Source organism: Coffea eugenioides, chromosome 6 (assembly GCF_003713205.1).
Source record: "Coffea eugenioides isolate CCC68of chromosome 6, Ceug_1.0, whole genome shotgun sequence".
NCBI lineage: Eukaryota > Viridiplantae > Streptophyta > Magnoliopsida > Gentianales > Rubiaceae > Coffea > Coffea eugenioides.
Window position 1 is genome coordinate 26,794,519 of NC_040040.1, and position 69,495 is coordinate 26,864,013.

The window sequence follows — 69,495 nt, forward strand, 5'->3', positions numbered from 1 at the left end:
ATTCACGTGACAAGGGTAACTTCCGTCCTATCACTTTTTTTTTGTATTTGATTTCATGTTTAACTATAATATAAGTTTGGTGTTTGTTTTCATGTTTAGTTAAAGTTTATGCCTAAAATATGGATAAACTTTCTATATCTTATTTGTGATATTTACTTGGTCAATTAGTGATATTATTTTAAACAAGTTATTTATCACTTTTGTTTTTCTAATCATGATTAACCGGCCATTAATTGTGATAATGTTAAGGTGTTAAGTTTGCAATGAGAATTGGAATTTAACACTAGTTCAAGAAAGTAATAAACCTAGGGAGTACACTTGTGAAAGTAGAGATAAGTGGTTTAAGTGACTTGTTTCTTGTAATTTCATAGAAGAAATAAGTTTGTAGTTAATTTCATAACCACGAGAGTAGGTATGGTTCAGCCGTAAGTATAGTTGATTCACTATGAGAGTAGGTTTCACATATATTAGAAAATTACGCCATAATTAGTCAAAATAATAGCATTCACTTAACCGGTAACTTCACTTGCAAGAATAATAAGGAATTCCATACCTCTATGAGTTTTCTATTGTATTTTTTGTTATTTTTACAGTGTAGATTTAATTTCTTGCACTTATGATAGTCTAAATAATAAAGGAATTCGAAAATCACTGATAAATGAAAATCTTCCCTATAGGTTCGAACCTTAATACCCTATACTGTGACGACTCCACTTCTCCTTAAGGCGAATCCTAGGGTTTCGACGGGCCGCCTACCTAACTCTCACCAAGACTCGATACAAGTCAAGATTATAATTTAGACCTAAACAACCAATAAGAAACTAATATAAAGAAAAGTCACTTCCTTCGATAGTCATCCAATTGTACATCATAATAAAAGTTACATCAAATTTTCCCAAAAATACAACCACCAAAAGTTGACTATATCATTTACATCCACAATTGGACCAAAAGATAATCAAAGCCAGATTCTCCAAAATCTTTCCACTTTAAGTTCCTGCTAAGGAAAACAAACTTAAAGGGGTGAGCTAACGCTAAGTGAGGCCAAGAAAAGCAGGCAGCAAACAGGTACATCTAGCAATAATAACATATAAATAAAAGGCAACCAAAATATTCATGTAAAATCACAAAAGGAATTAAAAACACAATCAATGAAGGATACGGAAACTCTCAGGAGCTAAATCCACACTGCTTCATCGATAATCTTGATCCATAATTTTCAAGTTGACACTTCGTCAATCGAGCAAGTAACAAGTCTGTAGAACCCCACTTTTCACCAATTTCTGTCCACCGTTACACCCCCTAACCGGGCCCGAACGTCAAAAGTTTTGATATTACTCGAGTATATCGAGGCAAGTAGTGTATGAGCCCAAGATTCACCATACTCCTCAACCAAGCCCTTGCTGGCTTGAGTTGATTGGCTAGCCATTGGGTTTGGGCGTCCCCACGAGTATCAGTGGTCGATGAGATTGCTTTCAAATCGACGTCAAGTCAAATACAGGTATAATTATCAAGTACAAGCAGATCAATTATCAAGTCAAGTAAAAGAGAACGAGTGCGATAAAATACACACTCGTCTTGACAAGTCCAATTCTCATATTCAAAAAGAAGTAGTTCAAGTATTATGCAACAAGTCATGGTATTATGCAACAAGTCATGTACTTGACACTCACCAGTTTCAAAAACAAGTGAGCAAGAAATTCCTTTAAAGTTCGTCGCCGGAATTCCTTTCGAATCCCTTTTGAGTACCTGAAGAAATATTAACCAACCAACACTCACGGATACCCTAGGTCATCGAGCATACAAAAAAGAAAGTTCGTTTGCCTAGAATTAGGATAATGCATCAAAATGGGTTTATTTCATTGAAAACAGAGATTCACAAATGAAGGTTTAAAGTCACAAGTTCAAGTCAAGTTAAAGGCGCTTTTCTCGCTAAATCATTGAAATAATACTCAAAGAGAACTCAAAAGTCATTTTTGATTCATGTCATAGTAAGTAAATTTCAATTCCAAAAGAAAGTACCATATTTACTTTCGAAACGAAAATCGAGAAAAAGATAGATGGTTTTCATTCCTCAAAACTTCTAATCTCATGCCCGAACTTTAAAATATAAAGAAGTTCACATTTTCAAACTAATGGAGTCAAAACTCGTCCAAAACTCTACTCATTTCATCGTAAATGTCAAAGCCAAAGGTTCCAAGTTTTGAGTAGAAAACTAGTTAAAATTCTCTAAGATTTTCTCTAGTTAAAACGCTCCACTTTTAAAGTTAAATGTCATGGAAATGAAGGGTAAAAGCCTAGGGACTGAAATCCATAACTCAAGTATAAAAAGAGGTGCCATTAACCAAGGAAGTTAAACAACCAAGTAAACACATTAAGAGAGGTTTAATCCTTTAGAAACCAAGATTTAAAATCAAGGTTTTAAGCTCAAAAAAACCTTGTATCCGACCATGAAATTAACTTAAAACAGGCCAACAATCACAAAGAAAGGTTGGAAGTGCTTAAAAGAGTACTTTGTATGAAACCAGAAATTTCCAGTTTAGTGTGACACTACTTGGAAAAATCATATCTCAAGCTCTGTAAGTCCAAAAGTTGGAAAGTTTATATTGTTGGAAACTAGACTCAATGCACTAAAACTCTCTGGAAGATACTTTTCTTAGACTCCAATCTGAATTCACTCAAATTTTAGCTCAAAATCACTGTTCCAGACAGGACAGGGCAAAATAGGCTTGCAATTTCAGTAAAGTTTGGAAATTCGGTAAAATTCGTAGGAATGGAATCAACCCTTTGAAATTTATACTGCTAATAGAATTTGAAATTTAATTTCAAATGCAATAAACGGAACCCAATTTGGACCTTTCTACATCAAGATACAATGGTTTTAAGAAAGCTGAATTTTGGAACCTATTACACGAAATTTTCAGTTTTGAAGGCTTGACAGAGTTTAAAAATCTGATCATAACTGGAGCTACACAACTCAAATTTAGTGTTTTTGTGGCATTGAAAACTAGATTCAAAATGCTAGAAATTACTAGAAGGAACTGTCTTAAAATTCATTTTGCAAGATAGGTAAAATTGAGCTACAAACTGCAGCTAGGACTGTTTCTCGGATGAAAGCAGTGAAGAAATTCAGTCATCTTTGCCGGTTCACTATGGCTCATAGAAAATGAATTTGGAGATGCATTTTGTACCAATGGAAAGCTCTCGGAGTCTAGTTTTGGTTGCCACAAATGGCACTCAATTTCAACTCCTAAACAAAAAGTTATGATCCAAAACGTGAACACTAATTGGTGCTTCTGGTCAGAAAATTTCCAGATTTCTTCCTCACTTAAACCTTGCTTTAACTCAACCAATTGTAAAGCTTTTTGGGAGATTTTTAACACACATAAACACCATCATAGAACAAACATTATAGCACCAAAATAACATCAAAATTCGAAATTAATATGAGGGTTTCATCAAGCCAAATTTCGGACAGCAAGCATCCTTCATCTTCTAGTTTTCTTTTCCAACTTTCCAACTAAAACTAAGCCATATCTTCTAAAAATAAGCATCAAACAAGCAAGTAAATATACAAAATCCTCAAGGCCTCTACCTATAAAGTCACCTCAAGTCTTCTATCTAATGTCAAGGTTCTTGTGAACCCATCAACAACCCAACAACTAACTAGCTAGACTAACTAATCTATCCATAAGTTGAAGGAAAAGATGAGAGCTTTAGGAGTTTTACCTTTCTTCCAAGAATGAAGAACAACCACTAGTATAAGCTCTTGAATCACCAAAGTTTCTACCTTGTTCAAGTCACCTTCCTAGCTTGTATGAAGAACCAAGGAAAGAAGCAAGTGTGGAGAGTTTTCTTGGAGCAACAATGGAAGAAGCTAGCTGAATTTTTTGGGGAGGAAATGGGGGAGGGGAGTCTGCCAAGGTGAGGAGAAGAAGAGAAGGGTTTTGGGTGGTAGTTGGTGATTTGATTGAGTGACAAGAATAATGACATAAAGGTGTTCTTGACCCCAAAAGTCAACAATTGTTTAGTGAGCAATTAGTGTTCCTAATTGAGTTTAATTTAACTTACTCACCTCTAATCCCTCAGTTAATTTTTTTTAGTCTACTATTGATCATTCTTAATTCTCCAAGATTAATGTACTCTCGGTCCGAATTTGCCTCAAAAAACGTGCATTGGCTATTTCTCGCTAAACAAGCCGCAGAAAAATTAAATTCGCTAACGAAACGTTTTAAAAATATAAATGAGACATTGTTCCATACAAATGGATTTAAAATGGATGAAATAAATTATTCGGAGTAAACGGGTAAATAAATAATTAAATAAGCCAGTAAAATAAAAATAAAAGTAAGTAAAATAAAAAATTCGGGTCCTCACATATACTCAATCGCGACTCGTATACTTGGAAAAAATCGCGTGTGGGGTATTTAGAATTTATAAATGTAAAATTTGACTGTGAAATGAGTTTATTGTTATATGTGTATCCCGCGTTGGTCAACTATGAATCAACCAATAATTCTTTTAGAGCAACGGAATAACTGTAATAAGCATGTTCACCCTAGAGCTTTTATTATCTTTTTTTCCCTAAAGATTGCAAATGGCAAAGATTTTTTTCTTCGAAAGTACTTGATTTAAATGAATATCTTACTTGAAGCAATGGGCTAATAAAGAGACGTGTACATTATTTGACATGAAATTATATAGTTACAGGACATTTTACTACATCGTGCTCCCACAAACAAATTGATTATGGTGTGGAAGAAAGAATTTATCATACATATACTTCATTGCTAGAAATCTGAAAATTTTATTAGATGGAAGATGGTGCATCTCCAACAATTGTCGAAGAAGAAAAGATGGTAGAGAAGATTTCCATATACGTCTGATGTAGAACAAGCATTCCCGGCGAATAATTGAGCAGCCACTTTTGGATCCCTAGGATGTCCAATTGGCCTCACAAGTCCCAAGTAATAAAATTCTATAGATTAACAAAGATACCATCTACCAGAAGTCCAATTGGCTGATATTTTTAAGCATATGTTGATGATGTATGTGTGTTAATTACAAAGATACTGCACGATTTTATTTTTATTTTTGCTTTTTTAGCAGGGAATTTTTTTTTTAATTTCTTTTCTAACAGGGGAGGGGTAGGATTCAAAAAGCAGAAAGGAGGAAGGGAGGTTAGAATCCAGGACCTCTAATTTCTAAGTGCCTCAATTTTAGTCACTAAACCTTGGTGGATTTATGTAATGCATTAGTAGGAATTTGTTTTAGAACTTTTTCCTTGAAATCAAGTTGCTTCTGCCGTGCATTATGTGCTAGTGTGTTAGCAAAGATAACTTAATATATTATTATATAAAAAAAAAGATAACTTAATATATATTTTTTAATCTTTCTATCTCTCCTTACACTCTTTCCATCTCTAATCGTCAGGTATCAAAATCAAATCATTTTACCATCACATCCCTCCCCACACTCTTTTCACCACAACTATCAAATATAAACTTCGAACCTCGAACCTCACAGAGAGAACTCTAAAAATTTAGCTTTTTTATTTTTGTACCTCTTTTTGTTTCCTGTTTTCACAAGATTGTTCTATGATTGAGGGTATTTATGGTAACAGACAGGTACTATATTTTGGCGGATGGCTGATTGCCCTACTTGTAATAAAACAACTTAAAAGAGGAACAGAAATCAAGATGCTAATTTTTGCCCACTGGACAACATTGAGATTTCCATTTTGCAAATTTAAAAGAATTAGCATTTTTTAGTATCCGTTAGCACATTTAAGGTAGACCTAACATATGACGTCAATACACACAATTACAATTAGGGTTAATTTCACATACCTCCCCGAAAGTTTTTGACAATTGCAGAAAGCTCCCCTCGAGTTCTAAAAATTACACCTACCTCCCCTATTTTCACTACTTAAGTAACATTTTAACCCCAAAAGGCTATACTTTTTCTCAAAATTCCTATAATGCCCTTGAGTTACAATTCACAATAAAAATGTAAAGGAAAAAATGGTTCACAGTCTCTATTTCGTTTATCTTTACTTGCTATCACTATTACCTACTCATCAATATCCAAATCACTATTAAATAAATACTTATCTTTGTTTTAATGTTTCTCTTTTACCTAAAAATTTATAATGTAGACTTGTATCAACTATAAACGCTATATCAGATACTTATCTAAACGCTATATCAGATACACAAAAACTTATCTACCATCTCATATCAATATCAGATTTTACTTAATACACAACAATATTCATCAATATCCCTAAATTTTAATTCTATGGCTGTCACCTTTTTAATACAAAATAATTTAACTTATCACTACTAATGTCAATATCCAATATATTCCATTAGCACGGAGCTCAAAATCAATCAAATTCTCTTTATAGGAATAACATCAATAATTGTAAATAAAAAATAGAAATACAATGTAGTTATAAATATATACCAAGAACATTTTTTTTTCATGACAACCATAACAGCATAACCTATATTTAGTTTCTATCCCACTTCCTATCCTTAATTTTTATGTTTTTTTATTATTGTAACTATCTTCATCTCCATCTAGTTTGATAATGAAATTAGCACTCAATTTGTCATTTGACAATTGCAATTTGCTAATGCCTATAAAAAATTGGAAACAAAAATGGGCCCAAGGAAACTATTTAATAATAATGAAAAATTGAGAATTGGGAATAGATACCAAAATATGTAAGTATTGGTGGTTTGTGTGTACGGTGATTTTATTAGTAACGATAGTACATATTTGGTTAATAATAATAAATAAATAAGTTTGAAAGGAAAATAGATGTAGGAGGAAGAGCATAGATAGTTAAATAGGAAAGACTGTAGTTTGAATTATTGGTTGATAATAGATGAGAGAACTTTAATATTTGATAGAGTTTTTCAATGATTTGACAATTAATGAAAGGCATTTTTGTCTTTTTATTACACTAAGGGAGGTCTCCGTAATTATGTAAATCTCAAGAGAGCCAAATGAAATTGTTAAAAATCTCAGGGGAGGTTTCTGAAATTATCCCTTACAATTATTGCACTCCTATATTTATATGCTTTCTTAAATTAGCTACACTTTTTTAACAAAACTAATATCTCCACTCTTATTCAGTGCCTTGTGCTCATATTTGAAATCGTGGAATCTGCTTGTATGAATTTTTACAATGTCAATGTATAATAAATTAATCATAATTAAAATGCTATAGTTCAAGGAACAAAGTAGCTTTTTTTCCCTTTTTTCGTAAGTGGGAGGTTTTGAATTCAAAATCTTCTACTTTACAATTTTTCTTACCTCACTGCTCGACCCAGACACCTCCCCCCCCCCACCAAACACCACCACCAAAACCCCCAACAAGGAACAAAGTAGTTTATTCTGAATAACAAGAACTATAAAGGGTTTTTGGTCAAATTTAATACTAGAACAAGTTTAAAAGCCAATGGCTTGGAGTAATTTTAAATTCAATCTTGTAAACGGTTGCCCAAAACACATGGGATAAAAACCGTATAATAAGATACTTGATCACTAATCCTGGAATCTACCAACATTTAATTCAAGCAAAACTTCTACAATTTATATTTAAATGCCAATAAAATCTGATATAGAATACTTCAAATCAATTGCAATATCCAATGCATGAAATCAATGAATTAAGCCTAATTTGCTGGATCCCCCAATGGCAGCCGGTGGCGAATCAGGATGACGGTAGCAGCATCGATGGGTATTGGGCTGCAACCGGGGGCACATGAGATATTACGTCGACCGTGATTTTCATAGTTGCATTGGTTGATGCAGTCGAGTCCGTCATTGCTTCCCTTAAAAAAAAAATAACTGTTATTGCATGTTCCCACGTATGTGGGATTGCTGCTCTCTTCTGCTTTGCTGTCTGCATCAACCACAATACGAACTTTTTAATAGGGTTGATTATAAGCCGCCCTGCTGGGCTTGCCCCTGTGGGGGTTCTTTCTCACATCGGTATTGGGGGGTTTGTGGGTTGGGTTTATAAGTCCCTCGGGTGCCTTCAAAAGTTGCCGGCTTTTGAAGGTTGCTCGAGGAAGTAGATTTATTGCCGAATTCTTAAGTTTCCTTAAGAAAATGTCAGAGAAAAAATAGGGTTGATTATACGTTATACAAATAATAATGTCAACTTTTCATATGAATAAACAGGTACAAAAAGAAATACTGGCCTTGTTTCGATCACAGTTTTCAAAAATTTTTTTTACATTTTTTATAAACATATATCCTAATCACTTTTTTACTTCACATATATTAAATCATTACATTATATTTTTTTTAATAAAAGCTTTAATAACTAGCCAATCCAAACAGGAGCTAAGGATCTTGATTCTTTTGGAGCTGGTATTAGGTTTATGCTCCGGTGCAAATCTAACCAAACTTGAGATTTCTGCTTAACTATTTTCTTTCTTTCTTTCTTCATTATTTTCTACTTAACTATTTGATAAAAATCCAATAATTTCATTTTCTCATTATTTTCTTATTATTTTCTTTCTTTCTTCATTATTTTCTACTTAACTATTCGACAAAAATCCAATAATTTCATTTTCGTAGTTCTAGGCCTTGTTTCATTTGATATCATTTGCTGTCGACAAAGCTATTAGAATTATGAAGCTCATAATAATCTTTCCAGTCTCCACATTCATTGTTAAGTTACTATTTATCTTGCTTCCACTAGCTAGGTAATTTAATCATGAAATTGTAACCTTGCACACTTCAAATGTTTTTGCAGGCTTGAATGAATGAATTCACATCGTTCACCACATGGTTCAGTCGAACATTTATCAGCAACTAGTCATGTTGACACATGCCTGGCCCTCCTGAATAAAGAAATTGGAAGCCTATGCATAGACACCAAAGATGACTTCCAGCTACAAATGTCTGACGACAAGAATCGAAAATTGCTTGTATTTTGCTTATTAGACATTGTTTTCTTTGTGATTATTTTCCATAAAGTGAAATTTTCCAAAAGTTGGTTTTAATAAGCATATTGATATTATATTAATAAGCATATAGATATTTCATGCAAGAAATCATGGGTATAGTTATCATTCACCTTCTACTGATTATCTTACCAAGAATTTATATTAAGCATATTACTAAAATTTCTGCATCACATAGTGAAATTTGTCCTTTATTATTCAAGTATTACATGAGGAGGTCTAATATCCAGCGTATTTTCATCATACTGATTTTAGTGTTATCTAAATTACTTTCTGGGGTTTCAAAAACTTTGGCTTATATCTGATTCATGTTGATTTTCATTGTATGGACGATAGAAGAATTTGAGCTTTGGAGAGGTAATATGTAAATGGCTACTGCCCATGGGACGTCATTGGGATCAATCATCCCAAGAGGTGAGAAGTCAAATTGATTTGAATTATGAACACAATATTGTCATTCTTTTTTTTCTTTTTTTTTTTTATACAAAAAAACAGATAGCTGAGCCTTTCCATTATCAAGTAATACATGCTTAACTATTTGAAGGAGGGAAAGTTATTTGAAGGGAAGTCCAGTGGCACAGCTAGATTTTATGCTTAATACTAAGGAGTGCAGTTTTGCTATAAAAGTTTGAACAGTTTCACCTATCATGTGCAAAGGGTGTGCAATTTTGCATTAGGATTTTGAATATTTTCGCTTTTTCATTATTTATTGTCACTCGAACACTTTCACTTGTTATCCTCAAAAGGCATGCTTGATTTTTATTTTTTTTTGTATAAATGGACGAGCATTGGCAAGAAAATAAAAGGAGAGAGAAAAAAGGAACAAAGAAAATTGGGATTTTGAATAGTTCTTCCGAAATTTTTTGTATCCTTTAATTAAGGAGTAAACTTTATCAGCTACTTATGAATTTAGACTAAGAGGGATATGGACACGTATTTTTTACTGTGCATATTTCTCTTGTCTGCGTAGGCACACTAGTATATATGATGTATTAGATTAAAGAGAAATATCGTTGTTAAAGTTGAGATTTTATAATTTAAAAGTCCGTTTGGTTCACGGACTAGATGACATGGAATGACTCATCCTCGGATTATTAATCTTGGGTTGAGTCATCCTCGGACAAATAATCCAAGTTACCTAGTGTTTGGTTGGTTCTCAATTGGATAGGATATGTTGGAAAATAATCCTATCACGTGTTTGGTTGGAGATTAGATGAGGAAGGATTACTATTTTAATGACCAAAGCATCCCTTAATTTATAGATTCTTTTTAATAAAATAATTTACTATTTTATGAAATATTAATAAAATAATTTAATATTATTTAATAAAATAATTTAATTTTTATAAATTTTATTAAAATAGAGTAGTTTAAAACTTTATAATTATAAAGTAAATCAAGGGTTTTGATATATAAAAATTTGCATTCATTCAAATTTAGCCCATTCGGGCCTTTAAAAATAGATTTTGTCCAAGCTTTTGAACCTAAATTTGAAATTCAATTAAATAATGGGCCAAGTTTTGGCTAAATTAAGGTTAAATCGATTAAAACCTAACTCATTTAAGAGCTTTCAATGAGTCGAACTCAGGATAATATAGAAGATTTTTCTTTGGATCGAGTTTGAGTTTATTGAAGTCCTCATTCACCAAATCCAATTAATAAGATTATATATTTATATAAATTTCATTTAGAAAATAAGGTTAGTAAGGGTAACTTAGTCCAAGGGCAATATAGTCCTTCTATTATGATGTTAGTATGGCAAATTAGTCAAAAATTTTAAATCAATTAATAAGGGTAAGCCAAAATTTTTAAAATAATGAATAGGGGCAAATTAGTCAAAAAATTTAATAAAATTAGTGGGGGCTAATTGGTCTGTTTATTATGATATTATTATGAGAGTATGGTTATATAATAGCTAATTTGAATTTGAATCATTCATAAGGATAAATTAGTCCAAATATTGTTATATTGGTAGTAGGGGCAAATTAGTAAAAAAAATTTAAAATTAAATAGTAGGGGCAAATTAGTCTATTCATATTATATTATCATGTGAGAGTAGGATTATACAATTATAAGAGCATAAATTTGTATTTTTTGTAAGGATAAATTAATCTAAAATTTTATCATCCTATCTGTTAGTCATCTAGAGATGACTAATCCCATCTCCTCCATGGGATTATTTTATCCCATGAATAGAGGATTAATTCGGTTAGGTAGAATGTATCATCTCATGTATAAAATACAACCAAATATGGGATGACACAAGATAATTAATCCAATTCTGTGTCATCTCATGAACCAAATGGGCCCTAAAGGTTTGGGAATCTAATCCTCCCCGCCTCTGCATCTTTTAAATTCCATTCCTCCCCTGTTCGAAATAATTTTTTTTTACAAAAAAAAGAAAGGCATAACAAAAATGCGTTCAAACTGTTCATTTCACCCTTTTCCATTCCGTATTTCCAGCATTTTAAGGAATTAGCGGTAGATCATATCTTCAAATTTATTTTGTTTATATTATTAACAAAGAAAATTTTGTCTCTCTACTTAAAAGCTTGTTATTTTCTTACATGAACAGTGAACAAAAATTGTACTTCGGCAACCACAAAAAATAAGACAGGGAGACAATTTGAAGATCCAAATGAAGTTGGAGAGAGTTTGACAAAAAAAAAAAAAAGAAGTTGGAGAGAGCTCATTTCAGAATGAGATGATTGATTTTCATCAGTGAGAGAAGTCGACTTTACTTGAAAGAGTGACGTAAAGAATCATGTGGCCAATATTTCATTGGATTTGCAGGCTAATACAGCAGCTTTAACAGTGAAATTACATGTATGCATCTCATATTTTTGTGATTATTTATTTAAGTGAAATGTCTATATCATTTATTTTAAGAATATATAATAATTAGATTTTATTTATCTGAGTTCAATTAGGCTCAAACTTAAGGTTGAATTTCAGCGCAAGTTTTACAGAGTTTTACATTGAGAGCTCATCAAGTTCGCCCTCGAGTTTAAATTTGATAAAATTGAGTCGAAATCAAAACTGAATTCAGCTGTCCCACTTGCTGCCATAATAATCGTTAAAGAGCTTGTGACGCCCCCACTTCTCCCTAGGGCGAATCCAAGGGTATCGGCGGGATGCCTGCCTAACTCTCGTCAGAACTCACTACAAGACGAATTCAACTTATGGATAAACAATCAATAATGAAAGTCGAATGTACAAAGAAAAGGGTCGCTTCCTTAATAATTATTCAAATCTTACATTACAAGTTACCAAAAGTACATCAACTTCTCCAAAATGTGCAACCTCCAAAAGTCATCTAATGAATTACATGCAAAATTCTAATCAAAAGGTCAACAGGTCGGCTTCTCCATAATTCTTTCCATTTCGGCTCTTGTTAAGGAAAACAAAACTAATGGGATGAGCTAACTCTCAGTGAGGCTAAGAAAAGCATGCAAACACATAGTTCAAGTAACAATAGTACTTATACGAGAAATAAAGTTATAACGTTCAAGTAATTCACAATTAAAGTAAAACACACTCAATAAGGATACAGGAGCTCTCAGAAGTTAGATTCCACTTGCTTTGCCGAACCTCGATCATATACCTCCGCCTGTGACATTCCGTCAACCGGGTAGGTATATTTAGTCCGTAGAACTCCACTTACTTCACGAATCCTGTTCACCGTTACAACCCCCTGTTCCGGGCCCGCTCATCATTTAGAAAGGCGATACTACTCGAGTATGCCAAGCGAAATCTCTCAAATAGATCAAGCTTTACGAATTTTCTCATGGCTCACCAAGCTTCTCGACCAAATCCATGCCGGCTCGAGTCGCAAGGTTAGCCTATGAGTTTGGGCGTCCATCGAATATAAATATAAGTCGATGAGACAACGCTCCAATCGACGATTTCAAATACAAATCACAATAGCAACACTTCACATTAGTGGAATATCGATTCACATAGCCAAATTCGAATATAATTTCATGTGAAAGAGAATGAGTGTGATAAAGTACACACTCGTCTCGACAATTCCAATCTCACATAGCGGATGAGAAACAATTCGAGTACTTAGCAACAAATTCATGCACTTGGACTCACCAAGTCAAAAAGTGAGTAAGTAAGCAAATAACCTTTTAAGCGTCCGCTCCGAGATTTTCTTGAAGATCCTCTTGAGCGCCTGAAGAAATAACGAGTAATTATCACTCACAACCATGCATCAACCAAGGAGAGTATACTTGTTTAGAACCAAAACAATGTCTTAAAAGAGAACTTAATCTCTCGAAAATTGGAATTCAAAAGTGAGGATTTAAAGTCTCAAGAGAGACTTGCCTCTTACATGAAATCGAGTTTAAAACAGTTTATCAATATCAAGAGAGAGTGAAAAGTTCTCAAAACTCATTCCCTAAGAAATCGAAAAATTTCAGCTTTACGCGACAAAGTTGAAAAAATCAGATCTTGAGTTTAGCACATCCAAAAATGGAAAAATTTATACCGTTGGAATCTAGGTTCGAGTACTAAAAGTTCTCAGAAGACACCTTTCCAAGATTCCAACTAGAAAGCATTCACAATTCAGCTCAAAGTCGCTGACTCATTATGACAAGACAGAACCAACCTTGGTTGTTAGCAATGTTTGGAAATTCGACAAAATTCACAGGAAGTGAATCGGCCTCTGAAATTTGTAACACAAAAAGAGTCCCATACAAAGTTTCAAACACGACAAGTGGAGCTAAATTCGGAGTTTCGAGCATCAAGATATAACAGTGGAAAGTCGGCTGGATTTTTGCAAACTGTTCAGTGGATTTCCAGATTTGAAGAGCAATCTTTGGAGCATTATTTGGGTATTGAATTGGCATTGAAATTACACCAAATTTGGTACACTTAAACTTCCATATGTGGACTACTTCTCTATCAAATTTTAGGCAAAAACTCACACGGGGAGGCAGTTAACAAACTATCAAAGTTTGGGGAATTCTCAAGGCTAATCTGCCAACTCGCCCCTTTCTTTCCTTTCAAAAGTTTGGTACAATGAAATCAGCCCCAAATCAATCCATTTTTTAAACCAAGGTTCTAGAAACATTTAATAAGCAATTGATGGGTAATTGACATCAAAATTTTTGAAACAAAACATCCCAAAACAAACTTGACCATTCGGCCAGCAAGAAGGGAAAAACTTTCCAGTTTCCAGCTTTGTTGCACTTTCGAAATCAGACCACATCTCACTCAATACAAGTTCAATTTAAGAATGGTTTATGGCGTTGTAAACTAGGTTCAAAATGATACATTTCATAAGAAAGATTAATTTCCAAAATCAGTTCACAAGTGAGAGAAAATCGAGCCACAAGATGCAGCTTCTCCATTCCTCTTGGACAAACAGTCACAACAGGACAGACGACTTTGCTGAATCACTACGGTTCACTCAGTTCGAACTAGTAGGTGATTTTTACACCGTTAAAAAGCTATGAATGTCTAGTTTCAAATTCCGCAAACGCAAATTCCGCAAACGACACTCGATTTCGAATTTTGTACAAAGAGATATGTTCAGACAAATAACTACTATTCGGCTACACTGATCACCTATTCCAGATTTCTTTCTTTTTTCGAAAACCCTAGTTTTGAGCAACCAAATGAAACGATTTTTGCAAGGTACATTCTACACACAATATACAACATATTAACATCAATTTCACAGCCAAACAAGCATCAAAATTTCGAATTAAAATAGAGCAACATGGACAGAATTTTCGGCCAGCTCTAATCTCACACATTTCTCAACTTTCTCTCCACTTTCTAACCGTAATCCTCTCATATAACACATAAACAACAATAACCAAGCAACAAATCCTCAAGGCAGCTACCTACAAGCCTCCTCAAGACCGCTAGCCTAGAGATTAAAGCAAGAAATGAAACTCCTCAAGTCCACTAATCTATTTCTTGCTTAGGGTTTCAAACCCATGCAAAACTAACCATGATTCTTGAAGAAAATGGAAAGACTAAAAGAGTTAAAGGGGTTACCTCTAATCCTAGATGAAAAATCAGATTTTTCCACCACAATCCTCCAAGAATCTCCACAAGATGTTGTCTTTCTCCAAGCTAGAACTAATCTCCAAATATTTTGTGAGTTGGGTGAAGATTTTCAAGTGAAATGGAAGCAAAATTGGAGCAAGATGAAAAGAGCTTTCTTCCCTTCTTTTCTTTCTTTGGGTGCCGAACAAGGAGTGAGAGAGAGAGTGTTTTGAGTGATCAATCTTGGTTTGGAAGCTTGAAGAAAATGTGACCAAGAAACTTTACAAAAGTCAACCTTGAATAGTGTTCAAATAGTGAGATGCACTACCACTTTTTTCTCTTGTTTGTTGCACTAGTGCACTAATCCTCCAATGAAATTCCTTTAACACTCTAATTACTCACTCTTACTAGTCTAATATAAATTTCTCAAATCTCCACTTAGTCGTTTCGACGTGGAATGCGCGAACTTTCAACTCGCACGCGACAAAGCGAAATTTAAAAGAAATTCATGCAACGACGATATAATTAACTAACTCTAGGGTAAATAATTATAAAAATGACTATTTTAAGAATAAAAACATGAGTCCTCACAAGGGGTGTCAACGGTCCGGGTCTGGACCCGGACCCGGACCGGACCCGGACCCGGACCGGACCCGCCTACATTTTTCGGGTCCGGGTAGGTATATAGAGCCGGGACCCGGACCCGGAATCGTTTTATCTAATAAAATTACGGGTCGGATATGGAATATGCCCTTCCAACCCGTATCCGACCAGAACCCGTTTCAATTAATTAATAATTAAAAAATATATACCTATCTATGAATTATTCATGTCAATACACAATACTACTTTCATAGTTTCATTCCCAAATCTGTCGAACCCTAATGCCCACCGCCGCACCCCTTTTCCCCTCACACTCTCTCTCTTTTGCTCTGCCTCCCGCCTCTCCACTGACCAGTCCGCTCTTCCATCTCCATTCTGATGCTCCATCTCTCCATCTCCGGCGACGCTCTCCGACATCAGAAGTGCGTTGGATATCAGAGGTCCAAAAAGTCCATCTCCGGCGATGCTCTCTCCATCTCCATTCTCCAGCTCCAAAGAAGCCAAACCCGGTCCAGTCTCAGTCTCTTCTCTCTTGCTGTCTTGCACTCTCCATCTCTGACGCCGGCGAGCTCTCTCCATCTCTGACTTTGAATAACTTTGTAATCAGGTTTAAAACATGTGAAACATTTGTAATTTTCGTGTAGCAGAGTAACTTTGCTACGTGGTTTTATTGGTTAGGTGTTTTTCTTTTAGTTGGATTGTGCAATACTATGCTTACCAGGTTGAAGATCTGTGAACACGACCAAGTTTTCCTGTTGAAAGAATTCCTTTTTCAACTGCTAAGTGTGGTAGGATAAGGTTTTACATGGGCCATTTGATGGTTTTATATGGTTGGTGTTTTTCTTTTAGTTGAATTGAGAAAAGAGAAATTGAAGCACATGGATTTTGCTCTCCTCTCTCTGATGAAAGGTCTAAATTTGTGGCTATTTATGAAGGGAATTTGATCAGAATTCAATCACTTGACTCATAGATACAGATCAATTGTGTTGTTTGCTTGTGTGATATACGGTTTTCCCATATGGATTAGGATGCATTTATCTGTCAAAGTTCCATTCTGATGATGTAGCAAAATCAGGATTCTTTGACTGGTCTTATCCGAGTAGGCCCGACCCGGACCCGGGACTAGTCGAATGCGGTTCCGGGATAAAGAATAAGAGACCCGTCGGGTATTCAGTCCGGGTCCGGAATTAATACAGTGCTACGGGTCCGGGTCCGGATTTATTAATTCTGACCCGGACCCGACCCGTTGACAGGCCTAGTGAGCTTTTGTTACCGCGCATTCTCGGCTTATGCCTCCTAGTTTGAAGAAACGGTTAAAAACCACTGATGAAAAGTTACAACATAGGAGAACTTGCACAAATACAGCAGGGAATAAATTCAAAGGATGACAAAATTCTAGCGCTGGGACAGTGAGAGAGTTTGTATTGATGGAAACTTGGTAGCGATCGTTAATATTCCTGCTAAACTACCATTCACACTAGAGGCCAATTCCTCTTATTATTGTCCAAAAATAAAAAGAAAAAATTACAAAAATAATACTATGCCTGCTGGGCTGACTAAACACTTTAAATACCGGGCTATCGAGCTGACAAAGCCCAGTAGTGAATGGGATCTTTTTTTAAAAAAAAAAGATGATCCTGGCAGCCATCAAGAAAAAGCAAAAAAAAAGTGAAAAAGACTGGCCGTGTGAGGCCGGCAAAGAACATTTTGTGACGGATAAGTACAAAATGCTTTAGTATGCAATCATGTTCTCTCCCAGAATGGATAAAGTTTTTATGTGCACCCAAGTGGGTTTTTATCAACTTTCCCTTCTTTTGGTACAAATTTCTATCAACTTTCCAATGTGCCTTCTAATGTTTGGTCCATTCCGTGGCTTATGTTCTGTTAAAATCAATTAAAAGCCAATATCACAAGAATGCCATGATACACTGGATAGAACCCTAGCTAAGATATGTAAAGCGCTCGGGATAAGTGTGTACTCTCCGTTCTTTAAATGTTCTTTAGCAAAACCTAACTTTTTAAAAGGATTTTATGCTAAAAGTTTTCCATGAAAATAAAAGAAAAATATATGCAAATGGGCTTTTCAAAATGAAAAAATCGTTTAAAACGTACCTCACATTTTGTCAAATAAGTTTTTCACTTTCAAAATGTTAATTTTACGTTCCTTATAAATTCAAGTTAGTAAATATTGGTCCCAACCTAAATTTCTGGTCACGTTTCAGCTTGAATCAGTATTTGACCACATGCAATCATTCTTCATGTACAAAAATGTCATATTCCACTTTTTCAGAGGCAAAAATAAATACAAGTTAGGTCAAATCCTACTTTTTTAGTGAAAATATAAATATGGTTAAAATAAGATCCTACTTTTTTGAAAGCAAAAATGAATATAGATCTGGTCATTTGTCTAAATATAATTGAGATCTAACCATTTTGTCCTTAAAAGAAATGACCACACATAGGTCACATGATAGATTCAAGATAAAAAGTCATCGAAAATCTAGGAAGAGAGCAAATTTTATCGACTTAATTTTGTATAGAATGTAAAGTTACAATTTAAAAAATGAAGAACAAAAGAATTTCATTTAATGAAATTTGAGAGACATTTTGAACAATTTTCAGTTTTAAAATTAAATTTGCTTAGGTCTCAAATTATCTGAAATTGTGTAAATAAAAAGGGAGAACAGCTTAAAGTGTTTGTATCTTTGACATATCTAGCTTTGAGAGCCAGTCTTTTTTTTTTGGCCTTTTCATTCTTATTTTTTTTAAAAAAAACCACATTAGCTGCCGGGCTTTGTAAGTCCAGCAGCCCAATATTTTTTTTAAAAAAAAATTTTGCCTGCACTATCATCATATCAGAGTATTATTTTTGTGATTTTTTTTTTACAATAATCAGAGGAATTGGCTCACACTGGAGGAGAATTGTCGTAGTAAGTAGCAGCCATGCCATTGGGTAGTTAAACTTAAACAGGCTCTTGCTCTTATTGGATGATTTCTCCATCTTTGATGTCCCTTGCCTCCTTGGACTTAAATTACTTTTTCTGAAACCACTATCGGTCCATCCTTTAGATAATGAGTGTATGGTTGGGAATGTTTGGATTGAGCCTTCCTTTCTATTGTAAACAACACTTTTTTAAAAAAAAAATTTTTAAAAAGTGTTGTTTCATGAAGTAATTAAACTTTTTTAAAAAAGTGTTACGAAATTTTCAAAGGTGTTACATTCCCAAATTTTCAAAGGTGTTACGAAAAGCAGTTCCAAAAGTTTTTCATTTCTAAGGGAAAAAAAATTAATGTAGAGCAATAATTTTGAAGAAACAATGGCATGCATGACCAAATTGGAAAAAAAAAAGTGATGGATCAGCCATGCATGTTACGTGGGGCACTTTCTTCTGCACCTTTGTGATAAGGATCCCAACATTTACTTCAAGCTACATTCAATCAATTTCCAAGCATTTGGGGAATTGCATCCCTGATTTGTAACACTAACATTTCAATAGCATTAAAATAGGTCAAGAAGCCCCCTTCTTTATGAACACTAAAAAAAATCCAATAACAAAAGAAAATATTAAAATCAACTGAAAAGAAAAAGAAAAGGAACATTGCACTGGATATAATGAATGCTACCAACATTGCACTGGATATAAGACCCTCGACTGTTATTTAGTTTAAATGTTTCCTTAATAATACGGCACAGCAACACAATTTTACATATTCTACGGGCACATTTTCAACCATCAAGGATTTATTTGATACTGAACCGGCTGTTTCCAAAACTAAACTTTGACTATGAGTTATAGTAGCGCTTGCATCAATCAAAACCACACTATACTATACATTTGCTACAAGAAAAAAAAAAGGACAGAGAGAGAAAGAAGAACGACACAGCATGCCAGACTCTTGTGTCCTCTGAAATGAATATTTTAGGTTCAAGCCTCAAGGTTGGTTTGTTGATTAAAAAACCTTACCGTCCAGTGGGATTCAGAATCTCAGAGAAAACACTGTCACACCTTGAAGTTGTCACTGCTTGCCGTGGATGTCCAAGTTGTAATGCCACCATCTCAATCTTGCCAGCAGAATCTTGATCGCCTTCTGATTCAGACATCACATCTGTATCATCATCGGTCATATTTTGCACATCTCCTCCATGCATATGCAAGGGAAATGGATCAGGACGACCACCCTCATTTTCAGCTGCCTCCTGGACTTGCAATGCAAATTCAAGGCCACCAACTACATCATCCATTCCCGGTCGTTGAATCCCTTGATCTTTCAAACAATTAATGGCCGTTTCAGCAAAAATCCTCAAACATTGGGGTGCAATCTCGCCCTTTACATCTGGGTCCACAAGTCGATGGATAATCCCTTTTTTGTAACACTTCTTGGCCCATTCAGCCAAGTTCACCTGCTCCTGGGGTAAGTCTAGAATAATAGGTGCCCGACCACACAAAACTTCAAACAAAACCACCCCGAATGAGTACACATCAGACTTGTCCGTCAATTGCTGTCTCGTGTAGTACTCCGGATCTATGTAGCCAAAACTCCCCTTGACCTGCGTGCTGATATGGCTGTAAATCCCACTCGGACCGAGTTTGGATAATCCGAAATCTGAAACTTTGGCCACCCATGCCTCGTCCAATAATATGTTGGTTGACTTGACATCGCGGTGAATGATAGTGTGCTTGGTGCCCGTGTGGAGATAATCCAACCCTTTGGCGGCGCCAATGCAGATTTGAAGGCGTTTTTTCCATGGGAGCGGTCGATTGTCTGTTCTGTAGAGATGATCGCGGAGGGTGCCATTAGCCATATAATCGTAAACCAAGATCATCTCACCCTTTTCATCACAGTAGCCTATCAAGGAAACCAAATGAAGATGTCTTAAATTTGATAGCATCTCGATCTCGGTTTGGAATTCACGGGCACCCTGTCTTGATGAAGGATTTAATCGCTTTATCGCAACCGTGGTTAGATTGTTGTCTATGTACCCTTTGTACACGTTTCCAAATCCTCCCGTCCCAATCAATAACTTGGAATCAAAGTTGGCCGTAACGGATCCAATCTCCTCCAACAAAAATCTTCTAAGCGACGATGAACCTGATGCTCCAGTCTTTGTTGAACTTGCCGGGGTTGAAAGTGGGGTCCAAGATGGCTTTGGAGCACTTTTCTTGTCCACGTCTTTTACCCCTCTCTTCCATCGCCACCGGAAAAACAAGAAACCAATGATTAAAACCATAGCAGCCCCTCCTGCTGCCCCTCCTCCGACGGCAGCAAAACGTACTCGAGATTTTCCACGATTCCCCTTGGGATCATGATTGGTCCCGTCAAGACTGCCGTCGGTGTTATTCAATTTGAACAATTCTAAGCCATTCAAGATTGCATCAGCATACTTTGGTTTGACATCAAGATTCGGGTGCAGAGCAAGAAACAAGTCTTGCTTGGTCTGGCGATCGTCTGGTGGGTTTGGAACGAACACGAGGTAGTCTCTGAATACCGGGACTTCTGGGCCGCCTGCCCAATGTATAACATCAGCTTCTGGCTCAGCTAATCTATCACCGATAAATATTATGAACACCCGTTCGTTCTCCGCTGTTATCAAATCGGGATTAATCTCACAAAAATGCAACCTCAGGAGATAATAAAACCCAGAATCAACAGGAAACATCCAGCTCAAGTTGAACGAGGTGCTAAACTGTCCCATCACCCTTGCGGTACTATAAACTATCGGGGGTGCGGTGAAATTTGGGGTTTCTTTAGTGTACTTGATGGCCCGATCATAATCACTCAACTGATTTCCTTCATCTGCGCCCCAGAGGAATTTGAAATCGGAAGTCCATCTGCGGAACATCCCACTATCGTCCACCTCAGAAACAGCATTACCTCCTACGTTGAGCCTGTAAAGAGCTTCAAAGGCAGTCTTGTTCTGATCAAACTCAAACTGAACATTTGGATAATCCACGAATTTAAGGGGATTGCTGAGCATAACATGTTTACCCATGTAGAGATCTTCCGGGGTTGAAACAACTTCAATTCCATTAACGAAAGCGTAGGAATTCGAAGAGGGCAAAAAGGTAACGTTGAGGAACTGATTCATATCCTGAATATTGATGATATATTCTTTAACAACCGAATTGATTATATGTTCTTCAAAAACAAAGGGTGGCGAGAATCCCTTGTTAGAGCAGTAATTTATATCAACCTTTGGTGAAAGCCATCACCTATTAAACCCAAAATCTATATGGCGACTATTAAGAAATAAATTAACAAGAAATAGCGGAAGCGTACCTGAATCCATATTCATAAACTTGATACTTGAATTACCAGAGATTTGGGGTGGCCTTCCAGGTCAACAGGTATTCACCGATCCTTAGAGAGAGGCCTTTAGTTTCTCTCTGGTATCTTTCCTGACGATGGGATATCAGGGAAGAGGTATTTTGTGGTATTAGGGAATACGACAACTAAAACGATACCTGTGACCTGGGGACCATAACCCTATTTATAGGTAACATTCCTGTTACCTTTGGAGCCCTATTTCAGCCCATCATTGAAATAGGAGCCCATAAGTTTCTACACATAAAAGGGCCCACATCCTATTAGATACATTAAACCCAAACTATATTTGATCACTTTAATTGGGTTTAACCTTAATTGACAGTTTGCAATACATAATTATTCACATATAAGTCCAATGTTGGATTAAGGATCCAACAATCTCCCACTTGGACTATATGTGTAACCTTATAATTATATTTTGCAATTAACCGTATGAGCTCAACTTTACTGTCATTATCACAATGTATCTGCAACCAATTCGGTCCATCAATTACACCAATATAGGATCAAAGCGGCCTTTGTTACAATTTCGTAACTCGACCCATCAATGGTCACATATATCAATGCAATTGAATGACATGAATTATGATGTGGATGTGTAGCATGAAAATTTCATGTAATGTGACCAAAACATGCCTATTTCCAACTGGTCCACCTTAAATTTTATGAGATCAAACCATACCAAAATTAGAGTGCAAATAAATCCAAACTTTATTTATGCATAAAATATCCTTAAATCCTTAATAACTGAAAAATATCATAAGAGCATTTAAAATAACAAACTCCCACAAAAACTATACATCATTTAACACGACACCCATATGAGCAGTATGCTCATGAAACATTTTGGGTGGCAATCCCTTAGTAAGCGGATCCGCAACCATGGAGTTTGTCCCGATGTGCTCTATTGATAACTGTCCATTCTGCACTCTTTCTTTAACAGTCAGGAACTTGATATCTATATGTTTAGATTTGGTCGAGCTCCTATTGTTATTGGAATATAAGACTGCTGACTTATTGTCACAGAATAATTTGAGTGGTCTTTCAATGCCATCCACTACACGTAATCCTGTGACGAAATTTCGCAGCCAAATTCCCTGATTGGATGCCTCATAACAAGCTATAAACTCTGCAGCCATAGTGGAAGATGCTATGAGGGACTGTTTAGCACTCTTCCAGGATATGGCACCTCCAGCCAACAAGTAGACATAGCCTGACGTTGACTTCATAGTATCTTTGCATCCAGCATAATCGGAATCAGTATACCCAATGATCTCCAACTCATCTGACTTCCGATACGTGAGCATGTAGTCTTTTGTTTTCTGTAGATACCGTAAGACCCGTTTGGTTGCTTTCCAATGATCTAATCCAGGATTACTCAAATATCTACCCAACATTCCAGTAATGTATGCAATATCCGGACGCGTACATACTTGAGCATACATTAGACTCCCTACTGCTGAGGCATAAGGAATCTTTTGCATCTCTCTTTCCTCAAAAGCATTCTTGGGACACTGCTCAAGACTAAATTTGTCTCCTTTAGCCACAGGGGTGTCACCTGGTTTACAATTTTGCATGCCATATCTTTTAAGGACCTTTTCGATATAGCCCTTTTGTGATAGTCCTAAAATACCCCGAGAGCGATCACGGTGTATCTGTATGCCTAACACAAAAGATGCATCACCAAGATCTTTCATCTCAAAATTCTTAGTTAGAAATTTCTTGGTTTCATGCAATAGACCAATATCGTTGCTGGCAAGCAAAATGTCATCAACATACAATACCAGAAAAATATATTTGCTCCCACAGAACTTATGGTATATACAATCATCCACTAAATTCATCTCAAAACCAAATGAGATGATCACCTGATGAAATTTGAAATACCATTGTCGAGACGCTTGTTTGAGCCCATAGATGGATTTTTTAAGTTTGCAAACCATATTCTTTGGATCTCCTGATACAAAGTTTTCTGGTTGCACCATATAAATCGTCTCATCAATGTTACCATTGAGAAACGCTGTCTTTACATCCATCTGATGTAACTCAAGATCGAAATGTGCCACTAATGCCATGATAATTCTAAAAGAATCCTTTGAAGAGACTGGAGAAAAGGTTTCTTTATAGTCGATACCTTCTTTTTGTGTAAATCCCTTAGCGACAAGGCGAGTTTTGAATCTTTCCACATTGCCTTTCGAATCCCTTTTAATTTTAAATATCCATTTACAACCAATGGGTTTCGCACCTTCTGGCAATGGGACAAGATCCCAAACATCATTGTCCTTCATGGATTTAATCTCCTCATTCATGGCATCGATCCACTTTTGAGAATTTGAACTTTCTATGGCTTGACGGAAGTTGATTGGATCATCTTCCATCAATCCAATGTCATCCTCATGTTCTTGGAGAAAAATAATGTAATCATCTGGCACTGCACTTCTCCTTTCTCTAGTGGATCTTCTTAATGGCACTGGTTCTTGGAGAGGAAGAGTTTGTTCTTCTATAACAGTTTGTTCTTCGACATTGTCTTGATTTGTTATGTCATGATCTTGTTCAGGAATAGGGTCCAAAACAAGATCAATGACACCTGTGAGAATATTAATATATTCCTCTTTAAAGACAATGTCCCTTACTGTATTTTCTCCCCCAAACTCGACATCCTCAAAGAACCGAGCATTTCCTGTCTCAAAAATTGATTTGGCTGTGGGATCATAAAACTTGTAACCTCTGGATCTTTCAGAGTATCCAACAAAATAACAACTAATCGTTCTTGAGTCCAGTTTCTTTTCATTAGGCCTGTAAGGCCTTGCCTCAGCTGGACACCCCCAAACATGCATATGCTTTAAACTGGGCTTTTTCCCTGTCCAAAGCTCATAAGGGGTTTTGATAGTTGCTTTAGTTGGAACTCTATTAAGGATATATGCTGCAGTCTGTAAAATTCAAAGGGTCAAGAATTTCATTTGACACAAGCCTTTCTATTCTCCGTTTGGAGATATGTCCCAATCTCTTGTGCCATAATGCAGCTGAATTCTCATTGGCTAATTTTCTTTTAACTCCTCTAGTACTCAAATGCAAAGATTCATTAAATGAGGCAATCGTATCAATTAAATATAGATTATCGTAATGCATTAAAGAACCAGAACCAATCAATTTTGAATCATGAAACAATTCAAATTTTCCATTTCCAAATGAACAAAAAAGACCAAATTTGTCCAAAGCAGAAATAGAAATTAAATTCCATCTAAATGACGGTACAACAAATGTCTCATTGAGATCAAAATAAAATTCGGTCTTTAACAATAATCTAAAAACTCCAATTGCCTCAACTTGAACTGTTTTGCCATCGCCCACGTAGATATATCTTTCACTATCATTAGGCTTTCGGCAATTCAGGTAACCCTGCATAGACACACTGATGTGAGTTGTTGCACCAGAATCTAACCACCATGTGTGTCTAGGTACCGAAGTTAAATTAACCTCAGAACAAACCAAATTAAGAAGCATACCTTTCTTAGCACGCCAAGCGTGATAGTTGGTGCAATGCTTCTTTTGATGCCCTTCAGCCCCACAGAAGAAACAACTATTCTTTCCCTGATCATTTGATTTCTTTTGTTGTTTCTTTTGTGGCGCTGTACCTGCAGCTCCTTTTTCCTTCTTTCTTTTAAGTCCCTTACTTTTATTATTAGTGGTTGACACCAGATGAGCACTTTCTGTCTGCTCTTGCTTCAACCTTTCCTCTTCCTCTACACAGTGTGAGATGAGTTCATTTAGAGACCAAGTCTCCTTTTGACAGTTGTAACTCACCTTAAACTGGCTAAACTGTGTAGGAAGAGATATTAAAATCAAATGCACTAATAACTCTTCAGAGAGTTTCAACTTAAGTGCATTTAATTTCGAAGCAAGATGAGACATCTCCATGATATACTCTCTGATGTTGCCTTTACCACTATATTTCATTGAAACTAGGCGTGTCAAGAGCGTACTAACTTCAGCCTTTTCGTTCTTGACAAACCTTTTTTCAATGTTCTGAAGGAACTCTTTAGCGGTTACAGTCGTTTCTGACATTGTTCCCCTGAATGCTTCTGGAACGGCCTTTTTAATGATCATCAGACACAAGCGATTTGATCTCTCCCACCTCTCATTATTTCTCTTTTCATCAGAGGTACTTTGATCTGTAAGAGGTGGGGGAGAATCATCCCTTAACGCAAGGTCGAGATCCATTACTCCAAGTACTATCAAGAGATTTTCTTTCCAGGACTTGAAGTTTGTGCCATTCAGCATAGGAATATTATTGATGTTGGAAGTAATATTTGTAAGATCATTCGCAACTGAACAGAAAACATAACATAATTAAAACAAGCTCACATAAATCAAAACAATAATAAATTTAAATAATGGTAGTCCCATCTCAAGATACCGATATTCCATTAATATTTCGTCTTTGGACAAAAATATTAACTAGTGAGTGATATCTTGGTGCAGTAATAAATACTGATAATAATAACATGTCGAAAATAAATTTTCCTTTGGGCCAATTTATAAATCACATGTAAAATCCAAATAATTATCACGTATTTATTACCACAAGTGCACATGTAATTTTATTAAATATGGACCTTCCTTTGGGCCGATCAATATTCATAAAATTACAAGTACTCAACTAGTTATATTCTAAAATAAATTAATTTTCCTAATAGAGGTCACTTTGGTGGCATATTATGTCAATTAATTTATTCCAAAATATATATAATCATACCAATATTCAAATTTAAAATTATACAAATTAAACAAAATTTTGATTAAAGTCAACTTTAGTCAACTCCAATCAACCAATTAATTGGACCAAAACTTATTGGACCAAAGGTCCATATCCATAATTTGACCCAATTTACTATTCAAGCCCAAAAAAATTTTCTTGAAATCCATAAGTACTTTACAAAATTACATATTTAATGGGCCACACATATGAATTTTATAAGGCTTGAATATTATATTTAACTTTATTAGGATTCACTTAAATTAAAGAAAACCCTAATATTCTTAACATAAATTACATGTGAACTGGCTCTTAAACAAAATACGCAGTTAAAGAAGATAGCAACAATTGATTGACCACATCCAGAGAATAAGCCAACTAAGTATCTTAGTAAAATAAAGCAGCTAAAGTTTGACTACTGTAGGATCTACCAGAATGTCATAGCAAAACAATTGATTCGTGTAACTCATGAATTGCATTAAGTGAATCGGCCAAGTGAAAACAACAAAGCAAACAACCATGGTTTGACTATTATGGGATCTGACCGAAGGCACAACCATAAGCAACTAAACAAGATAACTATTTCATTCTCGTGGGATCCACTGAATTCAATGATCTAAGTTGACCAAAGCTGCAAAACAAAGGTATAATTGATACAAGAATGCATGCCAACGGAGTCATATGCCACCGTGGAGCCCACTGAAAGTCAAAGCCATAACCTTTTGTTTTCATGGTCCAGGATTCATGTTGAATCAATAAAACCAAGTGGGACCACTGAATTTAATCAAACACTGAATCGTACAATTCATGAATTAGCTATTGTCATGAAAACTGACTGAATCCTTATTGCAAACAATCTGAGTGCCGTAAAACCCGAAAGCCGAACACAATGCAATAAATTCTTCACAAATATTATACATAATTTTCTTAAACACAAAAATTACTAAATCCATATTATTTCCTAATAATCAACCATAAGGGGCTCTGATACCACTTGTTAGAGCAGTAATTTATATCAACCTTTGGTGAAAGCCATCACCTATTAAACCCAAAATCTATATGGCGACTATTAAGAAATAAATTAACAAGAAATAGCGGAAGCATACCTGAATCCATATTCATAAACTTGATACTTGAATTACCAGAGATTTGGGGTGGCCTTCCAGGTCAACAGGTATTCACCGATCCTTAGAGAGAGGCCTTTAGTTTCTCTCTGGTATCTTTCCTGACGATGGGATATCAGGGAAGAGGTATTTTGTGGTATTAGGGAATACGACAACTAAAACGATACCTGTGACCTGGGGACCATAACCCTATTTATAGGTAACATTCCTGTTACCTTTGGAGCCCTATTTCAGCCCATCATTGAAATAGGAGCCCATAAGTTTCTACACATAAAAGGGCCCACATCCTATTAGATACATTAAACCCAAACTATATTTGATCACTTTAATTGGGTTTAACCTTAATTGACAGTTTGCAATACATAATTATTCACATATAAGTCCAATGTTGGATTAAGGATCCAACATCCCTTGCTAGAAACTGTGAGATATGCGCTAAAGTTACTGAGAAGAGTGAAGTTATTAGCCTTGACATTGAAGAAAGACTCCGTTGTGTTGAGACCGCCGGAGTACGAGGTAGGGTAGAAGTAAAGGCGGAGGAACTTTTTGCCTAGGCTGACAGGGAAGGTATAAGAGAATTGAGAACGGATGATTCGGGCACTTGAAAAAGGGACTCCGCTGACTGAGGAGTCTAGCTCATCAGTGGCTGTGACTGCTGATGAAATATTTGCCATGTCGTTCGGTGAGAATTTTGAGCCCACGTCGCCGTCCCATTTCCGGCCATCAACTGAGGTTGAATTCGAGGATGAGCCGCAGTTGATCAGGATATAATCTGTGGGGGTGTAAGGTTGAGCACTGCCAGTGGAAGCGATGACAAACAACAAATTGAAGAGAAAGCAGAGGTATACAAGAAAAAGGAACATTGGAGCAAAGACTTGCAGGGAAAAATAAACAATACTCCCTCCGTCCCACTTTGATAGTTCTGGTTCTTTTTTCACACAGTTTAATAAAAAATAGTTAACTTTGTTGGAACAATCAATTTAGGTAGCTATTTTCCTAAAATACCCTCACATTAATTAGAGTACAACTTTATGGGAACTTGAATTGATGGTAAAAAAAGAATCAACTCTCATTAAATGGGGTAGGTTTATAGTAACAACAACTTACATTGAATAAGGGTATTTTAGGAAAATTAAAATACAACTACATTCTTCAATTGGAAAGTGGACTACAATTTGGGACAGACGAAAAAGGAAAATAGGACTATCAAAGTGGGACGGAGGGAGTATATTTTTTCGGCTCAAATGGTAACTCACTTTTCTGATGGAAAAATTGGTCGTTATTCCATTGAAGCGTAGGATTGGGATTTCGCCATTTGCCTTTAAGAAATGTCGTGGAATTTAAAGTCCCCAATTCAGATGAATAAGGAAACGGTAGTAGAATTAACATCATGAAGTGAGGATGGCAGTTTTAGTGTGGACTTGTTAAGTTGGAAAAGTCAATTCATTGGTTCCATAACCCAACTCCGACCAAGTTTCTGGCTTAGAGTCATATACCCCACCACATGCACATTATAGCAGGGGCAAAATGGAAAAACAAATTCTTCCCAATCAAAACTAAAAGAGAAAATGATGAATTTCATCCCTTATATTTTTGCAAAATATTTTTTATGTCTCACATATTTAAAGCTTGTAAAATCTATACCCTTACAAGTTAGAGATGTACTACTAATTTCATCCAAAAATCGAGTTTTTATCAACTTCTAGGCAAAGGGTTGCACACCCTAGCTACATTACAATATTTCAAGGCTATTAATCAACTAAATGACCAAAACAAAAGCAAACGGCGAATTAAACCTCGTTACTTCGCTGACTGATACATGTTTCATTATTTGAAGGAAATAGTAATGCATAGCCACCAAGCCAGAAAAATTCGACTGCAAATTGTTGATGTAGTAATTTGTAAAAGCAAGATAAAATTCTTCTATGTTTCAATGATGTTTACTTTTTTTTTTCGCTTGCTCTACTTTTACACTGCTCTCATCTGTTGTTTTATCAACAGATTCATAGACGAATTTTTCCTGTTCATATTTTCTTCAAATAATCAACATGCATTAACTAGTGAAGCAACGAGATTCTAGTGCGACATCTACTTTTGTCTTCGTCATTTGGTTGACTAATAGGCCTTGAGATGATTTACATTTAGTTGGATATGAAAATATATAGAGACATGCTCAGGCTGAATGTTCTCGGGTGGAAAGTTGATTTAGATTTCGTTGTGGGATGAAATTGGTACATGTTCAAAATGACAGGATGGTTTTTTTTTTTTTTGACAAACGATAACATTTTTATAGATATTAACACTTGATAGTCCAAGGGCTAATTACAAAAAGGGGTAACTACCCCCATATCTTTCCTAGCTAATATTGAAAACCAAACTGGGAATGAATCTTCCCATTCAAAATTTCTAGTTGCCTTGACTGCAAATTGCGCCAATTCATGGCTACAACTATTAGCAGTTCTGGGGACAAAAGAGAAATTGCAACTTTCAAATCTTTTCTTCAGGACATCAATGTCTTCCAGGAGAGTTTGGAGTCTACCTTCCTGGACATTGTCCGTATTGATGAGGCTCACAATGTACTTGCAGTCAGATTGGACTTCTATATTTGTCCATCCTGCACCTTGAGCCATTTCCAGCGCATTTCTGATTGCTAGAGTTTCCTCTCTGGCTGCATCCCCTTTCCTCCTGTCAGTAATTCCCTTCGCTTTCACTATCACCCCTTGCCAGTTCCTTGCAATGATCCCCAAACCTGATCTGACCATTTTAGCTGAAATTGCTGCGTCTGTGTTGATCATCATTGTTCCTTCCTTGGGAGGCTCCCACCACTGCTGGACCTGTCGTTCCATTTCAAGAGCTGAAGTTGTTCTCGTGTCTGATTCATTTGCTGCATCGTACTCTATCCATTCCTGCTATGCCTTGTCAATTATTTCTTTTGCATCCACTACCTCACACTAGAATGTTAACTTGTTTCTCGCTTTCCAGATCTGCCATAAAAGGTTCACCGTAAGCCTGATCCTATCTGCTCCTTGTGTCTCCTTTGCTACTTGCATCACGGCTTCCCACCATCTCCACAAGTTACCTTGTAGTGCAACTAAGACTTCCCACCTTACTGGAGCTAACTTCCATACCACTTTAGCTTTTGGGCAGAAGAAGAAAATGTGCTCGATTGTTTCCGTTTCCTCTCCACAGTAGTATCATATCTTGTTGTTGGTTCCAAATCTCTTGTATAGAGCTTCATTTGTGGCCATTCCATTTTGCAAACATCTCCATAAGAAATGTTTCAGTTTCATCTTCACATTTAAGCTCCACAATCTTTTCCATACTGTATGCTTTCTAACTTCCCAGCTGGTTTCCGGATCAGGTGCAAGTCTTCGATTCCCTTTTTCACTTTGCTCCTTCGCCACAGCATAACCAGATTTCACAGTGTAAATCCCAGACTTGCTATAATTCCAAAACAACCAGTCTTTTCTATCATATAAGCTAAGGGGGATATTAGTAATGAGATTTACATCACATATTCTATTATGAAGTCCTAATTTTGAATTATCTTGTTTAAAAAAAAAAAAAAATAGTAATGAGATTTACATCAGTTACATTAAACCAGTATTGCAAGAGATCATTCTTCCACTTTCCCCCCTCTATTAGCTCATGAACAAACTCGAGCTGACATCCTATTGGCTTAACCGTAGTTACTCTTCCATCAGCCAATCCAGGTATCCATCTGTCATGCCAAATCTTCACTGACCTTCCATCTCCCACTCTCTTCTATAGCCCCTGTTGAAGTAGTTCTCCCCCCTTATGCATACTTTTCCAGCACCAAGAAGCATTATTAGGTGGCTGTTGTCCTAACCAGCCCTCCTCTTTCATGTACTTAGCCTTCAGGACTTTGCTTACTAACAAATTTGGATTGGTAACAATTCTCCAAATTTGTTTTGCAAGCAGAGCCATATTGGAGGCTTCCAGGTCTCTAAAACCCATCCCCCCTTTCCCTTTGACCCCAGAAAGTTTGCTCCATCTCACCCAATGTATCTTCTTTTCAGATTCCCCCCCACCCCACCAGTACCTTGCAATTCTAGCACTTATGGCCTTACACAATCCTTTGGGTAATTTAAAGTAGGACATAATGTAAGAAGGCATGGCCATGATGACTGATTTGATCAACACCTCTTTACCCCCTTGGCTAAGCAACTTTTGTTTCCAGCCTTGAAGCTTACGACAAATGTTACTTATCAAATACCCAAAGACCTGGTTTTTAGCTCTCCCAATGGTCATCGGAAGGCCTAGGTATTTACCACTATGAGCCTCCCTCATGTTATCCAACACTTCACTAATTTCCCCTCTAAGCATCATGGGAGTATTTCTAGAAAAGAACATGGCAGATTTGTCAAAATTTACTACCTGTCCCGTGGCTTTGCCATACAGCTGGATTATCTCCTTGACCTTCTGAGCTTCTTGTTTGCTAGCTTTACAACACAAAAGGGAGTCATCTGCAAAAAATAAATGTGAAACCATGGGTCTGTCTTTGCAGATTTTTATACCAGTTATGTCTTTATTATCCACAGCTTTCTTGATTAGATTTGAGAGCCCTTCCGTGCATATGATAAACAAATAAGGAGATAGAGGATCTCCTTGTCTAATACCTCTGGAAGGTTTGACACATCCTACCTTTTGTCCATTTAAATTAAAGGAGTAAGAAACAGTGGAAATACAAGTCATGATCCAGTGAACAAAAGTAGGACAAAAACCCATGTGTATCATAATTCTACCAACAAAATTTCCACTCCACCCTATCATAGGTTTTAGACATATCAAGCTTAATGGTCATGAAGCCTACTTTGCCAGATCTCTTGCTTTTCAGGAAATGTTGAAGTTCATGAGCGATGATAACATTGTCTAGAATTTGTCTACCTGGAACAAAAGCAGATTGGGATGGGCTAATGCTGTGCTTAAGAACTTTTTTCAGTCTATTAGCCAAAAGCTTTGAAATGGTTTTGTACAAAACATTGCATAGACTAATAGGTCTGAAATTAGTTAACATCACGGGGTTATCAACCTTGGGAATTAGGGAAATGATGGTCTCATTTATAGACTTAAGGAGATTACCCGTATGAAAAAAACTAGTAATGGCATTGACCATGTCACCTTTTATAATACTCCAGTATGTTTGAAAAAAGCACGGGGACATACCGTCAACTCCAGGAGCTTTGTTAGGAAACATAGAAAAAATGGCTTGTTTGATTTCCAACTCGTCCACAGGTTTAATCAACTGAGCGTTCATGAGATTGGAAATAGTGCGCGGTATGCCTTGTAGCACTTCATCAAATTCTGTTGGATTATTGGATGTGAAGAGCTTCTTGTAGTGCTTACACAATTCTTCCTCAATTTCCTGATCGCTCCTACACCACTCCCCATCATTCTTTTGGAGGATGCTGATCCTGTTTCGTTTCCTTTTGGCCATGACACTTTGGTGAAAATACGCAGTATTTTTGTCCCCCTCCTTGAGCCATCTACTTCTTGATTTCTGGCTCCAGTATAGCTCCTCCTCCTTATAGGCTTTGCTTAACTGAAGCTTCAAAGCTGTAATGACTCCCTTATTGCACATCTCATCCGCCTCTCTAGCTGCCTTCAATTGCTCCTTTGTCTCCTGAATTTTTGCCTTTGCATTACTTTTGCTGTCCCGTTCCAATCAATCAATGCAAGTCTGCACTCCTTAATTTTCCTCACTACTTTAAACATTCTGGACCCTTGTTGTTCTCTCCCCCAAGCCGTTTTAATTACCACTTCAGATGCTTTGTCTTTTGCCCATCTTTGATCAAAGAAAAACCTTCTTTTTCCTCTCCTTTGTTATGGGTTCGTATCCACCAGAAGAAGGCAGTGATCGGATGCCTCTTTTTCAATATGCTCACAAGTTACATTTTCATATAGCTGCATCCATCCAACACTCCCTAAACATCTATCCAACCTCTCCTTTACCTCACCCTTCCCGTCCCATGTATTACTCCAGGTCCAAGGAACCCCTACAAATCCTATATCCACCAGCTCATTCCCAGAAATGAAGTTATTGAAGTCCCTAAAGCTACCCTCTGATCTTTCTCTCCCTCCCCATTTCTCTCCATTAGAGCAAATATCATTAAAATCTCCCATTACAGCCCATTTATCACCCCAATCCCTCTTTTTTTTCCTCTATTGTTTTCCATTGGTGTTTCCTAACTCTATCCTCCATACTAGCATACACGCCTATCAGCCACCAGTCATCATTTGTTTGCTTATCTACTACCTTCGCAGCGATGTACCAATCCGCACCTTGTACCTCCAGCCAAACCACATGACAGGGATGGTTTTGCTTTCCTTTGAATGTGATGCATGAAAGAAAATATTTTCAAATATGTGAGGGACAAAGTTGGTCATTTCCTCATTTAATTTTAAAGGGGAAGAGTTTTACCTTTCGATTTTGCCCCTAATATATTAAACGCGTGATTGGGGTATGTAATTCTTAGCTGGAGAGTTGATCGAATTTGATTTATGGGATTAAAGTGGTATATTTCCAAAATATAAGGCATTATTTTATGAATTAATTTTCTATACACCAACAACATATACACTTTCACCATTAGATGCATGACATGTAATCCGAATTTAAATTTGAAACTCAAATTTTGCATATGTGTCGTATATCCGATCGTGATAGTGAATACATCGTCAGTGTATAAAAGATTTACTCTTATTTTATACCATTGTAAGTATGGGGCACGAAAAAATCTTTTCTAAAAAATAAGGGACTAATTGGGTCTTTTTTTTTTATTTTTGGGCGAAGGTGCTTGGTACAAAAATCTATTTACCATAGCTGTGAGAATGAAATAGGAGGATTTACATTAATTGATCAGAACTTGATTTTGGGGTGCAGAGATGCTGAGAACATCCATGATAATTTAGCAAGAAAGAAGGAATAAGGACATAGAAGTTTTCTCCTTTCTAGTGGTGGGGTTAAATTCTTATCATTTCTTGTCATCCTCGAGCAAGTCTTTTGATCAACGTTACTTTTTTTTAAATTCAAATGATCGTCATTTTTAGAGGACAATTGTAAGTTATCTTGGAAATTATAATGAATAAAATTATCTTTTTCAATTGAAAAAATATCAAATTATACTGTAAACATTAAATTATTATGTATATCTTGGTTCAGGTGCTCATTTCCCTTTATCATACAATATAAAGGAATGGTCTGTCCTTTGGAACATCCAATAAAATTGGAACGATATAGAGAAGATTTGCAAAGACTATGCAAGTGTGACACACAAAAATGAGAAAAAAAGGATGGTCTAATTTTTTATTGGTGTTCGTTGTAGGGTTAGGTATTAAAATACAACTCAAAAAAAGATTGATGGATAAAATCAAAAGATGCGTGAATAGTATAGCACACTTAGCAATTTCCTTTGTCCTGGGCATTGGTCTCCAAAAGAATCCTTTAATGGCAGAAGAAATACCAACACGAGTTGATTTACAAGTTACAACTCATCGGATCTACAAGTTACAACTCATGGAATTATGTACTTTTGATTTTAAAACTTCAATCTTAATTACATGACTACTTCACAAAAGACTCATTTGCTAGGAAAAAAAAAACTTGGCAAGCTAGAGTGGTGGCCTGTGGGTACTAGCAGTGATATACTGATATTACACAAAATAAAGTAGTGGATGCTGCCGCGCCGGGGGGGGGGGGGGGGAGAACATCTTTTGTTTTCTTTTGTTTTCTCTTTTCGACGTGTTTGCAGGAAAGTTAATGAGCTAGGAAAAGGGCCAAAAAAAAAAAAAAGTTATGAAGTGAGATAAAAGCGGACGAATAAAGTGGGCTTCTATTATTAGTGTTTTGAAAAGGGAAAGTGTCTCAACATAAGAAAGCAATAGACATGAGTGTCTGTAGTAAAATGATAAATCGTAAGAAAAAATATTAAAAAATGGATTATTCAATTTATTTTCTATATTTAATAATCAACTTAGCTAACGGTTGGTCAATGAGCACTCGTCACAAACATTCAAATGTTAGTTTTTTTTTTTTTTTTTGAAAAAATACAGTGAATTTAGGAAGTGTTTAAATAAATGGGGCTCAATAATTATGATTGAATTTATTCATAGGGTAATTTAAGTGTAATTTAGTTGTACTAACAAGTTCTACATTAAAAAAATCTTTTAATAATTATAATTTTTTTTAATGAGAATGGGTATTAGCTAATGCACTTGATTTATACCAAAGATTACACTGTGAAAACACGTACTTACGCTCCTTGTCCTTCTTGAATTCAAACACACTTTCCTTATTTAATTTTAATTTACTAAATAGCTTGCGGATGAGACCTCTCTTGATGGGTCCAAGTGATGAATCCATACTTAGGTTCATACCTTAGATTTTCATATAGGAGATTTCTAACGAGTGCCTATACACCTAAATCATACCTTATTAGCTACATAAATTCACAATATATTTTTTCTAATTAATATTACTTTTTTCAAAATATGAACACTTGAAATCCATTATTGGACATTCCTTTGACAGACTCTTTCATATATAACCATTCTACTCTGAATAACTAACCTGTGATCATTAAAAATTGAACCGAAATTCAAATTAAATAAAATATTTTTATTGATTAAATGCTAGTCAAATTGATTGCAAATTCAAGCATCGCAATAGGCAGACCTTTCTGGGATCTACAGCTTCTTTTATCTTGGATCATGCACAATGCAGCAGCATTGAAGACCACTAAATCCAGGAACGCATAAAAATCATTCACATGAGAAGAATTATTCGTATATGACAGGAGACAACAAAGCAACCAATTAGTTTGAAAATTTTAGGATTAGCTTCCCCTCCCCGTGAACGGGGTTTGCTTTTAAAAAAAATGTTTGGAAGCCAAGACATCAACATGCCAAGGGCTTAGAATCTGTAGAATAAACAAATAAATTGAACTCCATTTGAAATTCCAACTTGATAAACTTGAGACTTAAATCAAACACCCAATTTCATTTGCCAAAATCTTTGATCAAAGGCTCGATTGATTTGTGAACTCCACTTTCGAGTTTCTATCAATGTATGATACAGCTTAGGTAGAAGCATTACCATTAGAATATCCAGAAAGAACAAGAGTCACGAGGATGAGTGAAACCAATTGAACGCTCCTTGATGCCATTGTGCTGTTTGTTGATGCCAAACCAATATGAACAGCACATACAACAGAACTAGCCTTGCCTATTTATAACGAAATGATATTGATAATTAGAAACGTGTCATCACTTATGTGGTTCAGATTTAGGTTCAGGTTGACCTGTATACACACTTTGACAAATGGCTTATCCGTATATTAAAGCTTTTGAAAATCCGATTCATCATCTTCGAGTGAGACAATTGACAGATTAATTGGCTATTGTCGTTTTTTGCTTTTTTTTTTTTCTCTTGAGTGGTTTTTTATGTGGAACCGTTTCTAAATGAAACTGATAGAAGACCAACTTTCAAAAAAGATTTACCAACCGTTTGGTTGGTGGGTTTTCTACTCTTCAATGGGTAGAGAAAGTGCTTTATACCCATATATAGATGATGTTTGATATACTTCTATGGGTATTGTTCAATCACAATCAAAAACCCAAAAGTAGGTAATGGTCATTACTGACCAATTTGTGGGGGGAAATGAACCCCATTGACGAATTTAATACTAAATGACATAAGAAAAATACAAAAAGAATGAAGATACGGCTATCTGTCCATAGCGACACCAGTCTTTCTTTCTTCTTGTACTCTTTTTTTTTCTCCTTTTTCCTTTTCTTTTTGTGTTTTTGTAAGCATACTGATGTTCCTTCCTTTCCTTTATTCTCTCCTCCAATCTTTTTCTTCTTCTTTTCTCTTGATGGCCAGTAGGTGGCGGTGGTGTTGGTGGCCATTGTGAATTGCTTGGGTGAAGCTTTTGGTTTTTTGGCAATTATTGTGACTTTGACAAATTTTTCTTTATGAAACCTTAACACCCGTAATTTTGTGATTTGCAGGCAAAACATAGCATCACCTTGTGTCTGTCTGTGTGTTTTTTTTTTTTTTTTGGTCTTCAAGATTTTAAGTTTGACTCCATGTGTTATTGGACAATTCGATGTCAAATTAATTTAAAATTTAACTTCTCCAAAGTGAGATGATTTTTTTGATAGTCATTTGGTATATAAATTTTTTGAACTAGTTGAAGTGGCTTGCCACTTTAGTGGTGATGGTGGTTGAAAGTGGTTAAGGTTTAGTATTGGAACTTAGGAAGAAGAAGGGAAAATAAAAAAAAAATTGAAAACCCATTCCTTTTGATTACAATACCAAACAATCAATAAGTTTTTGGCAATACTCATTGCCATCGAAGAATTTTTATAGCCATTGCTACTGCTATTCCGTAGGGTATGCCAAACGGGTGGTTGGATATGGCAACCAACACGCCTGAGGATGGAGAAATAAGGCAGGGGTGGGAGTGGGGGATTTTTTAACCCCACCTCAAGTGGGGCAAGGGATGGGGGAACATATCACGCTCCATCCCCCGCCTAAATTTTGACGTAGTATAACATCTATGTATGTTTATATATATATATATAGAGAGAGAGAGAGAGAGAGAAAACTAGAAGGAATTAGGCTGTGCAAGCACAGCTTAGCCCTACCTATAAAATTCTGGTTAAATGCATCACATTATAATTGCTTTCAAATAAAGAGCAATTACAATTGCTAAAAAATAAGGTTTATTTTTAGTAGAATGTTCCAAAAGTTTGCTCCAACTTGCTTATTGTAATGTAGTAGAGATATATTGTTGTATTGTATGGACAAATAGCGATAAAGAATTTAAAAACCAAACACATGAAAAATGCAAAACCAGTTCAAAATGACAGGATGGTTTTTTTCGGCTCAAATGTTCTGATGGAAAAATTGGTCGTTATTGCATTGAAGCGTAGGATTGGGATTTCGCCATTTGTCTTTAAGAAATGTTGTGGAATTTAAAGTCCCCAATTCAGATGAAGGGTCTGTTTGGTTGGAAGTAAAATGTTTTCCTTGGGAAAATATTTTCCGTGGAAGTAATTTTCCATGAAAATCATTTCCCTTTCATCATTTTCAGGTGTTGGAAAATCATTAACTCTCTAAGCGTGGACTTGTTAAGTTGGAAAAGTCAAGTCATTGGGCAGATTTAATGCATCAAGTCATTAGGCCAATGGCCACTTGCCATTTGGTCCAGTGGTCATCACCATATTTGGTGATGCTGGAGGTCAGGGGTTCAACCCCTGCCTCCCACAAATTTGCCACAATATGTGGCTGTAGGGATGGCAACGGGGCGGGGTTGGGGCGGGGGACCCCTCCCCCGTCCCCCGCCCCGTTGCCTATTAGTTCCCCCCATCCCCCGCCCCGTCCCCCGCCTCCCGCTCCCGCCCCGCCTTGCCCCGCTTCCCCCGCGGGGGCACCCGCGGGGTTAATAAAATTTTATTATATAATTTTATTATAATTAAATTTTAATAAATAATCAAGTACTAAAATATTAACACATCACAAAATTATTATTCATTGTAATTTTACAATTGAAACTCATAAAAACAATCAAACAGAAGTTATTTGAATACAATCCAATATGATGAAATAAATATAACTAAAATAGTCAAATTTTCACTTTTAGTACAAATGCAATCACTAATTCATCATTGTGTTTGTGCTTTTTTTTGAGAAAAAAATGTTATTCTATTAAGTGTAATTAGAAATTTAGTATAAATGTATTAGTAAATTTAGTATAACTAATTAATAAATTCTATTAGTAGACATGTATAATTATTCATATAATTGATAATATCAATTATATTACATAAACTAATATACATTATATAATACATCTAACTAATAATATAATTATCATAAGTTTATAACTAATTAACTTACATATAATATATAGTCATTTATATATATATATATATATATATTTTTTTTGCTGGTGGCGGGGCGGGGGATGGGGCGGGGGAGTATACCCCCGCCCCGTTTCTAAGCGGGGGGAAAAAATTCCCCCCCGCCCCCGCCCCAACCCCCGCCCCGTGAGCCCCCCGCGGGCACCCGCCCCCATTGCCATCCCTATGTGGCTGGTCTTAGTTGACCATCTCCCTTTATCCTTTCCCCTAGATTAGGCTAGATTAGGTTATAGGACATCCTTCGTTGCAGGAAAAAAAAAATTAGGCCAATAAAATGCACGCGTATAGATTTATTCTCCCAAATAAAGCTTACGGTTCTCCCTTTTTAATTTCAAGCAGAAGTCATCAAGATTTGCATTTAATCGGGGTTTTCTTGATCTAAGCTTACATGATTAATCGATGTTTATGTAACCTACAATTATGGAGCAAAATTGGCTTAGAAGTATGATGCATTCTCTTGGTAATTTAATTTTATTTTTGAGAAAATGATCCAAATTGTCACTTTCAAACCATGCAAAACTTGCTCTAAATTTTGAAAACATAACAATATCGCTCCATAACCCAATTCCGACCAAATTTCTGACTTAGAGTCATATGCCCCAACCACATGCATATTATATCAGGGGCCAAATGGAAAAACAAAATTCTTCCCAATCAAAACTAAAAGAGAAAATGATAAATTTCATCCCCTTATATTTTTGCAAAATAGTTTTTTTCATCATACATATTTAAAGCTAGTAAAATCTACACCCTTACAAGTTAAAAATGTACTACTAGTTTCATCCAAAAATCTAATTTTTATCAACTTTTAGGCAAAGGGTTGCACACCCTAGTTTAGGGTCGTAAAAACGAATCGAACCGCTCACGAGTTGCTCGAGTCAAAGTTTGACTCGGGTTGATCAAGTAGAACTCAAGTTCAAAGGTACTTAGTTTGGAGTCGACTTGATTATATATATATATATATATATTATTTTTATTTTAATAGTAAAATTACATAATATTTTATTATTTTTAAGAAAACTTATTATTTTATATTTTTAAAAAAATCAAATAATTATTTTTTTTATTTTTTAGGTTCGAGCTCGAGATCGAGCTATTACATTGAGAGTTCATCAAGCTCGAACTCGAGTTCGAGCTTGATAAAACTAAGTTGAAATTCGATTTGATTAGATCAAAACTCGAATCAACCCGACTTGTTTGCCGCTCTACCCTAGCTACATTACAATATTTCAAGGCTATTAATCAAATAAATGACCAAAACAAAAGGAATTGGTGAATTAAACCTCGTTGCTTCAATGACTAATACATGTTTCATTATATGCCACCAAGCCAGAAAAATTTGATTGCAAATTGTTGATGTAGTAATTTATAAAAGCTAGATTAAATTCTTCTATGTTTCAATGATGTTTACTTTTTTTTTCTTTTTTGCTTGCTCTACTTTTATACAGCTCTTATTTATTGTTTTATCAACAGATTCATAGGCAAAGTTTTCCTGTTCCATGGGCATGATAATATTTTCTTCAAATAATCAGCGTGTATTAACTAGTGAAGCAACGAGATTCTAGTGCGACATCTACTTTTGTCTTTGTCATTTGGTTGACTAATAGCCCTTGAGATGATTTACACTTGGTTGGGGTATGAAAGTGTATAGAGACATGGTCAAGCAGAATTAGGAATGGCAATGGGGCGGGTTTGGGGTTGGAGGTTGCTCATTACTTCACTTCCCCCCCCGCCCCGCAGGCCCACCCCACCCCGCTTTCTCCGCGGAGGCATCCATAGAGTTAATAAAAATTTGTCATATAATTTCATTGTAGTCAAAATTTAGCAAATAATTAAGTACTAAAATATCAATACATCACCAAGTCATTATCCATTGTAATTTCACAATTGAAACCCATAAAAATAATCAGACAAAAAACTAATTAAATATAACACAACATGATAAAATAAATACAACTAAAGTAGCCAAGTTTTCACTTTTGAAATAAATACAATCACTAAGTCATTATTGTGTTTTTTTTTTGGAGAAAAAAAGTGTTATTATGTTAAGTGTAATTAGGAAATTAACATAAATGTATTAGTAAATTTAGTATAACTAATTAATAGTTTCTGTCAGTAGACATGTATAATTATAATTATAAATATACTTGATAATATCAATTATATTACATATACTAATATACATTATATAATACTTATATCTAATAATATCATTATTATAAGTTTGTAATTAATTAAATTAAATAGGGTTAACAACATAAAAGTCCCCTGTGGTTTCATATCATGCGCGTCGGTACCCCTAGTTTGAATTATTCTGAAAAGTCGACGGAATCATTAAAACAGACGGAGCTGAGTGAAAAGATGAAAATACCCTTTTGATATAAGCGACAATTGCAGAAGTAATTTTGCACTTTCATTTTGTCAAAACCAACGAAGAGAGAGAGAAAGAAATAAAAAACCCTAGAGAGAAGATGGAGCAACCCCTTTTCTAGCCAATATTCAGCAAAATTTTTTATTCTTATTTTAATCAAATATCAAGATCGACGGAAAATACGAGGAAGTGAAGATTTGCAGTGAAAAATTGAAGAAAAATGGGTTAGTATATCGTCTCTCATCTATTTCGATTCGGGTTTTGGGGTATGTTGTGGTAGGAAATTTGTTATTTACTGATTTCAGATTAAATTGGGAGGCCATTATTTAACAAAGATAAGTTTTTTGATGTATTTACATATGTTGTTAATGAAGATGAAGGTTTTTGATGTATGCCCAGCAAACCTAGCTGCATAGATAGACAGCTTAAGCGTCCCTTTCAAATTGCTAAAGTTTTGATAATTATTGAAAACTTAAAAAGAGATAGCTTTATAGAAGAAGTCCCTCCAAAAACACGTTTACCAGCTTTGGTTCCAATGCCTCAATTGTTTGGGATGATAAGGCTACGCGTTTCAAGTCCTAATCTGGTCACCCCTTCTTTTTGGTCAGACTCAATTGTTGAGTCTGACAGTCCGTCTTTTTGGCTTGAAGTTATACTATCAAAGTGCAGTATTACTTCTATTGATCAATTACTACTGTTAAATGCCATGACTAGTCAAGCACGCCAGCTTCTGTAATCTCTCATTATCTTAATATGGCTTATATGGAGACATGTTGTGGTCCAATGTGGTCCCCAATCCCACCTACAATGAATTGTTTGTTCTGATTGTGTTATGTTAGTTTTTTGTGTACTTGTGAAAGACAAATTACTAATATCTGAGAACTTTATTGCTTATCATGCTGCAGCAGAGGAGAAATCTGAGGACAAAGTTGACATACACATGTATTTTGGTGGGAGATTTAGAGAAAAACCAAGGCTCCACTACACAGGAACCCACATGGCTATTTTCAAAGACAGAATTGAAGATCAGTTATCGATAGTGAGCCTATGCAGAATGTTTAAAAAAGTAGATGAAGGAGCAACTAGAGTAACGTTTTGGTTTTGTGTCCCAGATGTTGATTTAGAAGGTGGTCTACACCCAATTAGAGACAATAATGATATTGAATTAATGAACCAGTGCTACTGGAACTTGCCTAAGGAAAGGCTAATTTATGCTTGTAGTGGGGATGAGCCATTTGAAAAGGAGCCAGAAGATGGTGGGATCAATGATGGTGGGGTTAGTGATGGAATAAAAAATAAAGGCCCTGATACAGGTGCATATGAAGATGGTGGGGTCACTAACACTACAGGGACAGGTGCATATGAAGATGATGAAGAGCCAGAATGGTTAAAAGATAGGTTGGAGACAATAGAAGATGAAGACATCTTTAGCCCGAAGAAAGATGCTGTTGGAGACAGCAACTATAACAATAAAAATGGGGCAGGGGCAGATGGAGACATAAAAAAAGGTGATGGCACCACTGCTTCCTCAAAATTGCCAGTGCATGCATTCTCATTTGCTGGAAAGACAGATGAAAAAAGTTCTCCAAAAAAGGGTTTTGTAAGAAAGAAAAGGGCAAGTAAAACTTCACAATATAGAGGGCCTGATGTGATTCAGCAAATTACACCACCTGTTTCATCTCAAAGGCCATCAGAAGTTGAAGATGTAGCATTGAAAAAGGACCTGTTTCATCTCAAGGGCCATCAGAAGATGAAGCTATAAACATTGAAAAATCACCAGCAAAATTTAGAGAATCAGATTTGAGAGAAGAAGACGAAAAGGTAGGAAATGCTGAGGTGACTGAAGAGGATTGGCAAGAACCTGTGGTTTCGAATGAAGAGTTGCTGGACAAATTTAGATTTGGTAGTGGAGAAGATGATGACTTCCTTGACTTTAATCCTGAAGTTGAGTTTAGGAAGCCACAATTTGAGCTGAAGTGGGGCAGAAGTTTACTAATTTTAGAGTGTTTAGATCTGTGTTGTGTGAATGGCTAGTAAGAGAGGGTTATGAAGTTACTTGGGTGATAAACTACTCCAAAAAAATTATTGCCAACTGTGCCAAAGGTTGTAGTTGGAGGATTCGGGCAACGCCAATTCAAGATGAATCAACCTTCCAAATAAAGTCACTGAAGGGTAAGCATGTGTGTGCTCGAGAATATCAAAATAAGCATGCAACAGCCACATATCTGAGCAACAAATATCAAAATAAGATCAGGGATAATCCAAAAGTGATTTGATGGGGTTGAAGAATGACATCAAAAGAGATGTAATGATCAATGTGTCAATTGCTAAGGTTGGTAGAGCTAAGCGTAAGGCAAAGGATATGATGCTTGGCACGGACATGGAGCAGTATCAAAAACTCTGGAGTTATACAGCCACCGTCTGAGACACAAATGCTGGAAGTACTGTAAAAATTCAGATTGACAAACCACCTGATGGTTCAAGATGTATATTTCAAAGGTTATATTATTGCTTGCATGCCTATAAGCAGGGTTTCCTTGATGGTTGTAGACCAATAATTGGTCTAGATGGCTATTTTCTTAAGACAGCATTTGGTGGACAATTATTGTCAGCACTTGGCAGAGATGGCAACGACAACATGGTGCCAATAGCAATTGCAATGGTAGAGGTAAAGCGGTATGATTCCTGGAAATGGTTTTTGGAGTTGCTAATGGCTGATTTGGGCATGGGAAGAGATAACATTCCTTGGACCTTTATCTCAGATAGACAGAAAGAGCTTGTGCATGCCGTGAATGAATTGTTTCCAGATTCAGAACATAGATTTTGCTTGAGGCATACGTACCAGAATTTTAACCAAAGGTTCAAAAGAAAGGAAATGAAAGACATGTTTTGGGCTGCTGCAAGTGCTGGTAATGAAAGGGAATGGAAAGTGGCAATGATTGAACTAGAAAAGGCAAACAAAGAAGCTGCTGAATGGTTGAGCAGAATTCCACCAACTCATTGGAGTAGATCACATTTTACAGGAAATAGTAAATGTGGCATTCTGGTAAACAACCTAAATGAGTCATTCAACAACTACATATTGAAGCAAGAGAGTTACCTATCATTGTGATGCTTGAATGGATAAGGAGGAGATTGATGCAGAGAATTCAAACAAAGAGATCTGGAATACAAAAGTTTCAAGGAGAAATCTGTCCTAATATAACAGAAAAGATTGACAAGAACTAGAGGTTGAGTAGGACATTTGTTGCAACCTGGGACGGTGGTCACAAGTATGAGGTTGACTGTGGTGTGAGAAAATGTGTAGTAGTAGACTTGAAAAACTGGACATGTACCTGTGGTTATTTTCAATTAACAGGTTATCCTTGTGCCCATGCATGTGCTGCGATAGAAGTGTGTAGATTACCTATAAAAAATTATGTGCATACTTGCTACACTAAAGCAGAATATCTAAAAACATATGCATATACTATCACACCTGTTCCAAGTGATATTTACTGGATAACTTGCGAAGAAGAGGCCATAAACCCCCCATGTGGTTAGGAGAATGCCTGGTAGACCAAAGAAACTGCGCCGAAGAGCGCAAGATAAGCCTAAGAAGGTCAAGTATCAACTAGAAAGGGTCTTGTGGTACATTGCAAGAGATGTTTTCAGCCACGGCATAACTCACGGACGTGCAAGAATCCCATTCACCCTAACTCCAAATTTTATAAGGTAATTTTCCTTGTACGCTTAAATGTCATTGTTATAGCATCTGTATGTATTAATAATGTTAAATGGCATTTATAGGCACCTGAAGCAAGCGCAGCTGAATCCATTCAATCACAACCAATTACTGAGTCGTCCACTCAACCACAGCCAACTAGTGAAGGAGCTCCTGCTACTCGAAGTACTACAAAGACCAGCAAAAAGGCTACAAAGGTGTACACTCAACCAAGGTTTTACATTGGATTTTATGAGTTACATAAAAATATAATTGTACTGGTATACATCTAAGTTCTCTTTTTATTTTAATTGCAGCCTATGGATGGTACAAATATGAATGGGAGTAATAGGGTTGATGGCACCACTGCAATAGCATAAAGAGCCAAAGCTCCAACTGTTACTAATATCCTGCGGAAGTTAAGGCCAAAGAGATCAAAAGCTATCCAGGCTTAATTACCTGCCAGAATAGTTGCCTAGCCATAGTTAGAACATCATTTTGGAATATTACATGTAGTTGTAATGATGCCTACTTGCAACTATCTTTCCTGTACAATGATTGGTTGTCCATGGAAATGTTTGTCTACTTTTTCATACACTTGGCTTATGTATTACTATCTTTGTAGTTACTGAATGAAGTTCTTGGCAACCAGATTAATGTTATGTGATATGGAAAGGTTGATTTTGTAGTTGCTGAACGAATCTGGAAACAGTTCTGAATCTATGTTTTGGGAACAGATTTTGGGTTACAGATTTTGTAGTTACTGAATGAAGTTGCTAACCACCAAAGGTCTGTTATGTGGAATGGCAACTAGATTCATTTTTGTCTTCTTTTTTTGTCTTCTATATCACTTGCTGTCCAACACTGACCATTATTCGGTTGGTAGACATCAAACAAAACACCACAACTAGTTGAGCTAAGACTACCTGCTAAAATGCAGATTACCAGAACAAAACTCCAAAATGCAGATTACCAATTCCGTTCATTTTCACTGCGACAAAACTCCATACATCAACAACAGCCCACCAACTAGCAATTTGGCAGATGAAGAACTACATCATCAACAACAGCCTACCATTATCTTATCCAGTAGACATCAACAACAATAAAATAGAAAAAATAGATACCATAACACAATCTCCAACTAGCAATTTCAAGTTCTTCATTTCATTTTCCAAATTTTCCAGTTTTGAGAGCACGCCACCCAAATACTAATTTTCTTGAACAGGTTGGCTCACTACGGGGACAGGTGCATCTCGATCTGGCTCGTCTCTGTAAATTGGACTACACCATGAAAAGAACCCACATTCATCTTTTTCACACACAAAATACAACATTCCTTTCGATGGCTTTTCCGACTCAACAATCTTTAGTTTCGTCTTTCTTCGACAATTACATATCTTGTACTGGTATCGAAGACCTCTAGCTCCGTTTCCGCAACTGGTTGGTCGAGAGCTTGAGGAAGATATCGTGGACCACTTTCTGCACTTTCCCTTCAATATTTACAGACAAAATATATACAGATAGAGTTCACATTTTTACCTTAAGGCTTTGTTTCCTGCAATTCCTTTGCTGGCTTGCAACCTCTGCTTGATTGATTACTCTCGATGTATGCACAACCTTCAATTTTGGCCGAAGCTGAGCGCCATGAACTTGTTCGGGTGAAAGTTCTCTTTTTATTAAAGTCACTGAAGGGTAAAGTAGGCATATCAGGTGAAAGTTTGTGGTAGAAATCTATTTTCCGCAAGAAACACGCACCTTTCCAATGCGTTTAAGACAAACACGGTACATTCGACGATTTCCGTCGACTTTTTAGAATAATTCAAACCATGGAGTATCGACGCGTATGATATGAAATCACAGGGGGCTTTTCTGTATGATGGCTATACCACAGGGGCTTTTGTTTTTAACCCAATTAAATATTATATATATATTTAACCGGTGGCGGGGTGGGGGTATACTCCCCATCCTCGCCCTATTTCTTAATATAGTGGAAAATTTTCCACCCCCGCCTCCCCTATTAGCCCCTTGTGTGGCGGGTGCCAATTGCCATCCCTAGGCTAAATATTCTTAGGTGGAAAGCTTGCAAAGTTTGCAAAGAGTTATTTTATATTAGTCCATATATTTCTCTGATATAAATCCAATCATGCCAGTTACCATTAATTTTGAACAATTAAACAATTACGGATTCAAGTGCCCTAATTGATTTTAGGTTATTGTATTAATCTAAATTCCGAGCTCTGGATATTCGAATAACTCAACAACCATAAAAAAGTAAAGCAGTGAATATATGAATACCAAAAAAATTAAAAGAATAAATAAAACTAATTCGATCTTACAATTTTAAATGAATCATGCCCTCAGTTATTTCTTGACTAGAAATAGAAATTTAGTTCATCTTCATTGAAGAAATCCCACGCAAAATAGTAGAATCAATTGCCGAAAAAATTCTTTTAAAATCGAGATTAAAAATCCAAGGAAAAGGAAAAAAGAAAATATGTCTTCTTGTCTCCTACGGCTGACCAAGAAAAGATAAAAAAAAAAAACCTAATTGACTTCTAACTAGTCACGTCTCTTGAGGCTGAAAAGAAAGAGTCAAAGTCCGTACTCTTTTCCTGTGTTTTGTTTCCAATTCCTACTAAAACTACTACTACTAAGTAAATTCAAATTATCCCAACAGACCAAATCCTATCTGAACAAGAAAAGGAAAATCTTTGTAAAATAAAATAGCATCCCAGTAGAAATGAAATATTGTCCATTTGGTGCGAAATCCAACTCTTGTGATTTCAACTCTCGACTGGAACTCACGAGCCAACTCCCGAACTTCCCAAAACGTGAAGAGTTCTAACTTTGACGCAACCACGCCGAATAGCAAGTTTAGTGAAGAAATCACATCTTTTAATACTTTTTTATCCAATTCCCTACAACTAGCAATAATTACCAAAAATAAGTAGAATACACCAATTAACGCAATATTTGGTAAAATAAAGAAAGGAAATAATCATAAAATTAATGACAAAAATGCAACCTATCAAGATCCTTGCAAAATATACAAACTACTACACCTGCAAGTTTTCATAACAACAAGATCACCTTTAGAAATCTCCATAATGCCATTTTCAACGTGTATTTGCACAAAAAGCCTCTAGGGCACACACAAAGATGAGATCCTTTTTCAAATTAGGAATATGTCTAACATTATTGAGTGTCCTCATAATACTATCATGAATTTTAATTCGGATTATATCCTTACCAACAATATCACAAATGACATTATTACCCATGAAAACAATTCCACCATTACTAGATTCATAAGTAGAAAACAAATTCCTATTGCGACACGTGATAAGAGTACCCTAAATCTAAAATTTATTTATTTTTAGACCTTGTTCTATCATCAGTCACAAAGAAAATATTTCCATCACTCTTATCAGCTACAACATGAGTTTCAGTGGTCTCAGTATTTTTCTCACCAAGTTTCTCCTTTTGCTTTAATTTATTTTTCAATTTAAAGTAATTTGTCTTAATGTGACCCATTTTGTGAAAATATTGACTCCAAATTTCTGTTTGGATTTTGATCTAGATTTAGGCATACTACTGTGAGATCCTGTTTCATCAATTATGCCTTTAGCAATTAGGCCTTCCACTTGACCCACATTAATTTCTCTAGTGATATCCCTATCTACCAGCCTCTTAGATTTTAATGTAGATTTAATTTTTTAATACGAAATTATTTTTTTTCATAAATTGTAGTATCACGAAAATACTTAAAAGATAAGGAAGAGAACATAAAAGTAATAGGTCCTGAATCTCATTATTAATTTTTGAATCTATATTCTCCAAATCCATAACAATGAAATCAAATTTATCAAGATATGAGAGTATATTTGTACCTTTAGTCATCAGAAATAGATACAGATTTTGCTTCCAATAAAGATGATTCTTAATTGTTTTTTTTTATATACAAAGTTTTAAACTTGTCCTACATGGCCTTATCTGAAATCTTAATGGCTACCTCTGGTAAAATCTTGTCAAAGAGATTTAAGATAATACTAGACCTAATCTTCTTATTCATTCCAGCAAAATCCATATTTGCCACATCCTCTGGCTTTTTCTAATTCCTTGTATCACTAAATCAACTTTGTCTTGAATTAGAATGGCCTCCATCTTAAACCGCCACATCCTGAAGTTGACAGTCTTTATGGGGAGTTCAGTCACTATCTACAAGCCTGGGCTCTGCTCAAGAGTAGTTAGCCAACTTTGTGACTTTGCTTGGCTTCCAGCCTTGCAAAGGGATAGCCTTTCACTATCTAGGCACCCTATAAGGGGTGTCCACTACCTAGATTGGATGGCTTGTGTTAATAAACAAGTTAAGCCCTAGTTATGAGCTTTCCTCCCTTTCATTTCGGCAGGCTTCGTTCTTTTTTAAGAAATTTATTTAACAAATCTTGCAGTGTATTTTTTCGAACCCAAACTATGAGAACTCGCGAAAATTATGGGTATGCCTTGAATTTATTTTATTTTATTTACTTGGTTATTAGAAATATTACATATAACAAATAATTGGTTAAATTAAATGTCTAATTGAATTTCTATTAAATTGAGAATTTAGAAATATCCTAGAATGGTGGAAAATTTTCTTATAGGGATATACAAATTAGAACAAATAAAGTTAGGGGCCAATGCATGAAATAATAAAACTATAGCTCTTAGTAAGCAAATAAGCTAAAACTAAAAGACCAAACCAACCTTGAATTTCAGTTAAACTACCATGCAGCCAGCAAGCAAGCCATCAGAATTCTAAAATAGGAACCGAGAGAAGGAAATATTTGGAGAGTTTGGTCACGGAGTGGAGCAGCTTTGAAGTGTGTAGCACCGAATGGAAAATTGACCACCGAGTAGCATTTCCTTCTTCTAATTCTTGAGCCTTCTAAACAGAGAGATAAGTGAGTAATAAAAGGAGAAAATTTGTTGGCTACTTCAATTGACTGACTGCAGTTGAGAGAAAAGAACCAGGCCGTTCCTTCCTTTCTTTCTGAAACAAACTAAGGAAGTGGAACTAGGCCTGAGGAGAGGACGTGGATTAACTCCATCAGCTGCTAAGCATAATCAAACAAACGAAAGTAAGGAAACGGGAGAGATAGTGGGAGCAGACTGATAAGAGTATATTTTATGTATTTTTAGTGTGTTTTATTGGTTAGTTTTGGTGTGTTTTATTTAATTTTATAAATAATTAACTAAGATTCTAGTGAAAATATGCATTTTGTGGTTTAAAGTGTGAAAATTGCATTTCTATGGATTTTTATGATAAAAATTTCATATTTTATAGGTTTATTGATTCAATCATCAAATGGAGTGCACTGAGAATATAATTTGATGATTGATGATGGATTAAAGTGATAAAAATAGAATATGAAGTGTGAAAGAAGAAATGCAATTAAAGTCAAAAGGAAGCAAGATGTTCAGCTTTGACACGTTTTGTATTTTGTCTATATCTTGAGCTACATACATTGGATTGAAATGATTCTTGAACCATTTTTAAAGCTAAGAGACAGATCTACATTTGGTATGAAGACATCAAAGTCCAATTCGGCTATTTTCCTGGTCAAAATGTCGAAATACAAAAGTAAAAGTCTGCTATTGAGAGCTGAAAACGCGAAATTGACCAGTCAGTGGTATTTTTATCATATCTTGGTTTTCAGAACTCCAAATTGGATGATTCTTGAAGCATTGAACAGCTATTTCAATGGACTACAACTTCTATGTTTTGAACAAGAGCCAATTCATCCACCATCATAGAGAAAATAGCAGTTGAAGTAGCTAGATTCTGGTCAGAAATAGCTGCTCTCCACTGGTACAACTTGTTTTCTCCTTCAATAATTTACAGCTACGGATGAACGTATGATAACTAATTAGCAGCTGTAAAAGGGATGTTTCAAGTCTCATTTCTTGATTGCATTCACCTATATATAGGCATGGACTTGCAAGATTCAAAATAACTTTGCAAGGCTAGAAAAACTCACCAAAAATGTAGTGTTCACTAGTTTTTCTTAGTTCATTAGTATAGTATAGGTAGAGTAGTTTATCCTTCTTGTATTTGTAGTTATATTTGGAGGAAGATTGGAGGAGCAAAAATGGATAGTTTGAAGCTCATGTGACAAGGGTGACTTATCTCCTATCACTTTCTCTTTTGTATTTGAATTCATGTTTAACTATAATACAAGTTTGGTGTTTGTTTTTACCATGTTTAGTTAAAGTTTATGCCTAGAGTTGTGGTTGAACTTGCTATAGTTTGTTTATGATGTTTACTTGGCTACTTGGTGATATTATTTTGAGAAAGTTATTTATCACTTTCGATTTTCTAATCATAATTAACTGGCCATTAATTGTGATTATCTAAAGGTATTAAATTTGCAATGAGAATTGGAATTTAACACTAGTTCAAAGAAGTGATAAACCTAGGGAGTATACTCACGAGAGTAGAGGTGCACCTATGTGGCTTAAGTGACTTGTTCATGTAATTTCATAAAAGAAATGAACTTGTATTTAATTCATAACCACGAGAGTAGGAATGACTTATTTACAAGTATAGATGATTCACTACGAGAGTAGGTTTCACATATATAAGGAAATTACGCCATAACTAGCCAAGATAATAGCATTCACTTAACCGGTAACTTCATTTGCAAGAGTAGTAAGGAATTCCATATCTCTAGAAGCTTTCTAGTGTTATTTTCATAAATTTTATATTTGTGGTAGTCTAAAAAATAAAGGAGTTGGAAAAACACCGGTAATTGCACTCTTTCCTGTGGAATCGATCCTTAATACCCTATACTCGCTCACGATTCGTACAAGGCTAGAAAAACTCACCAAAAATGTAGTGTTCACTAGTTTTTCTTAGTTCATTAGTATAGTATAGGTAGAGTAGTTTATCCTTCTTGTATTTGTAGTTATATTTGGAGGAAGATTGGAGGAGCAAAAATGGAGAGTTTGAAGCTCATGTGACAAGGGTGACTTATCTCCTATCACTTTCTCTTTTGTATTTGAATTCATGTTTAACTATAATACAAGTTTGGTGTTTGTTTTTACCATGTTTAGTTAAAGTTTATGCCTAGAGTTGTGGTTGAACTTGCTATAGTTTGTTTATGATGTTTACTTGGCTACTTGGTGATATTATTTTGAGAAAGTTATTTATCACTTTCGATTTTCTAATCATAATTAACTGGCCATTAATTGTGATTATCTAAAGGTATTAAATTTGCAATGAGAATTGGAATTTAACACTAGTTCAAAGAAGTGATAAACCTAGGGAGTATACTCACGAGAGTAGAGGTGCACCTATGTGGCTTAAGTGACTTGTTCATGTAATTTCATAAAAGAAATGAACTTGTATTTAATTCATAACCACGAGAGTAGGAATGACTTATTTACAAGTATAGATGATTCACTACGAGAGTAGGTTTCACATATATAAGGAAATTACGCCATAACTAGCCAAGATAATAGCATTCACTTAACCGGTAACTTCATTTGCAAGAGTAGTAAGGAATTCCATATCTCTAGAAGCTTTCTAGTGTTATTTTCATAAATTTTATATTTGTGGTAGTCTAAAAAATAAAGGAGTTGGAAAAACACCGGTAATTGCACTCTTTCCTGTGGAATCGATCCTTAATACCCTATACTCGCTCACGATTCGTATACTTGCGATAAATCGCGTGTGGGGTATTTAGGAATTTATAAATGTAAAATTTGATTGTGAATGAACTTATTGTATAAGTATACCCCGCGCACGTCACAGACCTGCGGGAATAAAGCTGGAAAGAAAATCTGAACCGTCTGTAATTCCTAACTCTTAAAGGCAAGAGGTAAATTTCTGTGACTAATATCTACTTACCGAGTATAAATAAGTGTATATTTAAATTGTAAGTTGAGTTTTAGCAGAGAAAAGTGAGCTTCAACTGAGGGAAAATTCTGGTTTGAAACTCAAATGATCATTGACTGAACCTGTGAGAACTGAGTGATGATCGACTGAAATTGCAGGCTGTTATCAATGGAAAAATGGAAGAATATTATAGGAAATGCATGGAAATGTTTATTTCTGATATTATGTAAAGTTTAGCCATAGAAACTTGTGAAAGTTGGAACCTTGAGTTGAAAATAAAGAAAGATAACCTGGTGGAATTCTTTTAGCTCATCCGAGTGGGGAAATGGAAAAGTTTCAGCTGACTTTTTGTTAGGAAATTGGCTTAAGTTCTTTTTAGGTAGAATTCTTGTTTTGTGTGGAAGTAACTAGTTTCCTAATTTGGTTTTAGTTACTTAAAGTAGTAGTCAAGTAAAACCCTATTTAGCTAGATACTATTTCCTACTCTATATGAGTTTAGGAAATAGTAGTGGTTTCCAATTGTTATTTGGTTTTTTGGCAGTAATGTTCTCTATAAATAGGTAGGTTGGCATACTACAAAGACACACAAGAAAAGAGTGAGAGAGTTCTTAGTGGGTGAGAGAGTTATACAAGAGTTGAGGCTTGAAAATCAAGTTGTAATCTTGTGGTGTTTTTTCTCTCATAGTAAGAACAAGTATTTCTCTCCGTGGACGTAGGCTTAGTGATTAAGCCGAACCACGTTAATTCTTGTGCGTTGCTCATCATTCGTGCTAGATATAGTTTTCTATTAAATTGTTGGTCTTTTCCTTTTTCAAATAATTGGTCTGATACCCTAACACTTTCATGACTCTAAAATTCTATGTTAATCTGTAAAATTTTGGATAACATCTTGATTTCTTCTTGCATGAGAAATTTGAGCATAAGATGGAGGGATTTAGTAGAAGAAATTCGTCTTCATGCATTGCATGCTGCTATGCATCAGATTTACTGCCGAGAGAAGATATAAATCTTAGTACTTCAGCTTTTCTCTTGAATTTTGCTATAAATTTCCATGTTTTGTTAAGGTTAATCTGTAGTTGAATAATCATCCCCTGCATGTTTAGTTGGAGCATGAAACTGAAGAGAAAACTATGAGAAAACATCAAATGTTAAACTGCTACATCGCTGGAAAATTTTGTTAGAGCCGAGGAAATGAGAGTTGATTATGCAACTTGTTGTTTGAAATTTTGGAGTCACTTACAGTAAATGCATGAGATATGTCTCATCTATTGACCTAAAAGATATTTGCCTTTGAAACTAATAAAAACCTTGGAAATCCTAGCTGAAATTGTTGAAGAAAGTTGATAGAACCCGCTAGAATGGCCGAGCGAAAGAGAGGTGAACTTTTGATCACTCTTTCCATTGAATTTTAGTTGTGAACTTTTATATGTTCTGTTTAAGGCTACTTTGTAGCTTGATAATCCTGTTTTGCATGTTGAGTTGGAGTTAACACAGAAGAAATTAAGGAAGTGGTTGTATGTTAAGTTGCCATTTTAATGACTGATGCAATTAGCTGATGACAGTTTAGTATATATGGTTTCTTGGCTGGACAATTTGCTGGAACTAGGTGTTATCTGCCTTGGTTTATGCTGGACTGAATGTATACTAAGTAATTAGTGTTTTAAACAAGAAAAGGCTAGAGTTTTGTTGAACATTTTGAAATGTTTGTGCTGGAATTCTTGCCTTGCTAACCGAGTGTGTGAGGAAATGAAACTCTCATGAGATTTTCGAAAAATTCAGGTTAATTGGTTGTGAATCCATATGGAGCATTTTATAACATCTTGACCCTATCTTTCACGTTCATTTTAGTGAACTTGAGACCTGAAAAGCTGATGAATTTTGAGAGAGGTTAAACAACAAAGTTGAATGGAAGTTGATTTGGCCGAGAGAGAAGAAATGAAAAGTTTAACCAGGTTTACTCTTTAAGTTGGATTGAAAATGATTTAATCTTAGTTTAAATATCTCACAAGACTTTAAATTTGGTGTAGATGTATATCTTCATCATTTTGAGCCAATAAACTTGATAAATTTTTGAAGAGAAATGAGAGAGACATTGCTGGAATTTTGTATCTTGTTTAATAAGTCAAGAAACCTGGTTTCTAGTGATCTAAACTCCAAATTTGGTGGGTGATTATTGGCCTTATATGAATTGTATATTTACCTTAGGATAGTAAACCGGTTTCGCGCATGACTTTAACCCATAAAAGAGATATATGAGATAATAAAGTATCCTAAAGTAGTTATTTCTAAAACTTTCTTGATTAAGAGCTAATGTTGAATTTTAATACAATAAACCTAAAGGTACAGAAGTAGTAAAAGGACAATGCTGCTTTCTTTTAAAATTTCACTAAAAGAGTAGTTAAATAATTATGGCAATTATAACTTATCTCAGGAGATAGCAGCGTGCAAGAAAGCAATTCCTAGATCGAAGTGTAACTTTTGATTAGGGTGAGTGTTTCCACATTTGTGTGTTAAAATTACCTATGTGTTACTTAAATGATGTTTATATGATTATGCCAGTGCTTTATTATGAAGTGTTTTCAATTGTCCCTCGCCTTCTAAATCAGGAGTGTACTTTATCGCACTCGACTTAGTTTGAGGTTGAAGATTGATAATTGACCAAGTGTTATTGTATGTGCGCATGACTGTAAGCCGGTGTGTACTTTACCACACCAGCTAAACTAGGCCCCAAAACCCTTTGCTCAACGGACTATTCGAGCCAGCAAAAGGGTTTGGTCAGATAGGACGGTAGCTTTGGGTAAGTGTATTGATATGCTCGAGTATTACCACGGATTAGCAGATTACTGATATGACCATCTAAGTGAGGGAAGTGTTTACTGTTTTGGAGGTTATAAGGAGGAGTTCGGCGGAGTGTGTAGTGCATTGAAATGGCTCTAATATGAGCATTGTATCCTTTTAACAGTGATTACTCAGTGAAGTTTTCCTTATTTGTTTAATTTTGCTACTTGTTTAAGTGTTTAATTGATTGTTGCTTGTATGGAACCTCACTGGGTTTCGCTCAACCTTTTAGTTTGTTTTCCTTTCAGGAATTGAAGTTTGAAGAATGATCGAGTTGAATTAGGAAGTTGTTTTGGAAGATCCGTTAGTGTGTATTTATTGTAGTCATGGTTTCCTTTGTACCTTGAAATGGTCGAACCTTTTATCATGAGTTTGGTGTGGCATTAAGAATGGATGTTTAGAACATGTATTTTGTTTCTTTTATTGGACAAATTTATGTTTCAAGCTGATTGGAGAGTTGTACTTAGGAGTGAACGTTCAGTTGTTTAATGGAAATGTTATCTCTGAAGTTAATGTGAGTAAGTGAGTCTTACCGAGAGTCAGACAGGCGATCTACTAACTTCTAGAGTACGCCCTAGAAGAAGGTGAGGTCGTCACACAAACTCTCTGAAGAAGCTTTGGTATCAGTTTGTTAGGTCTGATCTCAAAAAATTAACTAAAGGATTCTTGGCAAACCCCGGGAGACAAATAACAAAGAAATAAAAGAAGATAGAGGAACAAAACTTACGTAATTTGGTCAAATTGACCTATGTTCATGGACGGAGGAGGAGCAAAATTTCACTATATAAAAGAGAGTACAAAAACCTTAGGAAAGTGTTACTAGACTCAAAAACACCCAATACTAAAACACAGAATAAAAAAAAAATTTATTACAATAAAGGGTTTAATGACCCAAAAGTCTAAATTGCTCGCCTAAAGCTCTCTTCATGTGATGCACTAAATCTCACCAAAAGGCCGTAGCCAACTAAAAAAAAAAAGACTCCTATATAAAAACCATTGTGGAACAAAGCCACACATACCAAATTCAACTATCACTTTACTTGAGGCCGTCACCTTTTTTTGTCCAAAAGTAAAAGTTACTCTACTAAAGTTGGCATAAAAGAAGTGAAAGAAGATAAAGCTAATGCTTAACGCCATATTGCATCTATTAAGAGAAAGGCAAGAAAATTATTATTGTTTGTATAATCTTACACGCATCTAAAGAAGCAGAAAGACATGGTGGACATGAAACAGACAGAAAAAAGAGAGGAGCACTCCAATGAAGATAATGAATTGAGAATGTCCTAGAAGAACGAAGCAGAAAGCAAAGGAAGCAGCAGGAGTGAGTGATGATGACTTTATCGAATTAGAAAAGAAAGGAAAGGAAGCATTGAGAATGAACTTTTCCAAACAATCAAGAAACACTTTATCCATCTAGCGAAGTACCCCAAAGACTTTTCCAAAGTAGACCTTTTCAAGAAGAAGGATGGAAGTAGTAGGATTATATGGAACAACCTAGATTTCTTACTCAAACCATTTTCAGTTTTATTTTCATTAAGAGCTTCTAGCTCTTTTCATTTATGCGAAAATAAAAGTTCATTATATAATCCACTCAGGGAAGGATAAACTTCATCATCTTGTATGTGTTTCTAATTAATTAATGAATATTTATTATTGTTAATAATCTTACTAAGAAACTCTTAAAGCTTTGTTTATCTTGGATTATCTAAACATAAAACGCTTAAATTATTTATTTAGAATAAACGGCTAGCCCCGTAATTGTGCAAGGCAAGTAGTTAGTCCTCCCAAAAGGTGCACATCGCTTAAATAAATAAATAACTAGTCCTTTTGTCAATAGCTACCTAAAAATTCATTTGGAAAAAGACTTCCCTAAGTCTAAATTTAGAAGGCAAATGGGATAGAAGTTTGCTCCAAATTCTCCAGTATGTTATAGTAGGATACAACTTCTATTTTGGTTTTGTGTCTGATGCAGTAGACCAAAAATTCATGAGTGTAAGAGATGGAACTTTTGATTTTTATGAGAAGCCATAAAGTATTCAGTATTCTAGCTAGGTTACCTTATTTTGTGTTTCTTCTTTCAAGTAAGCAACATTATTTATGCATTATGTTTGTGTAAATAAAATTACATATGTGCAAATTTCATGCTTAATGTAGTATGCCATTAGTTCATTTTTTGTCCCCTTTAAAGAAAACCATCTAATAAGGTTAGAATTTAGCTAGACCCTTGCCAGTTTGGTAACTTTTAAGAGTCGTCATTCCTCATTTCATTATTACTTCAAGAGAGTTATCAAAATGTTTGTCTTGTAACTAGTATATCATGGATTTGAATCATCAAGAAAGTAAGTGAGGAATCACTATTCATCCTCTCTAAGAAAAGAGAAAAAAATGTAATTGCATCGAATAAAATTGCTCAGTTTCGAAATCAAAGGCTGCAACCCATAATCTAATGCAAAAATATCTAATGCCCAGCTTGGAATAAAAAAATATCAATGCAATCCCAATCTCTCGTAACCTAATGCAGATCTTTGCCATAAAAAAAAGTCACTAAACTGATCATCAGAACTGACACAATCTCAAATGGTGAATGTAAAACTTTCCTCGAAGAATTTGATTTAAGGCCACTACAAAATGATCCTTATAGAAGAATTTCACTTAAAACAGCTAAGATGTAATCATCAGTAATTTCATTGCACCCAAAACCATATTCATGACAAGTTCTTTTAGGACAACTTTTAAGGGACTGCTGTAAAATCGTACTTCTTCGGAAACAAGCGATTCATAGAGGAAGAAGTAAAAAGATTCAATTTTTAGAAAGCCAACCTAGACATATTAGGCCATAACGTGACCCATGAATTGTACGTCCATAATATCATGAGTTCATAAATATCATAGTCTAGTTTATGAAAGAGGTTGATTTATTAGCGCAACAGAAAACTTCATCAAGATCAAAACTAAGAGAATCATAAACATCCATGGAGACTTTAGCCATGTCCGGATCCTTTATGTTCATGATGTAGCACGGGTTGCCTATTTCAATTTATCATGACTTAGATTTACTCCAAAATCGTGAAGGAATTTCAGAAATAACCATATCAGCCAACTTGATCAAGAGTAGAATTTCAAAAATATGTGTAGACATGGTTGTAGATTTCAGTTATACAATTAAACAAGCAGGCAGTTAGATTCATAATAAATTAAAAATAGTTTCTTATGTATAAGCTTTGATAAATAAGAAGAGTAAATAAAATAAAACTTTTCACTTCTTTGACTTCACGTCCTGCCAATTTCGTGCTTAGTACAGTACGTTATTAGTTTTTCTTTTCCTTTCAATAAAATAACATGAAAAAGTGGCAGTTCAACAAGGCTCCTTCCAATCTAATAAATTTTAAAACTTATCGTTTCGTTTTCACTATTATGTCCACTTATTACTACTATCAAACTTGTGTCATAAATCTATATAGTTTGGTATGTTGCTTGTGTTGCTCTTTTAATTCATTTATGTGCCATTTGATACTATATGAGGAAAACAGAGTAGTTAATTCATCGTAGCTTTGTAACCATTTTCATCTCATTATTAATAGATTTTTTTTTGAATTGATGCTTATATTTAAGGCTTTCAGAGAGCATTAATGCTAAAAACTGTCTTTTGTATGTTTTTTCTGTAGATGCTCAAGATTGTGATTCATATTTTGGAGTCAAATTCAAATATGCTCTATTATAGCATTTAAGTTATGTCTAATAAAATATGTTCTTGTAAGCCATGGTACATTAATACTAATTTAACTGTTGTATATTCATCTTAGTGGTTGATTATTTGATCTTAGATTTAGGATAGAATTTGACTTGATTCAAGGTAGACATTGATAGTAAAATATTTTAGTCAATCTAGTTCATACCTCTCTTAAGTTGTTTTATAGGGTCAAAATAATAATATTCAGATCATGGCCATATAATAGGGAAACATCGATTCAAGCACCTATTGGCTGTATTGGGTTTTATCTAAAGTGAATTAAAAATTACCATAATTGTAACAACTACATATATTGGAAACTTGAAGCACATTAGCATTTTTTTTACAATCTCCACTGTTTGTGCACGTTTTTTAACTTTCCAGGCATGGTGCGTTCTCTCCTAATTGGCTTACCAAAAAAAACGACGGGGAACAAGAAAAAGGCAGATTCTTTAGTATATTGTTTGTTTCAAGCTCCAAGAGATTGGAAGCCACCTTGAATGCCTCGGCTTCACTAATCTTAATGTGAAACTAGTAGGCAACAATTCCAGCAAAAGCTGATTAAAAGACTAGACAAGCTCTACTCCACTAGTGAACTTCTATGGGGAAACTAGTGCTCTTGTAGGAATTGTCACTCTTCTTGTTTTCTTAGACCACCACCAAAAGTAGTAAACATGAGGGTGCACTTTGAAGTGATAAAAGTTTCTTCTCCGTGCAATGCATTATCGGTAGTCTTACTATCATTTACTCGAGGCTATTCTATCTTTTGTCCATCAAATAATAAAGTTTCCTAACTACTAAAGCTTGCATGGAAGAAGTGAAAGAGGTTCAAGTTGATACTTGGAAATGCTACATTGCATCTCTTAAAGGCAAAGGAAAGAAAATTTTCTTTACTTGTACAATTTGGCATGCACCTAAAAAAAGAGAAAGAGTGTATGGTCATGAAGTAAGCAAAATCCTTTATGCATTACTTTTAAGTAAATAAAATTGCGTAGATGCAAATCTTGTGCTTAATGTAATATGTTCTTAGTTTTATCTTTTTTCCCTTCGGAGAAAACCACATAGTATGGTGGGGGTTCAGCCATCCTACTATTTTAATAACTTTTCTAAGTTTTCATTCCTCGTCTCGTTGTTGTTTTGCGAGAAAGATGATAATTACTTCTGCATATTAGGATTAAACGTTTATCACAAGTCCTTGTTGTTTGGTATGTTGTGTATATGTTGTTATAGCATCAGCCTCTCTCTTAATTTGGGTGAATGCTATCACCATGATGATCAAGTAGTTGTTAAGTTTGAAGATCAAAGGCAGCAACAAAACTATAAAAGAAATTCCAATCTCATTTAGGGTCTGTTTGTTTGGGTGGAAAAGGTTTTCTGACAATTAATTTGTCAATTAATTTGAAAAAATAATTTCTGACAGAAAATAAGTTACACCAACAGGAGGAAAATAACTTCACAAAATAACTTCGGGTTTGTTTGGATTGTAAATAATTTGAGATATTTTTAGTGTAGCACTTTTTGTGATGTGATGTATATGAGATAAAAAAGTAATTGGAAAGATAAAAATCTGTATTGAAAATTGTAATGGTGATGTCAGCAAATATATTTGGCCAAATAATCTACTGTCCAAACCATCATTATGAAGCTATTTTCCTTTCGTAAAAGCAGTCTTCTTTTCACAGCCTCCAGCAAGGACCATCGATAATAGACCATCTCTTCTTCGGCAGTGATAACAGACCATCTCTAGCAGCATCTCATCAGCAAACAAATCTCTTCTTCGCCGGTGGCATCTCTAACTCCGGCATCCAGATCTTTATGTGCCCCTCTCTGCTGACGGTGAGGACAAATTCTTGTGTGAATATCAAACCAGAAAGGGGTTCGGTATGGACACTATGAGCAACTAGTGGAGATATCTTTGGAACATCTCTCATGCATAGAGTAGGTTGCGAAATACCAACAGGGTAAGCGTTGTCCCAGTGAGAAGACTGACTTGTTAGGGTGGCAATTTATATTAACTTTTGGTGAAAACCATCACCTATTAAACCCGAGATCAATATGGCGATTATTAAGAAATAAATTAACACAAAATTGCAGAAGCGTACCTTGATTCATATTGACAAACTGGTGCTTGAATCCCTAGAGATTTTGGGGTGGCCTTCCAGGTCAACACGTATTTACCGATCTTTGGTGGCAATTTATATTAATTTTTGGTGAAAGCTATCACCTATTAAACCCGAGATTAATATGGCGATTATTAAGAAATAAATTAACACAAAATTGCGGAAGCGTACCTTGATTCATGTTGACAAATTGGTACTTGAATCCTTAGAGATTTTGGGGTGGCCTTTCAAGTCAACACGTATTTACCGATCTTTGAGAGAGCCCTTTAGTATCTCTCTGGTATCTTTCCTGACGATGAGATATCAGGAAAGGGCTGTATATTGTGGTACTAGAAAATACGATATAAGATACGTGTGACCTGGGGACCATAACCCTATTTATAGGTAACAATCTTGTTACCTTTTGGAACCCTATTTCAGCCCATCATAGAAATAGGAGATCTTAAATTTCTACACATTAAAGGCTCACATCCTATTAGATACATTAAGTCCAAACTATATTTGATCACTTTAATTGGATTTAAGCTTATTTGACAGTTTGCAACCCATAATTATTCACATATAAGTCCAATGTTGGATTAAGGATCCAACAATCTCCCACTTGGACTATATGTGTAACCTTATAATTATGTTTTGCAATTAATCGTATGAACTCAATTTTACTGTCATTATCACAATGTATCTGTAACCAATTCGGTCTATCAATTACACCAATATAGGATCAAAGCGGTCTTTGTTACAATTTCGTAACTCGACCCATCAATGGTCACATATATCGATGCTATTGAATGACATGAATCATGATGTGGATGTGTAGCATGAAAATTTCATGTAATGTGATCAAAATATGCCTATTTTCAACTGGTCCACCTTAAAATTTTATAGAGATCAAACCATACCAAAATCAGAGTGTAAATAAATCTAAACTTTATTTATGCATAAAATATCCTTAAATCATTAATAACCGAAACGTATCATAAGAACATTTGAAATATCAAACTCCCACTAAAACTGTACATCATTTATCAATATGACACCCATACGAGCAGTATGCTCATGAAACATTTTGGGTGGCAATCCCTTAGTAAGCGGATCCGCAACCATAGAGTTTGTCCCGATATACTCTATCAATAACTGTCCACTCTGTACTCTTTCTTTAACAGACAAGAACTTGATATCTATATGTTTAGATTTCGTCGAGCTCCTGTTATTATTGGAATATAGAACTGCTGACTTGTTGTCACAAAATAATTTGAGTGATATTTCAATGCTATCCACTACACGTAATCCTGTGACAAAATTTCGTAGCCAAATTCCTTGATTGGATGCCTCATAACAAGTTATAAACTCTGCAGCCATTGTGGAAGATGCTATGAGGGACTGTTTAGCACTCTTCCAGGATATAGCACCTCCAGCCAACAAGTACACATAGTCTGACGTTGACTTCATAGTATCTTGGCATCCAACATAATCGGAATTAGTATACCCAACGATCTCTAACTCATCTGACTTCTGATACGTGAGCATGTAATCTTTTGTTTTCTTTAAATACCGTAAGACCCGTTTGGTTGCTTTCCAATGATCTAATTCAGGATTACTCAAATATCTACCAAATATTCCAGTAATGTACGCAATATCCGGACACGTACATACTTGAACATACATTAGACTCCCTACTGCTGACGCATAAGAAATCTTTTGCATCTCTTTTTCCTCAAAAGTATTATTAGGACACTGTTCAAGACTAAATTTGTCTCCTTTAGTCACGGGAGTGTTACCTGATTTACAATTTTGCATGCCATACCTTTTGAGAACCTTTTCGATATAGCCCTTTTGTGATAGTTCTAAAATACCTTGAAATCGATCTCGGTGTATTTGTATGTCTAGCACAAAAGATGCATCACCAAGATCTTTCATCTCAAAATTCTTAGTCAGAAATTTCTTGATTTCATGCAATAGACCAATATCGTTGTTGGCAAGAAAAATGTCATCAACATACAATACCAGAAAAATATACTTGCTCCCACAGAACTTATGGTATATGCAATCATCTACTAAATTCATCTTAAAACCAAATGAGATGATCATTTGATGAAATTTAAAATACCATTGTCGAGACGCTTGTTTGAATCCATAGATAGATTTTTTAAGTTTGCAAATCATATTTTTTGGATCTCCTGATACAAAGTTTTCTGGTTGCACCATATAAATCGTCTCATCAATGTTACCATTGAGAAACGCTGTCTTTACATCCATCTGATATAATTCAAGATCGAAATGCACCACTAGTGCTACGATAATTCTAAAAGAGTCCTTTGAAGAGACTGGAGAGTAGGTTTCTTTATAGTCGATACCTTCTTTTTGTGTAAATCCCTTAGCGACAAAATGAACTTTGTATCTTTCCACTTTCGAATCCCTCTTGATTTTAAATATCCATTTACAACCAATGGGTTTCGCTCCTCCTGACAATGGGACAAGATCCCAAACGTCATTGTCCTTCATGGATTTAATCTCCTCATTCATGGCATCGGTCCACTTTTGAGAATTTGAACTTTTCATGGCTTGATGGAAGTTGATTGGATCATCTTCTATCAATCCAGAGTCATCCTCATATTCTTGGAGAAAAATAATGTAATCATCTGGCACTGCACTTCTCCTTTCTCTAGTGGATCTTCTTAATGGCACTGGTTCTTGGAGAGGGAGAGTTTGAATTTCTATAACAGTTTGTTCTTCGACATTGTCTTGATTTGTCATGTCATGATCTTGTTCAGAAATAGAATCCTGAACAAGATCAATGACACCTGTGGGAATATTAATATATTCCTCTTTAAAGACAATGTCCCTTACTGTATTTTCTCCCCCAAACTCGACATCCTCAAAGAATCGGGTATTTCCTGTCTCAAAAATTGATTTAGTTATTAGATCATAAAACTTGTAACCTCTGGTTCTTTCAGAGTATCCAATAAAATAACAACTAACTGTTTTTGAGTCCAGTTTCTTTTCATTTGACCTGTAAGGTCTTGCCTCAACTAGACACCCCCAAACATGCATATGCTTTAAACTGAACTTTTTTTCCTGTCCAAATCTCATAAGGGGTTTTGATAGTTGCTTTAGTTGGAACTCTATTAAGAATATATGCTGCAGTTTTAAGTGTTTCACCCCAAAATGACTCTGGTAAGGTAGAATGACATATCATACTCTTATCATATCTTTAAGTGTTTTATTCGTCTTTCAACTACACCATTCATAGTGGGTGAACCCGGCATAGTATACTGTGGGACGATACCGCATTCCTCTAAATATTTAGCAAATGGTCCTGAACGTTGTTCACCTGAACCGTCATATCTACCATAGTACTCACCACCACGATTAAATCTGATGCTTTTAATTCTTTTATTGAATTGATTCTCAACTTCAGTTTTAAAATTTTTGAACACGTCCAGTGACTGTGACTTTTCTGAAATGAAATATATGTAACCATATCTTGAAAAATAGTCTATGACAGTTATAAAATATTATTAACCATTCCAAACAGATGTAGGAAATGGTCCACAAATATCTGTATGTATAAGTTTTAAGACATCTGAGGACCTATTGGTTTCAAATCTCCTTTTATTAGTTTGTTTCCCCTTTATACAGTTAATACAATCATTAAAATCTGTAAAATTCAAGGGGTCGAGAATTTCATTTGACACAAGTCTTTCCATTCTCCGTTTGGAGATATGTTCCAATCTCTTGTACCATAATGCAGCTGAATTCTCATTGGTTAATTTTCTTTTTACTCCTCTAGTACTCAAATGCAGAGATTCATTAAATGAGACAATCGTATCAATTAAATATAGATTATCGTAATGCATTAAAGAACCAGAACAAACCAATTTTGAATCATGAAACAATTCAAATTTTCAATTTCCAAATGAACAAAAATAACAAGTTTGTTCCAAGCAGAAATAGAAATTAAATTCCGTCTAAAAAACGGTACAACAAATGTCTCATAGAGATCCAAATAAAATCCAGTTTTTAACAATAATCTAAAAACTCCAATTGCCTCAATTTGAACTGTTTTGCCATCGCCCACGTAGATATATCTTTCATTATCATTAGACTTTCGACAATTCAGGCAATCCTGCATAGACACACTTATGTGAGTTATTGCACCAGAATCTAACCACTATTTGTGTATAGGTACCGAAGTTAAATTAATTTCAGAACAAACCAAATTAAGAAGCATACTTTTCTTAGCACGCCAAGCGTGATAGTTGGTGCAATGCTTCTTTTGATGTCGTTCAGCTCCACAGAAGAAACAACTATTTTTTCCCTGATCATTTGATTTCTTTTGTTGTTTCTTTTGTGGCGCTGTACTTGCAGCTCCTTTTTCTTTCTTTCTCTTAAATCCCTTACTTTTATTATTAGTGGTTGACACCAGTTGGGCACTTTCTGTCTGCTCTTACTTCAACCTTTTCTCTTCCTCTACACAGTGTGAGATGAGTTCATTTAGAGACCAAATCTCCTTTTGACAGTTGTAACTCACCTTAAACTGGCTAAACTGTGTAGAAAGAGATATTAAAATCAAATGCACTAGTAACTCTTCAGAGAGTTTCAACTTAAGTGCATTTAATTTCGAAACAAGATGAGACATCTCCATGATGTACTCTCTGATATTGCTTTTACCACTATATTTCATTGAGACTAGGCATGTCAAAAGCGTACTAACTTCAACCTTTTCATTTTTGACAAACTTTTTTTCAATGTCCTGAAGAAACTCTTTAGCGGTTACAGTCGTTTCTGACATTGTTCCCCTGAATGCTTCTGGAACGGCATTTTTAATGATCATCAGACACAAGCGATTTGATCTCTCCCACCTCTCATTATTTCTTTTTTCATCGAAGGTGCTCTGATCTGTAAGAGGTAGGGGAGAATCATCCCTTAACGCAAGGTCAAGATCCATTACTCCAAATACTATCAAGAGATTTTCTTTCTAGGACTTGAAATTTATGTCATTCAACATAGGAATATTATTGATGTTGGAAGTGATATTTGTAAGATCATTCGCAATTGAACAGAAAACATAATATAATTAAAACTATGAATTACTAAATCCAAATTATTTCCTAATAATCAACCATATCTAACTCTGATACCACTTGTTAGGGTGGCAATTTATATTAACTTTTAGTGAAAGCCATCACCTATTAAACCCGAGATCAATATGGCGATTATTAAGAAATAAATTAACACAAAATTGCGGAAGCGTACCTTGATTCATGTTGACAAATTGGTGCTTGAATCCCTAGAGATTTTGGGGTGACCTTCCAGATCAACACGTATTTACCGATCCTTGAGAGAGCCCTTTAGTATCTCTCTGGTATCTTTCCTGATGATGGAATATCAGGAAAGGGTAGTATATTGTGGTACTAGAAAATATGATAAAAGATACGTGTGACCTGGGGACCATAACCCTATTTATAGGTAATATTCTTATTATCTTTTGGAGCCCTATTTCAGCCCATCATAGAAATAGAATCCCTTAAGTTTCTACACATTAAAAGCTCACATCCTATTAGATACATTAAGTCCAAACCATATTTAATCACTTTAATTGGACTTAACCTTATTTGACAGTTTGCAACCCATAATTATTCACATATAAGTCCAATGTTGGATTAAAAATCCAACATGACTTCCAGTACTAAAAGTAGGGGAACCACCAGAAGGACGGCGGACTGGCACTACAATTTCATCCATCTCCAGATCCCATAAGAGCAATTGGGTGTCCTGGGAAATATTAAGTTGCGAGGAGTAAGATGCGTATCGCAAAGAACTTGATTTCTAAGAGCATGTAATGAAATAAAATGAATGATGTACTTATTAGGTAGCATGGATTTTTCCACCTCAACATGTTCATGGCTGATAAAATCAATTTTATGAACTCAAAGTACAATAAAAATGACGTTTCCAAGGTGAAGAAAGATCCTAATCAAAGACCAAACAACCAGGATACTCTTTAGCAGACATTTGAAGAAGTGAATTTTGGGGGTTTTATGATTCTAGGAATCTGATTATTAATTTCACTAGCTTTTATCTATTGGGAACTTGAACTTGCAATTCTGACTATCTTTAAAGATTTGGGGTGGAGAGTTGCTTGACTTAGGCATTCAATTTGTTCATTTGGAGCAAAGTTTGTTCTTTAGGATATGGACTATCAAGGAAGTTGTAATTGAATATGTGACAGGTGCCGAGCCTGTGCAACAATAATAAATAAAACCTAACTACCACCTGAAACAGTCAATAATCAATTCTAGTACTGGAGCAGGGATTCTAGGTGTGCAATGGGTTACTTGATTCACCCTGTTCCCGAAGAGTTTGCTTAATCCGATATACCTGAATTAATTATTTAACTGATTTCACTAACTAGTAGATAGTGGCAAGTAGGGTCGTCTCCTCAGGGACTAGCGAAAAATTTATTTCTCTTCAAGTCAAAACAAATAGGGGATTTTAGAATAAAATGCTAACTAAATAATTTAACTGCAGAAAAGTAATTGATTAAAGGAAATAATTAGGAGAGTTCTAGCCAAGGGTGCACTTCAGAAATGGTTCATGCACTGATCATCGATTCACAGATAATTCTGACATTTATTAATAGATTAGTTATAGTTGTCATGCACGCGATAAACAACCAACCCTTCTTTAATTTATTGATAGCTAAGGCACGACCGTTAACTATTTTCCTAACCTAAAAACAACCCTAAGTACGACCGTAGGATTTAATTTCTAGCTTGCATTAATACTTAGAAAGGCCCAATCCTAACTAACAAACACGCTACGAGGGTTTGTTTAAATTAGATCATATGTTCCCCTGACATAAAGCCGATTACGCCAGTTGCTATTAAGATAGAGATAACGAACAATTACGGATTCAATTACCCTATTTAGCAGAATAGCCTATATGAATAATTAATTATTGCGCACTAACCAATCATACACAAGGCTATAACAATTAAAATCAAGGAACATATAAATATCAATAAATGAAGAAAATAATTAAAAATGGTTTAGATCTCACAGTAATCGTTGAACCAATTCGTCAGTTGCCCCCTTG

At 35.4% G+C, this 69,495-nt stretch overlaps 1 protein-coding gene and 1 pseudogene across 1 annotated transcript; one reads left to right on the forward strand and one right to left on the reverse strand.

Moving 5' to 3' along the window:
* Positions 1–19,231: 19,231 nt before the first annotated feature.
* Positions 19,232–30,649, reverse strand: LOC113773992 (receptor-like protein kinase FERONIA). Its single transcript, XM_027318576.1, has 3 exons — positions 30,177–30,649; positions 28,226–28,598; positions 19,232–21,789 (listed from the first exon to the last, which is right to left on the reverse strand). Exons 1-3 carry the CDS (start codon positions 30,647–30,649, stop codon positions 19,558–19,560), a joined length of 3,078 nt encoding a protein of 1,025 aa, XP_027174377.1. The 3' UTR covers positions 19,232–19,557.
* A 4,373-nt stretch (positions 30,650–35,022) lies between these two features.
* LOC113776605 lies at positions 35,023–35,132 on the forward strand (annotated as a pseudogene).
* The last annotated feature ends 34,363 nt before the right edge of the window (positions 35,133–69,495 follow it).

What these genes read in the sequence shown, in the direction of transcription:
- LOC113773992 (XM_027318576.1), bottom strand. Translation starts at nt 30,649, where the DNA reads ATGGAACGACAGGTCCAGCAGTGGTGGGAGCCTCCCAAGGAAGGAACA. An exon ending in GAAGATTCATTCCCAGTTTG is followed by an intron (nt 28,599 to 30,176) that starts GTTTTCAATATT and finishes TTCCACTGGCAG; the next exon opens with TGCTCAACCTTACACCCCCA. An exon ending in ACTTTAGCGCATATCTCACA is followed by an intron (nt 21,790 to 28,225) that starts GTTTCTAGCAAG and finishes CTTTCACCAAAG; the next exon opens with GTTGATATAAATTACTGCTC.